The 72,089-nt window shown below is 37.4% G+C and overlaps 1 protein-coding gene across 2 annotated transcripts; it reads left to right on the top strand.

Annotated features, from left to right (window-relative positions):
* The first annotated feature begins 22,208 nt into the window (after nucleotides 1-22,208).
* On the top strand, nucleotides 22,209-64,914 carry per2 (period circadian clock 2). 2 transcript variants are annotated; one of them, XM_028794385.2, is made up of 23 exons: nucleotides 22,209-22,382; nucleotides 36,165-36,605; nucleotides 40,750-40,848; nucleotides 43,814-43,968; nucleotides 44,230-44,351; nucleotides 44,994-45,195; nucleotides 45,321-45,372; nucleotides 47,050-47,192; nucleotides 47,556-47,634; nucleotides 48,563-48,669; nucleotides 48,932-49,085; nucleotides 49,430-49,538; nucleotides 50,501-50,632; nucleotides 51,159-51,267; nucleotides 51,974-52,142; nucleotides 53,689-53,816; nucleotides 57,172-57,378; nucleotides 57,846-58,094; nucleotides 58,331-59,208; nucleotides 59,546-59,726; nucleotides 60,443-60,641; nucleotides 61,418-61,568; nucleotides 63,663-64,914. In XM_028794385.2, the coding sequence occupies exons 2-23, from the start codon at nucleotides 36,253-36,255 to the stop codon at nucleotides 63,816-63,818; spliced, it is 4,134 nt and encodes a 1,377-aa protein (XP_028650218.1). In that variant the 5' UTR covers nucleotides 22,209-22,382; nucleotides 36,165-36,252; the 3' UTR covers nucleotides 63,819-64,914. The 2 variants fall into 2 exon arrangements, with proteins under 2 accessions (XP_028650218.1, XP_051779499.1); XM_051923539.1 differs by having other exon boundaries at nucleotides 49,430-49,542; nucleotides 50,505-50,632.
* Nucleotides 64,915-72,089: the final 7,175 nt, after the last annotated feature.

Raw genomic sequence — 72,089 nt, 5'->3', positions numbered from 1 at the left:
GACTGGTGCTAACAACAGTTGATAGTTCATTTTAGAAATTATAGTTAATCATAGAGAATGCTGGTAAGCAGTTGTGTGGAATTTATAGCTTTCCTATGTCTTCCTGGGGTTTTTCTGCAGATACTCTGTTTTTCCCAAACATACTTTGTGTTAAGCTAGTACAAATCTCAAAAATGGCCTTATATGATTGAATGTAGGTGGCATGGTGGCACAGTGGTAACGCTGCTGCCTTGCAGTAAGGAGACCAGTGTTCGCGTCCAGGTCTTCCCTGCACGGAGTTTGTATGTTCTCGTCATCTCCATGTAGGTTTCCTCCAGGTGCTCTGGTTTCTTCCCACTGGCTGAAGACATGCAAGTTAGGTAAACTGGCAACACTAATTTGGCCCTAGTGTATATTTGGTGTGTGGATGCATATCTGCGCGTGTTTGCCCTGCAACAGACTGGTGCACTGTCCAGGGTTTGTTCCTGTCTTGCCCCCTTTGCTAGAAGGGATAGATTCCAGTCTCTGCGACCCTGGTCTGGATTAAACAAATTAAAAAATGACATATGATAACTGAATGTGGAGATGTATGAAAGAGTGCCCAAAAACAGACTGGTGCCTACTAGAGTGTTGGTTCTCACTTTCTGCCCAATGCTGGCTGAGCAGATACTATCCCACTGAGACTCTGAACCTGATATGTGAAATATAAAATGAACGGAGGGGTGGACAGTTAATGTAACCGTTAGAGGAATTGGATGAGTCCTCAATTTTTCCATTAGTTCTATTATAAAGTCAGATAGTCATTTACAGTTTCATTATGTTTAGAGTCATGAATCTGACTCTTTACTGCCCTTGATCAGGTCTGTGTCTTAGAAAATCATCTCACAATAATCCTCAGACACTTCTCATGTCTCATAAAGTAATGCATCATCTGTATAAAGACTGATTTTAAGTCATATTGTTCCTGTACAAATGTCAGTAATCCTTGTGTTTTGTCTAATGATATATCATGCAGTTCAATGGCAATTTCTAGAAAAAACGCTTGTACATGCTGATGTTGTTTGATGCAATATACAAGACTAAAATTCAGTCTCAGGAAATCAAGACCAATGATTGATCTTTCTAATATGCACAACATGGAGGACCAGCTAACACTATTAAAATCTTCCTCAGCATTCAAAGGAACCTGCAAACAATGTAATATAAACATTCACAAAGGTATTTCAGATTGATTAAGTTACTAGTATTACTTTACATTTGTAACCTGTAGTATCAAACACTGTTTATACATACGCACTTGTGTATTTTATGTTTTATTTTTTATCTTAAAGATTTAATTCTTGAGGTTTTATTTCTAATTTTGATTTTATTCCACAAACCTTACTTTTACTACCATCTTGATTTTCTTTGTTTACATAACACCATTCTGCGGTGGGTTGGCACCCTGCCCAGGATTGGTTCCTGCTTTGTGCCCTGTGTTGGCTGGGATTGGCTCCAGCAGACCCCTGTGACCCTGTGTTCGGATTCAGCGGGTTGGAAAATGGATGGATGGACAACACCATTGGAATGTGTAATATGACCCTGATTGTCAAACTGGTAATGTCTTGAAAATGAAATTATAAATATGAGATTACTTAACCATGCATTAGTGAATACTCAACATTGTGGATCTCATTAGTATATTTAGATTATTTTACAAGATAGGTAAGTAAGTAAGTAAAATGTATTTAAAAAAGCGTTTTTCTCAGACTGGCATCGCAAAGTGATGCACAATAAAATAAAAGAACAAAGAAGTTATAAATAAAATAAAAATATACTAACAAAAAAGTCTTAAGCTCGGCTTTAAACTGTTCAACTGAGTGCACTGATCTCAATGCAGAAGATAGGCTGTTCCACGTTGTAGGAGCAACAAACTGAAATGAGCAATCACCACACGTCTTCAGCCTGGAGTGAAGGACAGAGAGAAGGCCTTATTGGTTTGATCTCAGGGCTCAACTAGTGGCGTAATGGTGCAGAAAATCCAAAATGTATTGAGGAGCCTGACCATGCAGGGCTCTGTAAGTGACTATGATTATTTTATAATGTATCCTGAATTCTACTGGAAGCCAAAGAGAATAAAAAAAGAGAAATGTGAGTCCACATATGGGAGCATGTTAAAAGCCTGGCAGCTGTGTTTTGAATAGTCTGCAGGCTAGTTAAACCAGATTTGCTTACACATGTAAAAAAATATATGATGAGATTAAAGCATGAACAAGCATTTCCATCTCGGCCTTAGAAACAACAGTCCTTAACTTGGATAACATTCTCAAGTGAAAAACGCAGGAGCCAATAATGGACCTTATATAGGCATCAAAATTTAGAGATTGATCGAAAACAACACCTAAGTTGCATAGAGAGACCCGAGAGAAGCTAGAAAGTGACAAAAGTGTTTGGCTAATTGCCATGAATAGGTCAGGAGGGGCAAAAATTTGAAGCTTTAAGTTGTTGGTTAAAAGCCATGTATTAATCTCCGTCAGACAATCAACAAGTAAAGCAAACTTGTATATTTGTTGGCTCGAGAGAAGAATAGAGCTGGATGTCATTGACATAAAAATGATAAGAAATATCCTTAAAAGAATGAATAATATGAGCAAACAGTAACATATATAATGAAAAAAGGTGAGGCCCAAGGACAGAACCCCAAGGCACATCACAAAACAGCAAAGCACTGACTGTTCACTGACATGTGAGCTTGCCCACACAAACTGAAATTCTGATTGAATCCTGGTTTTGGAGTTTTGTTTTGTCGCCATTTGATTCTTTCTTGCCTGACTATTTTTTTGATCTCATGATTTTGACTCTTTTGTTGTCCTTGCCAATGTCTACACGTTTGAAAATCATCCCTTGGTCACTCACAGTAATCCTCAGACACTTCTCATGTTTCATAACTCTGTCTTTTCATTAAACCTGATTGTCCTGAGCAAGTTAACATCTGGGTGACAGCATCTCATCTACTTGTCATCATTGTCTACTTTAAAATCAGTATTTAGTGAAGTAACAGGACAATAATTTGAACGTGAGAGATTTCTTTTTTGAGACTGTGGCACTCCTATAATATACCAAATTATCAGTGGAAAGGGGAATTAAAATAGCTGAACACATTTAAAAACAGCTACAATATTAAGTGAACTATATTTGCATTGCTCTGACTTGAAAAGTAAATTTTCCAAAATCTCCTTGCAACTTTTTCTTCAGTCTTTACTCTTTCATACTTTCATTTATCTAATAGATCATTAGTTGAAGTTCTGTGTGAGTACTGAAATCTTAGTTTGCTACAATGGCAGCTCCTTTGGTATTCCACAGAAGGAAATTATAAAAGTCTCTCTCTCTTCTTTATAAAAAGAGCACTTGTGAATTCACTAAGAATCAAATCGCTGATTTATGATTGGCTGATGTCCTTCTAACCAATATGATTATATTTCAAAACCAGATTGCTCCATCAGTGCTGGCTCTATGTAACACTTCATGCCCATATTAGTGAGTCTGATGCTATGCTGCGTTTCATGCCCAGTACAGTTAATTTCTACAGATGTTATGTTTCACATCCAAATAGTTAGTACTGGTAGTAATTCCACATTGTACGTATGTCCAAAGTCTCTGCCAGAATACTGATAATTTTGTAATAAACATTATTTTAAAAAGTTAACATGGATTTTAGAAAATGGCTGAAATGTACTCCTGCATCTTTAGCTACAGATAAGATTGTAAAGGATTTTGCCTCTTGTTGTGATGATGCAACAAAAGAAATCCACAATGATGGGGACAGAATGGCGCTGCTAACAAATAACAGAATCAGTGCTTGTGCTAGTATTAGTCATAAAGAAGGTGCCAAACATTAAAGTCAGATTTGCTAAGTGTGTTCAATACGGATGACAAGATAATCCCTACAAAGTCATAGTAAACACCAAACTAAAATGTATGGCCATAAAAAGCGACCTTTTTCCATTGCATGAGACAAAAACAGCGACTGGCCAAGAATATTCAGTGACTTGTATACCTGTAGTGTATTAATCAGATCATTGTTAGATACAACATTCATCATGAAAAGATTTTGTAAACCGAAGAATGTGACAGAGATAAACATTGGGATTAAATGAACATGTATCTTTAGAGAAATAACAGGTGGAAAAAAGGTGAAATGCAGGGAGTCTGGAATGGAGATTTCTACTCTGGTTAGTTCAGTCCTAACTGGTACTACTTGTCAGCTATTACTGATGCATCAAACACTACCCCTGAAACACAAAATGAGTTAACTGTGATGATGAGAAAAATAGTCAATATTGGAAATCATGAAACTGTGGTAATCCACCTAAAAGGCAATACCACTTTAAAGGGAAAAAAAACCCCTAAGAACAGGGTAGAGTCAACGTTTGCTAAATAAAAAGTGAACGCACTTACCTGTTTAGATCATTGAAATGTGGGGTGCACTTTTGTGATCATTTTTACTTTAGTTTCTACAGGTTCACGCTGCGGGATGCCTGACAAGAGGTTGGGCGCGCCTCCAGGTCAGGCCTGCCAGAGGACGCTACGCGTCTTCTTCTTTTTCTTTCAGTTGCTCCCATTAGGGGTTGCCACAGTGGATCATCTTCTTCCATATCTTTCTGTCCTCTGTATCTTGTTCTGTTACACCCATCACTTGCATGTCCTTCCTCACCACATCCATAAACCTTCTCTTAGGCCTTCCTCTTTTTCTCTTGCCTGGCAGCTCTATCCTTAACATCCTTCTCCCAATATACTCAGCATCTCTCCTCTGCACATGCCCAAACCAGCGCAATCTCACCTCTCTGACTTTGTCTCCCAAACGTCCAACTTGAGCTGACCCTCTAATGTACTCAGTTCTAATCCTGTCCATCCTTGTCACATCCAATGCAAATCTTAGCATCTTTAAGTCTGCTACCTCCAGCTCTGTCTCCTGCTTTCTAGTCAGTGCCACCGTCTCCAACCTATATAACATAGCTGGTCTCACTACTGTCCTGTAGACCTTCCCTTTCACTCTTGCTGATATCCGTTTGTCACAAATCACTCCTGACACTCTTCTCCACCCATTCCACCCTGCCAGCACTCTCTTTTTCACCTCTCTTCCACAATCCCCATTACTCTGTACTGTTGAGCCCAAGTATTTAAACTCATCCACCTTCACCAACTCTACTCCTTTCATCCTCACCATTCCACTGACCTCTCTCTCATTTACATACATGTATTCTGTCTTGTTCCTACTGACCTTCATTCCTCTCCTCTCTACAGCATATCTCCACCTCTCCAGGGTCTCCTCAACCTGCTCCTTACTATTGCTACAAGAGCACAATATCATCAGCAAACATCATACTCCATGGAGACTCCTGTCTAATCTTGTCTGTCAACCTGTCCATCACCATTGCAAATAAGAAAGGGCTCAGAGCTGATCCCTGATGTAATCCCACCTCCACCTTGAATGCAATCATCACTCCTACCGCAGACCTCACCACGGTCACACTTCCCTCGTACATATCCTGTACAACTCTTACATACTTCTCTGCCACTTCCAACTTCCTCATACAATACCACAACTCCTCTCGAGGCACCCTGTCATATGCTTTCTCCAGGTCCACAAAGACGCAATGCAACTCCTTCTGGCCTTCTCTATACTTCTCCATCAACACCCTCAGAGCAAACATCACATGTGTGGTGCCTTTTTTTGGCATGAAACTATACTGCTGCTGACTAATCATCGCCTAACTTCTTAACCTAGCATCCACTACTCTTTCCCATAACTTCATGTTGTGGCTCATCAATTTTATCCCCCTTTAGTTACTACTGTCCTGCACATCACTTCTTCTCCACTCCTCAGGTATCCTCTCACTTTCCAAGATTCCATTAAACAATCTGGTTAAAAACTCCATTGCATCACACTCTCCTCACTTGTGAGTATGTTTCCACCTTTATCCTTTATTACCCTGACCTTCTGCACATCTTTCCCAGCTCGGTCGCTCTGTCTAGCCAATCGGTACAGGTCCTTTTCTACCTCCATAGTGTCCAGCCTCTCATACAACTCATCATACACCTTTCCTATAGCCTTCGACACCTCTCTCTTTACCTTGTGCCTTATCTCCTTGTACTCTTGTTTACTTTCTGCATCTCTCTTACTATCCCAGTTCTTCTTTGCCATCCTCTTCCTTTGTATACTCTCCTCTAATTCCCCATTCCTCCACCAGGTTTCCTTTTTCTCCTTCCTCTGTCCAGATGTCACACCAAGCACCCTTCTTGCTGTCACCCTTACTACATCTACTGTAGTTTCCCAACTATCTGGTAATTCCTAACTACCACCCATTGCCTGTCTCATCTTCTCCCTAAACTCAACCTTGCAGTCTTCCTTTTCCAACTTCCACCATTTGATTCTTGGCTCTGCTCTCACTCTCTTCCTCTTCTTGATCTCCAACGTCATCCTACAGACCACCATCCCATGCTGCTTAACTACACTTTTTCCTGCCACCACTTTGCAGTGTTCAGTCTCCTTCAGATTGACTCTTCTGCATAGGATGTAATCTACCTGTGTGCATCTTCCTCCACTCTTGCACGTAACCCTATGTTCCTCCCTCTTCTTAAAATATGTATTCACCACAGCCATGTCCATCCTATTGGCAAAATCCACTATCCTCTGACCTTCTTCATTCCTCTCCTTCACACCATACCTACCCATCACCTCCTCGTCTCCTCTGTTCCCTTCATCATGTCCATTGAAATCCGCTCCAATCACCACTTTCTGTCCCTTGTGTACACTGTTCATCACTTCATCCAACTCACTCCAAAAATCTTCTTTCTCATCCATTGCATATCCAACTTGTGGGGCATATGCACTAACAACATTCATCATCACACCTCCAATTTCCAGCTTCATAATCATTACTCTGTCTGACACTCTTTTCACCTCCAAAACACTCTTGACATACTTTTCCTTCAGAATAACTCATACCCCATTTCTTCTCCCATCCATACCATGATAGAACAATTTGAATCCACCTCCGATCCACCTGGCCTTACTCCCCTTCCATTTAGTCTCTTGCACGCACAATATATCAACCTTCCTTCTCTCCATCATATCTGCTAACTCTCTCCACTTACCAGTCATACTGCTAACATTCAATCTTCCTACCCTCAGTTCCACTCTCTTTACCTTCCTCCTCTCCTCATCCTCCGGACATGTCTTCCCCCTCTTCTTCTCCTTTTTCTTCTTCGGCCCGCAGTAGCCCAATTTCCAGCAGCACCCTATTGGCTAACAGTACTGGTGCCGGTCATTGTCAACCCGGGGCTTGATCGATCCGGTATGGAAATTTGTATTGTTGTCCGCATATTGATTTGGCAAAATTTTACACCGGATGCCCTTCCTGATGTAACCCTCCCCATTTATCCGGGCTTAGGACCAGCATGAAGAAACACACTGGTTTGTGCATCCCTTTTTGCTGTGTTCCAGAGGACGCTATGAGTACCCTGTAATAAAGGTGAGTATCCTTTTACCCACCTGTCGTTAGCAAAGAGAAAGGTGCAGAATGTTTAATTAAGGTACTGCATGCATTAGTTTGAGAAGGAGGTCCCAGAATAACGTCCCAAGAAAATGTAACTTATTTTTGGAATTTGGAATCAGCTCAATCGAGGGGAGCACGTCAAGATTGCACTCTTACTCACTCGCGCACACACGAGGCCATTAGCCCTATTTAATACATGCCTTGCAAGGATTGAGGGGAGCATCTGTGTAGAAGGCACCTGCGTCAGTTGCGATTGGTGTAAGGGAGCAGTGTATCGCAGGATTGGCTGAAGATTTGTTCACCGAATATAAGAAGCACTTTATGTTTGTGGTGTACTTTGTAGACAACAATTATAAGGTATCAGAGAATGCATTGCTATGATGACTTCGGATTAAGATGTTGCTGAAAAAATAACAAGTGTTATCATAGATGAACTAGAGAAAACTGGACTGAGTCTGTCACATATCAGATTGTATTTCTGCATATTTTATGCTTTATTGTTTTTTTTGCATTTGTAATGTTTTCTTTAAATGTTCTTATGATCCATGTTCTTTATGAGAGAGCCCCAAAAGGTAGGACCACATTGATATCACTGCTGATGGATTCTCTGTCTAGTTATCTGGTAGTAGTTCAAAGAAGTGCATTGAAGTTGTATGTAAGTACTGTTTTCTTTGTTGATTGCTGGTTTATGGAATTTTACTCTATTGTATTTGGTTTACTTTTTGGGTTCATGTTTTTAGGACTTGTTTATCTTGGATAACCTTTTAGGTACTGCTTTTGTTTGGCTGAGCATTTTTGTTACATTTTTAATTTTTGTTAAATCTATATTTATAAGTATCCCTTGTTACAAGCAAAAGTTTTTACAATGTCTTGTTCTTGTTGGAAATTCTTGATTATTCTTGGGACTCTAGTTGTTTTTGAACTTCTTAAGCCAGCTACCCATTTTTAGAGCCTGTTAGTCCAAAGCCTGGCAGTAGTAGTTGGGAAGAGGATGCTTCTGGGATAAACCTTTTTAGGCAGACCAGAGAAGTTCTTGGCCTGTTTTATGGTCTTTGAAGGTCCCGACTCCATTTTTCCATGTCTGTGATTCCAACACAGTCCTGACAAATTATTGTGTCATAATGATGGCACATCTTTTTATGTCTGGCACAAACAAAGGAGTTAAGACAGTGTTGAAAGAGACACTGGGATGAGATACTGTATATCATATGTTCATTTTTTAAATCATCAGCTATGTTTTAGTTGTGATACATACAATGTTATTGGAAGATGCTGATGAGAAATTTTTGAACATATAAAAGATGCTGTTCAGATTCTTCAGGAAACTACAATTGAGTACAATGGCTAATCACTGAAACACCTTTTAGACCAATGACAGGCTGTCTTTGTGTTTTGACCCTATTTTCACTTTTGGCAGAGGCTGACACCTTGCAAGCTTTTGGAGCTGATATCCATGTTAAAGCCACAGGATTCATTTATGCAATATCACAGCAAAGTCTTACCTTTATCGTGCACATTTTCCAGAAGCTGTTAATTAAACGTAAAGCTTCTATTTACTACTGTGAACCATGTGGATGTGGTATATGAAATTATTCAAAACCTCTACACAAATGGTGAATTAATAATAATGATACATTTGATTTATATTATCCCATGCTCTTATTCATGCCTCTGTGCAAACTCTGCAAGCCCACAGCATCCCCAGGCAGTTCATGGAACAGAAACCAATGCACTGTCAATAAACACCTTCACAACAATGATGTGGAAGAAATAATTAGATAAAGTAATACAGAAGTTATAAGTTAAGGGATGAATGGAAAGACTTTATTATGAAAAGTTCAATTCATTATACTGTATAGCTTTACTGAGTGGGCTCCATACAGTGAATTATTTTTGTTTCTCTCTGCTTTGCTTACAGCTGTAGGTGTTTATATTGCTTATATAGAAGCTTGTGTTTTCTGCCTTAGTGATGCTCTGTGTGCTGCTGTTGAAAGTGTGATTAATGTAATCTATAGCAGTTCATTAATATCATATTTGGTTACTATAGTCTTATCTGTGGTGTTTTGTTTTGGTGTAATGCTGTGTTTTGGTTAACTTTAATTTGGTGTCTGTGCTCAAAGACCCCTTCTGCTAATATTAATTCTTCTGCTGGAGCATAGATGTCTGCTCATAGTGGCATTGACCTCTTGCTACGACCCATCTTTTGAATCTAGAGCTTGATTGCTTAGTGCGTCAGCATTACGGTCGTTTGTTTAATTTAAATTCTTTTATTATAAAGCCTTTATTAAAATAGCTGTCTTAACCAAGAAAGGCCTGAAATTAATTTGAATTTATATTAGAAATTCATACTGAATAGTGTGCAGTCGCAGAAATAAAAATGCCCGTCTTAAGATGTGTTTTAGGTAGTAGGTGTGGCTGGCTCACTTTTACACATTATCAGCACAAGGAAATACTTCCTTCCAGTTCTCATAGTTTTCTCTCAAATGATACAGGCCTTCCTTCCTCATGCCAGGTGAGCCCTTGATTCTGTTTTGCATCCAACTCCAAATTTGTCTGGTCCATGACACAGAGGTCCTTTTGAGCTCCAGCCCTGAAGTACTTCAGAGCCATCCTGAGAAGAACAACCTCCTTGTTCAGGGTGCCTGGCTATTCTTCTCTTATTATTATAATCCTTTCTAGAGTCAAACGTTTTTAATACTCTTGGGAATCCTTACACTAAAGGCTGGATTCAACCCTTTGGGATACTGGCCAGAATATTATATTTTGTTTTTCAATAAGATATGATTATACCATTTCATTCAACTTAATGAAATATTCACCTGCAATATGTAACTACTAAAATCACATATGCATTTAGAGAAAATTATTTGTTAATTTTTTTTGTGAAGATGCAAACATGCTGCATTGCTGGAGACTGGAAAAACTATGGCAATGGAACAAAAAAGAGAAAGCAAGATGAGATTATTCTAAAAATGCATATTCCCAGTCCTAAGGTTCTATGTAAGGTTTTTGTCCATTTTCTTCCATCCACTTTTATTCCCTCCCTGCTTTAAAAGTTGTGAATGATCACATACAAAACAAAAGAATTTCACACTTGTATTACAGATGCCAGGAACTGTGGTGCATAAATCCAAATAAATGCACAATCAGTAGAAAGGTCCTGCACTTAAATATACAGGTCAGACCTGAGAATGCACAATATACACTGCATGTATAGAGAAGTCATATGCAGAAAATGCAAGAGTATTATAGTGAGTAAAGAAATGTCATGAACAAACACTTCTTAAAATCATTTACCATTTTGAATTGCTTTAGTTACTGTATGAATCATTATTGTGGCTCTCTGCAACTCCCTCATCAGCAGAAGACAGCATGAGCCTTGGGGGTAGTGATGCACGAACAGTGTAGGATATGCGAAGGCACGCTAATGTTTAAAGAAATTGGCCGTGAAAGTATTTTATGGGGGTCTCCAATATTGTCAGTCCAGTAGCCCAGTCATTTAGTGTACCTATTTTTTCCAGATCTGGGTCATTAAAAGTCAGAACTTAGTTACATTTGAACAGATACAGACAAACAGAAAGGCTGAAGGTGACATTAGTCCATTTATGGACCAACCAGTAGACACCTCCTTTGTAGTTCTTCAAATTTCAGTATGTTATAATATAAAATCTTAATATATTTACCTGAATATTTTGCCTTCAATCTGCACACCAGAATAATTATAGTTTCAATATGAAGATAAAATCCTGCATCTAGCTAATAAAAGATCTTTCTTTCCCCTGACTAAATATTTGTTACTGACATGTTGGGCAGATATTACAGGGTTAAATCAAAAAAAGCAAAATTTGCAAATTTTTCTTTACAAATTTGGTTAAGTGCCTAAAATAGGATGGAGACTATTGACTAACATCAATTTTTAACAATTGCCAGTTAATGGTGCAATTTTATATAAATGTTGTTGGGGCACAGGGCAACTAAAAGCATTGGGAGGTCTCAAGCATATAAACTATCGTTTTTCAACAGATAGACAATGTGAATCAGCATTCAGGATGTGCAGAGGCTCTGTATATTATCTGATTATATTCAATAAATACTTTGTAGTACATTGGTATCCTGAAAGTTATTTACTCCAAATTAGTTCCAGCTGGAACAGGGCTGTTTGTTATTGTGTTTTAAATCACTTTAGTGTAGCTTTAAAATGTTATTTTAGGTTATTGCCCTGCAACATAAAAAATATCATTCTAAGACCCATGTCCTTTACAGATTGATAAATGTTTTCCTTCAGGAATTCTCTGTACCCAGTTTCACTGGTTTTGACGACTGTCTTTGCAAATCTTCCAAGCCCTTATTGTCACGTTGTCCCTTACCAACACTGTCTGTTGCCTAACAATGATGTAGTCCCATGTTCTGTAATTCTAATTCTGCAATTTAATGAAGATGGTGCAAGACCATAGGACTTTTCCAACAATTTTCATTCTGAGTACTTCATTTTCTTAACCCTAGAAAAATCACACAAGGTTTTTTAGATAGTCACATTGCATGTCTATTATAGTCATTTCTTTAGTGTGAAACCCCCAACAACTCAGTCATAGAGCTCTGCAATTGACAACAACATAAAACCAATACATTTTTTTTCGTAGTAAGTCACTAATTCAGAAGTTTTAGAGTAGACACTTGTGTCTGCAAAAGTAAACAGCCAATGAGTGTGCTCTCTCTCTCTCAGCTATGACCTTTTCCTCCTACCAGGTGAGCCTTCATCCCAAACTCTACACCTGACTCCTGTCTATGTTGCTTCCACCATGGAGTGTCTCTAAATATGATAACTTCAAGCAAATCCCAGGAATTATTCCAGTGATGAAAGGTTGCTGTATAATATCTGTAAGAGGAACACCAGTAGAAAATGTCTGCTTTCAGCTCCTAATGTCTCTGTGGTCATGATTGGTTATTCTTCAATGTTATTGTATTATTTCACAGGAATGGTTTAGTTGTATATGTTTTTCAGGTTGCTGTAGCCATTCCCGACTTTAGTTTTTTGAATTGATGTTGTTTTACTGTTTTTACATATTTAACTATGTTATCCCAGATTTCCATATCATTTGCTCAGGAGGTGCCATCTTTATGTGGTTTTGTTTTCTGGTAGCTATATGGGTGTCAGGTGTTACACAAAAAGGATTGTAAGGCACAAAGTTTGCCAGTACCACTTACTTATCCAAGTTTGCAGATATCCCACAAAAAGAAAACAAAATCTAAGTTTTGTTTGTGTCATTCCGGTTCACTGATCTATTTCTCTACTTTAGATTTTTGACTGTAGGTTAGGATTACTTTTCAGGTTTTGTCATTTTGATCTCGTCTTCTGGTTATAACTTTTGTTTTGCTTTAGACTCCTGTTTATCTACTACTCCATTCTTTTGCCCTTGTGGCATAATATCAGCAAACTAAAGTCTTCATATACTCACAGAGACCCAAGTGTCATAGGTGGGATTACAACTGAATCACTTTACCAGAAATTAAAAGCTAGCGTATATCATATGAAAAGCACCCTAATTTTTTTTTCATAAAATGCTCTAGGTGTATCCATTTATCTTTTTCTTTTTTTATTAATTTTATTGATTTTATTGATGTCACACAACATTCCATACAAATAGATCAATTTTACAAGAATAGGATTGAAAACAAATTAACCCCCACTCCTGGGAAAGAGAGCATGCGCAGCAGAATAAAACTTTAACCTAGTAAATATAAGTAAATAGATACATTAATAAGTGAATATAGGTAAATAGAGAAGAAAAAGAAAAAAAGAGAATAGGGAGAGAATCTGCTTCCTCGGTGCTTTAAAAGCTTATTCTAAAATGTTATTGATTAGATCCTGCCAGGTTTTGAAAAATTTCTGCACAAATCCTCTAAGTGAGAATTTTATTTTTTCCAATTTCAAATAATATAAAATATCAGTTACCCACTGACTTAAAAGGGGAGAGTTAGGATTCTTCCAGTTGGGCAAGATAAGTCTATGTGCCAATAGTGAAGTAAAGGGAATCACAGTTTGTTTGTCCTTCTCCACTTTAAGACCATCTGGAAGGACACCAAACACAGCTGTTAGTGGATTAGGAGGGATTGTAACACCAAGGCTGTCTGAAAGACATTTAAAGGTTTTGGTCCAAAATTATGTTAATTTGGTGCAGGCCCAAAACATGTCACCCAGTGAGGCTGGAACTTGATTGCAGCATTCACAGGTTGGATCTTGCCCTGGAAACATTTTGGACAATTTTAAGCGAGACAGATGTGCTCGATATATAATTTTTAGTTGAATAATTGTATGCTTTGCGCATATGAAGCTCGAGTGAATTCTCTGCATTGCTACCTTCCACTTCTTTTCTGATATGTTGAGAGATCCTTTACCCATTGTCCTCTTGGATCTTTGAAAGGGAGGGACTGTAAGATGGTTCTATATATTGCAGAGATGCTGTCTAAGTCCTTGAAACTGATGAATATATTTTCCAGCATAGAGGGAGGTGGGAGGTGAGGAAAATTGGGTAGGTTCTGTTTAACTAAGATTCTAATTTGAAGATAGTGAAAGAAATGTGTTGCTGGAAAGTTAAATTTAGAATGTAATTGTTTGTAGGATGCAAAGACGTTGTCTATGTACAGATCTCTAAGTGATTTAATCCCAAATGTTTTCCAGACATTAAAAACTGCATACTGTTTGTTTGCGAAGGTTGAAAAAGGTGGTTCTCGTGCAGAGGTGTCTCCGATAAAAGATTCTCTATCTTAAAATGTTTCCTACATTGGTTCCATATTCTGAGTGAGTGAAGCACTATTGGGTTATTAGTATATTGGCGATAACTTGCATTTATTGGAGTGCAAAGCAAGGAATATAAAGAGGTACTGCAGGATTCTATTTCTATTGCAGACCAAGCCTGCATATGTTCATCTATTTGTGTCAATGTCCAGGTTTTAATATGTTGTATGTTTGTTGCCCAGTAGTAAAATTGAAAGTTAGGTAGAGCCATGCCACCTTCTGCCTTTGGCCTTTGTAGGGTCGCTCTTTGGATACATGGATGTTTTGAATTCCAAATAAATGTGGTTATGGTTGAACCTAATTTCTTAAAGAATGATTTATTGATGTATATTGGAATATTCTGAAATAAAAAGAGAAGCTTAGGGAGGATATTCATCTTAACAATGTTAATTCTTCAGCTAAAGTGAGATGAAGGGTTGACTATCTATGTAAGTCTTGCTTGATTTTTTTCCACACAGACAGCGAAATTTTATTGATAAAGAGCTTTATGTTTACTTGTGATGTTTACCCCTAGATATTTGAACTGATCTGCAATGATAAAAGGGAAGGTGTCCAATCTAATATTGTGTGCTTGAGAATTCACTGGAAAGAGCACACTTTTAGTCAAATTAATTCTGAGACCAGAAATCTTTTGAAATTCTGTTAGTGCTGTTAGGACTGCAGACAGAGTATTTTGCGGGTATGATATATACAGTACCATATCATCTGCATATAGAGAAATGTTCTGTTAAAGTCTTCTCTGATAATCCCCTTTATCTCATAAGCATTTCGACAGTGAACTGCCAGTGGCTCAATGGTGATTGCAAAACGTAGTGGTGACAAGGGGCATCCTTGTCTGCTACCACATTCTAGTTTAAAGTAGTCTGAATTAATGTTGTTAATACAAACTGAAGAGTCTGGATTGGTATACAGTAGTTTGATTCATTCACAAACGTTCGGGCCAAACCCAAATTTCTCCAATGTAGTGAAAAGATAGTTCCATTCAATCATATCAAATGCTTTTTCTGCATCCAAGGATAATAAAATCTCTGGGATGTTTGACTTTGCGGGTGAATATATTACATTAAACAGGCATCAAAGATTGGACGCTAAATGTCGACCTTTAATAAATCCAGTTTGATCTTGTGATGTTACTGAAGGCAGCACTTTCTCCATCCTTCTAGCTAGGACTTTGGAGAGTATCTTAACATCATAATTCAGAAGTGAAATTGGTCTGTATGATGCACATTATAATATGTTATTTTGTTTAGGAAAGACGGTGATTAATGCTTGATGAAAAGTTTGAGGTAGAATGTTATTGTCTCTAGCTTCTGTGAATGTTGCTAATAGGAGGGGAGCTAGCTGAGTGGAGAACGTCTTATAAAATTCGTCAGGGTAGCCATCGGGGCCTGCTGCTTTCCCGCTCTGAAGTGACTTTATAGCATCTAGTAATTCTGATAGTGCCAACTGGTTATCCAGTTCCTCTGCACTAAGAGTATCTATTTGTGGTATCTCTAATGCATCCAGAAATGCATTATATTGTGTCTTGTCTTCTTTAAACTCAGTAGAATATAAGGATTTATAGTAGTCTCTAAATGTGTGCATTATATTTTTATGGTCAATGATTATGTCTCCATTTGTGTTGGCAATTCCTAGTATTGCATTGCGAACTTCTTGCTTGTGGATTTATTAGCTTTCTCTCCATGTTCATAGTAATGATATCTTGATTTTAAAATGAGTTGTTCAGTTTCTTTAGTTGTTAAGAGGTTCAGCTCTGAATACAGAGCCTGCCTTTTCCTATGAAGAGCCTCACTTGGACACCTGGCATGTTCTTGATCTATTCTAGTAATTTCGTTGGTTAGCTTTGATGTCTGCTTGGTTTCCAATTTATTTCTGTGGGAAAGATATGAGATAATCTGTCCTCTTAAGAAGACCTTCAGGGTTTCCCAGAGTATTCCTGCAGAGACCTCTGAGGATATATTTGTCTCTAGAAAAAAACTGATTTATTTTGATATAAATTCTGTAAAGTTCTCGTCTGCTAATAAAAGTGGGTCAAGATGCCATCTGCGAGATGAGTATGTGGGGCATAATGGGTTTATCTCCAAGATCAGAGGGGCATGGTCTGAAATAACAATAAGCGTCGTACTTGCAGGATTTAATCGTAGGCAAGAAATGGTTATCTACAAAAAAATAATCAATTCTTGAGTAGCAATGATGCACTGGTGAGTAGAAGGAATATGTTCTTGAATTTGGGTTTAGAAATCTGTAGGGGTCTGATAAGTTGTGGTCAGTTACAAACTGTGTAATTGTCTTTGCATTTATCTTTTTCTACCCTTATTATGAGTCACAGTCAAAACTTGCTCAATAGTACACAGCAAAGGTTAAAACCATGGCAAGTTCAAAGGATATTGCTGAATATGACAAAACTTTTTTATCAAGTAAATGAGTACAAACACAAACTATTATTTTAAAAAGAAAAGCATAGTTATCATTGTGTGCAATGGGATGACTTAGAAAATGCATTACAAGAAACAGAAAAGACAATGTTATGGCTCATGGCACGAGATACCTGAACTTCAACAGGCTCTTTACTCTCATCAATCAAAACAGCTCTATAATGTATTCTTCATCAGCTCCTTAAGTACACTTGTACAGTACTCTCTTCACTTTGTCCACTGATTCATATCTGCAACCCTTTGCCACTGCATCTGTTATCTTAAAGAAAAGAAAGAGTGCAGGGGCAAAGGGCAGATTAGTAGAGGCAAACCTAAATGTAGTTCTTACATTTAAAATCAAGGAAATAAGAAATTTCAAATAGAGGGAAAATAATTCATTGAAGGTGACTCACTTGGCTTGCTAATAGCAAAATTACCCTGAATTCCTATTGTAAGCCTGTCTGTTTTGAGACTCTGTATTAAACAAGAGAGGTACTCACTTTCAAATAACATTTTATAGAAGTTGATTATATTCAATAACATTATAATATGAATTCACTATGCCGACTATGAATAATATTTACACTGTAAAATTGCTAGAGTCTCACAGAGATTCCCCATTTATAAGCAGCAGGTCCAAAATGAAAGTCCTTTTTTGGTTGTCACACTTGTTATATGGAACTAGGCACATGGGGATCCTGGGAGTGGCATCATAGCTCTTTGAAGTGCTCCTCATCCATTTTCAGGCTGGGAAAAGAAAAGAAGCTAGCACATGTGCATCACTATGACAATTCCGAATTGCGATTTTCAGTTTGAAGCCCTTAACACATTCCCTCCAGGAGCACGCATGACACAACCATCCTCCCTACGCTCAAATCCAGTAGGAGGAACAGATCTAGCCAAGAGATTGTGAATTTGGGAGAGGTCATCAGCCTTGACATGTAAAGACCCCTTGACGTGTGCTACCTTGAATTTATGGTTTTATGTCCTTATGAGCAGCCACCCACTAAAGGTATGCATGGTACATAATCAGGTTAAATTCATGACACAACAAAGTATTATTAAAGTGGGTAATTGGCCACTTGATGTTGAGGGTTTCACACTGAATGGCTGCATATCTACATTCCCAGTCTAATGGGTTTTGACTCAGGTACATTATTGGATGATCTGCTCCTTTATCATCTGATATAACATGGTGCCCATGCCTTGTCAAAAACATCAGTCTGGGTGATAAAAGGCTCAGAAATGTTAGGTATAATAACCATGGGACAGAGCTGATGACTTTCTTTATGTTCTGGAAGTAGTGCCAGCTGGGCAAGTCTATTCTATCTAGTTATAGGTGTGCTTTTGCATTACTTCAGTGAAAGGCACTACTCATTTGAAGAAGTGTGACACAAACAAATAGCAGTAACCTGTTAATATGAAAAAGGCTTGGACTTGCCCTTTGGTCTGTGGCCAGAAACAGTTTTGTATGGCCACTACTTTGGAACAATGCGGCTGCAGGTTGATTGCTCTACATCCAAACACATAGCCAAAATACTTGGCTTTGGCCAGTCAGAAAGAAGTTTTATTAGATTTGATATGCATTCCATTGGCTAGAATGGAGCAGTGGACATTCAAGGTGTGTTGTACATGCAATACCCAGGTATTGGAAAAGATGAACAAGCTGCAACAATCTGCTCACTAGAGGCTGAAAAGTTGATGAGCACCATGAAGCTAAAGTGAAAGCTACTGACAGCATCCATTAGGAGTGCTGAATGCATTTTTTTTTTGCTGACTTTATTAATGAGATCTTCCAATATCCCTCAGTCATGTCCAAGGTGAAGGGTAAAGGGATCTGCTAAGACTCTAGAGTAGGTCATCCTCCTATAGCATGGAGTGGGCTTTTAACTTTAAGACCAGATTAAGGCAACAAAAGTCGTTACAAAAATGCCAGGTACGGGGGAGTTTTAAGACAAATACAACAGGACTAGACTAGAAGCTGTGACATTCCTCTGTATCACATGGTCCAGCATTTATTGATCTCTGATTCTACCTTAACCTGTTTTGTCTCTGGGTGGCAGAAGAAGTGTTCCAGGGCAATGACACCAGGTTCTGTTATGATGTTGTATGAGATCAATAAAATCCTCCTTTTCACATGGCCACCTCCAACTCTTGTTTTTTGGGGAAGGGCTAAAGTGTCTAAAAATTTAACTACAGCTGCTGGGCCAGCAAAGATGGTGAGGACCCGCTGTCAGCAGAGGTCGGCTTTCTATCTCTCCAAAGCTTGAGCAGGTTAACATGAGAGAAACCCACTGGGAGGGCACCTATTTGGTTGCTTGATTAGACAGTCCACCGGCCCTTTCTTTTCCTTTTCCTTAAAGGGTTCCTGCGAGGAGTTTGAAGTGGGACATGGGGATAAGCACCATAACATGATTTTCAAGCTGGAATTCTTGCACTGTGGTAGATCTATCATAGGCGCAAGCCTGCGCCTGTTGCTCTCTAATTACGTACTCACCCATAAGTAGCCATACCTTTTGAAGCACCTCGTGTAGTTGAGCAACATACTCAGAGATGATGGAAAGTCAGGTCTGTTCAGATTCCCAGTCTTCCCACACTGTATCGAGTATGCCATGTGACTGTCTGCGGAGGAAAAGTTTGAAGACTGAAAAGCCATTTGATGCCCATGGCACCTCCCAGTATGCAAAAAGGACGAGAAGCAGCAGTTCATTTCAGTCCCAGCCATTCTCCTGGACCACCTTTTGGAGCATTTGTTTAGGGTCTGATTACGTTGTTCCAACATAACATCTGTTTGTGAGTGGTACATGGAGGTTTTTAAGTGTTTCATCTGTACGTGTTCAGCAGTTTCCCTAAACTTGTCAGACATAAGCAGGGTCCCTTCATCTGTGAGGATTTTTTACGGATCCTTAAGCAAGTGGACACCCCTACAAGATCAGACGTGATGGTTTTACTATTGCCCTCTGTCAATAGGATGACTTTGGGATACTGAGTGAGATAATCATCCAGTGGAAAGGTGGAAAGATATATTTGTATAATAAGTCACTTTTCGTTGTCAATTCCTGGTGACATAGAATCCTGCATACCTGTACAATGGGCATCAGTGGTGGCAACTACATTATAAGCATGGCTTAGGGATTCATCATTCAACTGCTCTTGCCTAAACATTGTGTGCAGTTTCCAAAATTGAAGGTGGAGGCTATATAGCAAATCAGGAGTATGAGGTAGAGGACCTTGTGCAGCTAGAGGGGCTATCCCCACTGTATTGGTTGATGTAGATCAAGAATGTTGTTAGGAGGGTTCTCCTTCGCCCTTTGGCATGTGTATCATTCAATACATGGCTGGGAAATGTGTTTAGTAGGGCCACCAACCCAAACCCCCAACCAACACATAAAAAACATGCCCAATTTGGTAGCAAACAACCGAAAGAGGATCCTCTCCCACAATGAAAAATGTTAATCCTCTGTACACCACCTTTCTGTAACTGATTGAGGGAGTTCCATATCCTGTAATTACTTATGCCAGGTTCCTTGCATAAAATCACAATCTTGTTCCTTTCAAATGATCGAAAGAGGATTGTTCACTGTGTAACATGTTATAATAATGTAATGTAAAGAGTGGAGGATCAAATCAAAATGCTCATGTGCTCTCTTTTTAATCAAATCCAAATTTTAGACTTTTGTTAAATCAACCAGATTATTATTTAACAAATATAGAGTCTGGCAACCTGTGACCCTGCATTGTACTAAATGGGCTCCATAATGGATGGATGTAGCTTAAACAGCCAAGAGTGTTACGCTTACCAACCAAATAATATTCATACACCCTAGAGAGTTATTGGCAAATGAAGAACAGATTTCAGGCCCTCCCATTCCTTTTTATTGTTTTTTTTATTTGCCCAAGTGATTTTGGTTTTTGCACTTAATTACATTAAGAAAGGCTTTAATAATTATCGATAATTTAGCTCAACCTACATCACACTCATGGTGTCAAAGGTAAGTCCAATTGAGATCTAAAGGTACATCTTTGTTTCATATCTTTGTAGAGATAATTTCAAATACAGTATTTCTATTAAAAATTTACTTTTAATGAGATTTCTTTTGTACTCTTGTGTTCCTGCTTTAAAAAATATGTTGTAAAATATGTGTCTAATCAAGTAATTTATGTAATTATCATATCTAACCTATTTACTTGATTAGGTAAATACATTTCAGAGAGCGAAGATCCCAGCGTAAACCCCTAAACATATCACCAATTTCAATATTAAATTTTACATACCTGTAGGACAACTTTGTACAATGTAATAACTTGTTTCTCGTGGACTACCCTATGCCAGAGTCAAGGAATGTGAAGTAATATGTTATCACTTACAAGAACTATATGTGCTTTCTCATAAAAAATAAACGGTATACTACTGGACTTTATTAATCTCGGCACTACAGGCTACAGTACAGCTTCTTCGGGCTTGTAGCAGTTTTGTAGCGGACCTGGGGACGGACCTTGCTGCAAAATCAAGGAAAGGCAGAGTGGTTAAATGATTGAATGTACGATTGATACCATCAGTAATAAGTCCGTATTTTTGTAACCCCTGTACAGGCAGTGGAATCTCCCAAATGTTGGCAATGAAAATAGCTAACGACCTGAGAAATATAAGCGATTTGTTTGGCACATGAAAATACGCAACCCCAGTTATATAATTAGCTATACGTGTCCACTCGTGCGGTTGCATATTCATTTAGATCAGACCAAAATCCTCAGGGTATGTATACGTAAGCATGCCTTAGCAGAGCGCAGTTGTATAACTCATTTAGCGTAGATCTCAGGCACTACTGTTACGTGTTCATTCGAATCAACCCTGGCAAATTATATAAAAAATAACAACACTGATGTAACATGATCCGCATGCAAGGAGTTTTCGGAATTAAAAAGCAGAGTGAACTTCTACATCAAAGTTGGAGAACGAGTGCTAGACTAGTAATAATACTAGTCTCAATGTGAAATTAAATCGTTGGTAATTCAGTCATAACTTTTTTAAATAAAATGCAATTTACTATGACAGCTGAACTGTGTATTTGCGTTGCGTTACTCAGTACCTGGGTTGTGATAAGTAATAAAAATTCTGCATGAAAAACTCGTGTTTCGAAATTAGGAGTTGTCGCTTTTTAAAACAGCAAAATTTCTTTAAAAATCATTTCAGATCATTTTACGTATTAGATAACAGACGTCAGCCTAAACCCCTCCGTTGCCTTTTCATTCACAAATTAAGTGTTACAACAGCGCCCACATTGTCAGCACGGCGCCTGCAAACATGGTTCTCCATGTGAGCCTTATGTAAAATGAGTGATAGGAGAACCGACCAATTGTTTCTGGGCTCTCTCATTAACGTCACCAAAGCAAAGCGACAGGGGAATTTTCTGACCAATAGAGAGCGATTATGAGGGTGGCGTCCAGAATGGGGTCACGCTTACGGCAAGAGGATTTTCAGCGAGTGTAGAGACATTGAGGGTGGACCGCATCAGGAATGGGCTAACTGTGAGGCTTGTGGCGAATTCAGTTTACTTGGATTTCTATAAAGCTGTTTAAGTAATTGTCAGTGGACAAAGTTGTTTGTATTTTGAACCTGGGAAGAAACTACAAGCATATTTCTCAACAAGAAAAGTAAGTACTGTCATTTTGAGCATATTTTGTCAGATGCTACCGGCTTCTGGATTGTATAACCGACCGACAAAAGGCATGCCGGTGAAGTGCGACGTTTTGTGTGCTTTCTTTGACGAAAACAATTGTTATTGTCCATTACGACAGACGAAGTATAAGTGTTTTAGATTGCTCTTTTAGAAATTGTAAATTTTATATTCGGTCATTGAGCTAGTAAGTTGTTTTCTGAGTTTTTGTAAAAAGCCGGTTACATAACTGCCCCAAAGATGGGTAGACGTGTTATATACAGCTGCGGCATATTCCACAACCGAATGTTTAAAGGAAGGTATATATACTTTGTGTTAAAAGTTAACAGAAATACAAATTTCCTTGCACATATTGAGATTCTGATTTTATGTACGTTTTGTTTTTGTCGCTTTTTCAGATTACTCATTGCTGGAATTTTAAAATAGTCGTCGAGTACCGTGTTGGGCTCATTTCAGGAATGACGAAATTGTTATAAACACACTAACTTTCGCCCACCGGTAATGAAAATCACATCAAATGTTTTAATCGTACATGCTTGCTTGTCGAGTTTCGTTATCTAGGGTGTGAGTGATGTGTCAAAATGAAACGATCCTTTGTCGTCTTTTTGTCTTTTGGATTAAACCGCATTAATTAATCTTGACAATTCACTGTGCTTTCGACTGTCTTTAATCAATTTTATATGAGAAAATTATATATTATCAATAGCAAGAAAGAAAGGAACTGATCGTAACAAACAAGTTGTAAGTAGACATCAATAATTCTAAACAGAAACGCACTATCGTTGAGAGGCTTCTAGTGACCTGTTACTATTACCGTAATGAAGGAAATACTGAACCTTCCGCTACCTTTGGTCAGTGGTACACACCGCTTCCAGTACGGACGCGCTTAAGGATCAATTCATTTTTTATTTGTTTTGTATGAAAGACTAATGTTCGATGACCCCAAGCATGTAAGATGCATTGGTTTACACTAGGACGGTTTCAATTGGCGCAAATGTTCGGTTACAATCAATGGGACTAACATTACGGATTTACGGATTGTTTTGCACTAATACCGATCCTTGATCGGTCAATATTTTTGTTAAAGTTCACGTATTGTGATGCTATTCTGAAAACTCTTACAATAAATAGTACATGATTAATGGGGTTCTGCGCACCAGATAAGCTTTCCTTGCCGGTACTGTACAATTTTAATTCTGTACAATTTTGTTGAAAAAGCCAATGTTGTCTTTTTGCAAAATAATTTAAAATGGTTTTTGTTATTAATTAAGCATCATTTGAAACTTGCAGGTGTTACATATTTATTTTAAAAAAAAAAACGGAGTCTAAGAATTTTTAATTGCTTCGTTCACATTTAATGTTGCCCATTTCTTCTTTTACCATCCTGACCAAAATAATGGGGATAGTATAGTCCTGCTTAGTTAATTAGGTCTATATGCCAAGCATTGCGTGCTGCCTCACTAACTGGCTTAGCTCCTGTGGACTAGATTGCAGCCTCCTGCTCCAGAAGCTCTGTGCTCACTGACACAGTAGACTATTTCTGATACGCCCGCCCCTAGTGTTAGCTGCTTATCATAGCACTAATAGACAAAATACTTTTATTGTTTTATCTTTGAGCAGGTGCACTCTTTAGAATCTCCACATTTTTCTTTTGTTAGAAAAGAGTGTGCAAGCGTATAATAATACTTTCTTATGACAGATAATAGTTAAAATGCAAATGGTTTTACTGGTAGTAAACTAGATTAGTTAATTTGTGCATTAGCAAGTGACACGTGAAAGTTACTACACTGCTCGTTATGACATATTATGTCATTTTTAAAGGTGCAAGAAGGAAAAATTATACCTACTTATTTTGAACTGAGTATATCATTTCTTGCAGTTTGTCATTTGGATAATTGCTGTGTTATGACTTTTCTTGCACTCCGTGCAATGCAAGCAGCTTTCCATCATCAAATGAAAAGTGTTAAAGACTTAGCATAATGAATCTCACTCCTCACCAGACATAAACGCAGCAGTGATGAGGAAACAGTGTCAGTTGGCAGATACTAAAAATGTTATGATTCATATAAATTAACCCAGTTGTTAGCTGTGAATTACCCGGAGTGCTTGTTTTGTGTATTGTGTTATACCTTATTAGAATATTTAATTTCAGGTAAGAGAGTGATTCCACCTGTATTAAAAATTTCCAGTCACTCTTTGGGGCAGCTTGTTCTGTTCATTTATCAGGTGCATTTGCATAAAGGGCAAAAGCACATATTATTGTTGTCATGTCTGTCTGTCTATCTATCCATCTGTTTACATGAAACAACTGTCCTCCCAGTGGACTAATTCTGTTGACATTTTTTACCCATATCCCTCAAGGAAATCTGCCAAAGCAGTTCAGTTTTCACTCAGATATTTCAAATAGATGGTGCTGTACAAGGCGCAGTGGTAGCGATGTTGCCTCGCGGTAAGGAGACCTGGGTTCGCTTCCCGGGTCCTCCGTGTGGAATTTGCATCTTCTCCTCGTGTCTGCATGGGTTTCCTCCAGGTGCTCTGAATTTCCTCCCACAATCCAGAGACATGCAGGTTAGGTGTATTGGCGATACTAAATTGTCCCTAGTGTGTGCTTGGGGTGTGTGTGTGTGTGTGTGCGCCCTGCGGTGGGCTGGTATCCTGCCGGGGTTTGTTCCTGCCTTGCGTTGGCTGGGATTGGCTCCAGCAGATCCCCGTGACCCTGTGTTAAGATATAGCGGGTTGGATGATGGATGGATGGGTGCTGTACAAAGATTTGAAATTTCAAACAGTTCGGTAAACAATGCTTTGCTAAGTTTTTTCAAATAGTCTGTCTTACACAGAGAAATATTTATTTCTTGACGTGAGCTTTGTTTTTCTTCAAATTAACTTGTTGCAATTAAAAGTCAAATGTTTCTAATTTTTTCAGTGCAAGATGACAATTCTTCAGCAAACTGATTTTTTTTTTTTTTTTAAACCCTTCTTTCTAATATTTACAAGGGATGCCAATAATAGTGGAGGGCACTGCGTGTGTATGTAAATATATATGTATGTATGTATGTATAGATGTGTGTGTGTGTATACATGTATGTGTGTATATGAATAATATTGGCCTTGTTAAAATGCTGGTATGACCAAGAGCAGGAGCTGAGGGTGAAAGAGTAGAAGTGGGTACAAGTTCTCTAGGCCACTCATTCAGCGGTTCCTTTTTTCTTTTATTGCATCATCAGTGAGGAATGCTGGACAAAAAGTGTCTTTGCTTTCCTCCTGCACTCAGCTGGAATGTTATGCAATTCAATCATAATATACAAAAGCTATGCATTTTCACTTTTGCAATCATCTTGTTAGTCTTCTAAAGAGATTTTAGTGAATGTAAGTTTATTAATTTAGGGTTATTGTACTGCAGAATCCTTAGTGTGAAAAGTTATTACAGATTCCAATAAGATTGGTCTGATGATGCTGAAAAAGCCCACCATTTGAGGCAATGTTAATAAAGTTCTACACAAGACACAAGTTAACCCTGGGTGAGGCATCCATTCCAACATTCACTCACACAAAGGGCAATATGTAATTGACATTCAAAATTCATTACAGCATTGTCTCACCTCAGGATTTTAATGTACGGTCATGGAGTAACTAAACAGGGTTCCACCATATCATCCAGAAAGGTAATTTATTTTTCTTATTGCTATGTGTCATGTTTTGCATAAGATATTTGTGGTATATAATTTTTTTTCCCCAACTTGCCTCCTTCCAAACTGGAGGACTGTTTCTTGTGATTTTCCTTGGAGAGTCTAACTGACCCTCTGGAAGATTTGGAGAAAGTTATTGAGGAAAGGGAAGCCTGATTAAGTTATCTCAGTGTGTATTGCAAGTATGAGTGTAACCAGGAAGGGCAGAAAGAAATAGATGATGAAGATAACACATGGATACATTCACTTTATCAGTACACATACAGTATCTTACATGTCTGTCTGGTTGTATTCTACTCTTCCAGTTACATTTCTCTCTGTTGCATTATGACATACACAACAAATGTGATTTTTTTGCTGACCTGTACAGAGCCGTGTAAAGCACAATTTTGGAACAGTAACAATGTTTGTTGTCACATGTGAGGCTTGACTCACAAGGACCAGACTATTTGATTGGAAGAGTGGCAGCTATTTCTGTTGTTGAAGTGGCCTACTCATAAAATAAGGAAATGTTTTTATATGACTGAGCCTTTCAGCCCAAAAACACTTCTACATTCAAGTTCATTTGCTATGTCTAAATTTTATATTAATCGGTATTTAGTTTAAGAGAGTTTGGTGTTGGTGGTATGTTAAATGGAGGTCATCCAGCTGACGTATGCTAAAGGTTGTTCTGTATTTTATTTGATTATCAGTCTGAAACAGCATAGATTGAGCTGCATGACAGTCTTTTGCCTGATTTGTGCAAAAGGCTAAACCATGAACTTTGCTCAGTCTCAGTTCTTATTTTTCTTGATAATGGTTGGTCAGTTGCTGATAATGCAGACAAATGCACCTGAGCAGTCTGGAGAGGTTTAGGGTTAAAAGTGTGATACCACGATTAGCTATACCTTACCCGATTGAGTATTCACATTATGAAGAAGGAAGAAAAAAAATCTGTGGACATATTTCTTTGTACATAATGCATGATGTATTTGAGTTGTTTTTTGTGTTGATGTAGCATGTAATTATGTTTTAAGTATATTGTGCCAGCCTAATGGTGGAAGTGCACTTTATAATAAAAAGTTGAATTGAAATGAAATTCATTATCATTCTTAACATATGTCATTCAGCTGCATTAAATATTCCTGTTACCACGTGACCTGTAATTATCTGTACCAAGGGAAAGTTATTTACTGTGAAACATTGTGTAATAACTAGTATAAATTGTTTCATCAGTGTCCTTGTTCATTCTTCTGTTTCACTATTCTGTAGCTATCATTCAATATAATATGCCAATTAGTAATGTAAACCTCTTCTATGATTTGAATCCGTAATGTCTTTGACACCTGCTACATTAATAGAATTTATTAAAGTGTCTACATGTGGCACTTATAAAGAATGCCTGTCTACTGTATGTCCTCCAACATATCTAAGATATGCACTTTGGAGTAGTGGACCAGTGGTCAGTTTACTTTAGTGCTCTCTACACATGTTTTGGAGTCCCATTATCATAGCCAAGTAGCAAGCTGAATTGTCCTAAAGGACAATTTGAAGAAGGAGCTTGGCCAGAAGATCTGTATAGAGTGTTCAAAAAGGGCCAAAATATATTGTCATTTAAGCAAGTGAAAGTCTAAGGCTGAAAGAGAACATAAACAATAATTGTAAGAATAGATTTGATGTCTTAACTGTTATTGAAGGAACCTTCAATATGTAATACTAATACTAACAAAGATGTGTTTGTTTTTAGAAGATTCTAAATGCTTTGGATACTGTTGGATATGTGCCACCATCTTAAATAGGAAGTGAACGATCATGTCATATGTCGACTTCTATTCCCGTGGCTGGAAGCAGACATGGTAACAATAAGCAATATGACCATGGTCATACAAATAGAGACAATATGGTGGAATATGTGATACAGAGTAGTGCAAGTGAGTGAAGTAATGGAAATAAAATTACAGTGAAATTTGTTTTAATTGCATAAAACAAACGAGAGAATGAAAACAGACATTTGCAAACTAAGTTTGCAACCCCCATCCAAGGCTGGTGTCTGCATTGTCGGTCCACACTGCACAGAGAATTGTATGTGTACATTAGGCCGACGATTATACTGGATGTAATACTTAGTGGTAAATCATGGTTATCTCTCCTCCTAGGCAGAATAAGGAAAATTCTTTAAAAGACAGTTCATCTGAGGTCTTAGAACATTTCAGGTTGTTTTTTTTTATAACCACACAATACTCATAGATTGAAAAAATTACAGCATTTGCAATGATTTTTTAATGTAGATTTTAAATTTAACAAATTAGATGTATGTGCATTTATTTTCAAAAGCAGAGTTTAGTGCTACTGTGTTTTTCTTGTGTACCATCTTGGCATGGTAAACTACACTTGCCTGTTGAGTATCGCTGTAAGTGCTGATGATGTTGCTAAATGTGTTTTTTTCCTACTAGTTCTTTATGTTCGTTCCATCCATCCATTTTCTAACCTAGAGATCCAGCTGGATCTTTTCCTATAAGAAACCAACTCTGGAGAGGACATCAGTTATTACATTACTGCACTCATCCACATTCATTCATGCTGGGCCAATTTTGAGTTGCCAATTAATTGTTTTGCTTTAAAGCTTTCCTTTCCATTAAAGCAATTTATATTTATGCCTGGCCTCTATGAAATATCAGTAAGTTTACTTATCAAATGACAATAATTAACTTGAGTGAGGAGGCAGTTGCTCCATTTCTATTTTAGACCCTAGCTCATTAATAAATGTTTTATTGTTATTCTAAAAGCTAAAAAGGAGAAACACAGAAGAACCTAAATTGCAGCAGTTTCAAGTCTTGAAATGGGTTGACTGCCCTTAACTTGAGAATACATTTATATCCCCACTGGCTGTCTTTTAAAGAAGCTCTAGAATACTGTGGTGACATTTTTTCTGGTACATTGAATCAAGTGCTCCACTCTTGTACAAAGGTGCCGCAGCGCTAGCTAGTTCACGGATTGTTCCTGCCCCGCACTGTATTCATGTTGGGCTGGCGCGACACTGGAAGGATAGATGGATAGAATAATTAAACACGTACTACGAAGATATTTCAGTGTTCCTTAAACGTTTTGAAGAATCGTCATTCTAAGCTTACAGATGGCTTAACATCTATTACAGAGCTGATTGTGTGGCGATTGGGTATTTGGAGAAAGAAAAGTAAGGACAGGAATTGGAGATTAGTATGTTTGAAAGAGACAGTACTGCTGCAATAAATAATTCCATCGAAGGTCGTGCATGGCGCAGCAAGCATCTTGCGTGAGACATGAACAATCACTGCGCCACTATGTTCCAATGTTTAATAACATGCTTTCATTCTTATCATCATGAAAAAGATATCACGTATACATCTCAGTATTTTAATTATTCAGAAAGCTGTAATATTACGATTGTAATGGATTCTGTGTCCCTTCGGAGGAAGAGAAAGCCCGGAAGCTTGTAGTGATTCACACACATAGAGCACATAGAAGATCAAATACAAAACAAAGCATTTAACGTGCTACTTTAGTTACGATGGGATTTGAGAAACTAGTAAATTAAACGATTTCAAGATGAAGTTTATGATGTTCTACTTTAATGACAAAATAAACGACATTATTAAAGTGGAAATTCCGAGATTAAAGTTGACATTTAGAGCTTTTTTCCCCACTGTATGCCTATTTTTTTTTCTGTACCCTAATAAGCTTTCATATGACACTTAGTGGGCTACGACTCACCTTTTCATGGCGACTTTGATATATGAGAACTTCTTTTTTTATTTTGGGCACTGTGAGCTTTTGAGTTTCTCCGACACTATATGTCACTCGATCAACTTCCTTTTGTTGATTATATCACTGTTTAAACCAAGGAATAGTAAGTTTTTCCTTGCCTCCACTTGGTATTCGCAGAAATTCTTCTATTTTCCCCTGTGCTTTTCCCATTGTCTTTTCACAGAAACCTGAGCTTAAGGGCTATTTATATTGATTTGCATATTTAAAGAGGCGCAATTCTGGGAGGAGTTGGGGTGGGACAGCCGGCACGTGCGTTACTTTTCACGCTGATCGGGATTTATGTAGCGGAAAAACTTGGAAATTGGCGAACGCACAGATTTATGCATCTGGATTTTTCTGTGCGTACACACATTCCCGCTTTTGTGCTTACGCCATGTTATAGTGTGAGTTCTACTGCGTTATACATGAGGCCCCTGATTATTGCAGTGACCCTGTTATAGATGTGGTGAGCATTATTAGTATTATTGTGACACTTGGGATCTACAGGTGTCCACAACTACTGTATGTTTAAAGCCTTGACACAGGTTTCACACTTAATTTTGTGTTTTTTCTTCTTAAAGGTGAGCTATTTTGAGGTATTTCTTGTTTTTCCCCCCAAGACATGTGCTTATTCTCAAGATTGTTTTAAAACTCTGAGACCAGACTATTTACAAATTATAAATATGAATTTGATTTTGATGTTGGTTTCCAGAAGCATGCAATGATCAAGGTTTCAGAATGAGAGTAGAAGTTTTGATCCTAATGAAGTGTATAATTGGCAATGCTAAGTTGTGCATGACTATGTGCACTACTTAAGTGTAAAGAGAATCTGCAACACAGGCACCATTTGGGCAGACAACTGTTCAGACTTCTGAACCTTGAATAGAAAGAGAATCATGAGAGTAACAAATGCCATACATGGTAGCTTAGCACAATATTTTTGTTCATCCAATAACTAAATTATTCTCATATTGGAGTTGGTTTATCTTTCCATATATAAAATAGATATTTGCTAATTTAGGTTTTTGAAGCTAGAGCCATTATAAACCATTTCAGATATATTTTTGCTGAAGTAGCAGGCAATAAAGAACACAATAATTCTGTTAATGTTTACAAAGAGATATGCTGTACCTTATTGCAGGAAGTGCGTGTGCTTTGATTGCATTAAAAAGGAACATTGGAGTTCTTTGCAATCATAACGAGGTTTGGCAGTTTTAGAAGGCCTTGGTTTGAAGTAGATCACCGATAATGTCGAATGCTAGACAGACCCGAGACACACATAGCTGATGAATCATTTTGCCCCTGGTAATTTGTGCAGCAGCTCAAAATAAGTAACATCTTTTTTTTCTTCTCCTATAAGGAGCAGGAATGATGTCCCTCATTGTATTGGAAACCATTTTTTAACAAGTTAAGAAAAGGAGGAGACAAAGAGAGTGGGGCACACATGTTTCAGATTTACTATAGAGTGCTTATTGAAGGTCAGAGATTAGTTGACTTTTTCTTATTCTGTAACTGTCCAGTAGCAGTCTGCCTGGAACTGTTTTTACTGGAGCAGGGAATGCAGTGTTGTCCCCTTTGTACTTGACATCATGTTTTTTTCCAGCTGCAGTGACATGAAGACTGGCACTCTGCATTTTATTCCATAGCAGCTTTATGTTTCTGACTCTGCATCTTATGCAGAAATTAGGAAAATCTTCCATAGAAAAATTTTAAATAAATATTAATAATGATTTGACATAACATTATTAAATCACGTATTAGGCGCAAAGCAGGAACCAGCCCTGGACAGGGCACCAGTCCATCATGGAGTATACACATGCAGAGCCAATTTAGAACACCAAGAATGTTTTGTTTTCTGTCCGTTAATGGGATGTTATGAAGTTTTTCTAACATTTGACTAAATTATTTTTTAGGCTAATCTGGTGCTTTATAATAAAAATAATTCAGGAAAATGTAGGATGTTAATTGTTTGCCTTTTATTCCTGTTTTATGCTTGCATTTTCTTAATGTACATGACATACCACTTTCAAATCCCTTTAATTTAATTCACTGTCACAGGTACACTTGAGCCTCTCCTTTGACATAAAGAAGGACCATCCCTGGATAGAATGTTGATCTATTGTAGCGCTTGTGCTGTTCATACATTTGTTAAATTTTGAAAGGCTACATGGTGAACATCCAATATGCATTAAAGTTAAGGAAACATTGCCAGATTCACTGCAGTTGGGGAAAAAAGTCTTTAATGTTTCAGAATGCCTTAAATCGCCCTCTCTGCCTCCTTCTTACTAGTTTTTGAGCTGCCTTTTTATGGCCTAGGCTATTAGTATCTGAATTGTAAATATACTGTATGTGTCTAGATTAGAAGAGGGTTAGCCCAGGCTACAGTTCAGTTCAGTTAAGCAGTATGGCATTGACCCAAATAGTTGTCAAAAAGGAATGTATTTACATAGAGGAGATTATGTGACACACACAGTGCAAATGCTTTGTCTCCGAATACAGTTGGAATGACTTTTATCGTTGATTACTCAGTTTCATTATACTTTATAAGGTAGTGGGACTGTAGTAGTGTCTATGCACATTACACTGCAGTGCCAGTTTGATATCATTTACAGTTCTGATTTGAGTGCACCATTCTGCATTTCTAGAGTCAGCTTTGGCATCCGATGTTAAAGGCTCTAAGACATATCCCTTCAATTGCTTCCTGAACCACAATGTACTAGACCTTTTATGGCTCTGTTTTGCAGGTGCTAGGTCCACTTGGAGGCATGTTGCTTTTTGAGGCCATTCTTGGCTTGGCCCAGTGTGTAAAGGCCATGACCACCAGATGCTTGACAATGAGCCTCCTACCACATCCAAATGCCTGGACATGCTGAAGAGAACACCTCATTATATCCTCAGCAGATTTGGAGGAGCATGTTTAATGGGCATGGGCATGTTTAATATTTGAGAAAAGTAACAAAAGTTTTCTGCACTACCCAGCAGATACCATAAGTAACTGAGGGCCTATTATCTCTGCATGACTTGACCTAGGATTTATTGTAGTTCTGTAGAGGTTTTATTTGTAGACTGTTGGCTTTATGTTGTTTTGATGATTTCTTCTTTCCATGTTTATAAATGACAAGTAAACTCTGCTAATTTAGCTTCTGATTTGGGATTTTGCCATATACTTTATAAAGTATGAACTCTGTTGCACAACATATTATAAACCCAAGATTCTTTCAAGTGTTGTGGTTCAATCCTATGTGGTGGGTAGTGTATCAGACAAACAGAGCAGTGTTGGTTATTTAACAGAGGCCTGATGACGCAGGAAACCGGCACACCCTGCTAATGAATTCACTTTCTGGCAAAGTCCCAAGAACATTTAGTATTACGTTATGTTGCTATGAAACTGTTGCCATAATAGCTGGAAGAAAATAAGTTGCTGTGTAAGAAGCTGCTGTGGCACACAGGCTTTAGAATTAACTGGTAAAAGTATGCATTCCTTCAGATTAGTGGCATGGCAAAAGCAACTAGTACAGCCATCTACTGTATGTAGACGTATCTTTTAATAGCTACATTATCCTTCTCTGAGATGACTGGGAGGTAGATAGAACCCTGGCAGCAGAGGAAGCAAGTTTATTCTCAGTGGTGCTCCAAACATGTTTTTTTAATACATATTATATGGTATATTCAAAATGCCAAGAATGTTCATATTCATGTAAAAATTACCAGATCCAGTCCAAAGGTTAATTGATTATGTAACCCGTACATTAACATTATTATTATTTAAAAATGTAAAAAGGGAAATAAGCAAGATGGGATTATATATGGGGCATACATAGAGTACAGAAAACCATTGCAACATTAAGCATTGTGCAAAAAATGTGAAATATATAGTCAAAATAAATCAATGTGCAGATGCTTTTTATTGATTATAGCTTTGCCTTTGATACATAGTTATTTCCATGAAGTTATTCTACAAAGGTGGATAAAATCGTGCAGATTCAGATGTCTACAGGTGCATTGTCACCTGTTCTGTTTCTGTTAGGAGAAAAAAATGAGAGGCAATGACCCATCTTCCATGCCAATTTTAAACACTTTAAACTCTCAAAACATGATCCCAGTGCATCAGGGTCCTGTTGACTTATAGACTGACGTGATCAGGTTCCTGTGGAAAAGATTCATTTAGTAGCACAGAAGACTAAAAGAATTATGGAAGCAACTAGACAGTTGTAATAGAAAATAAATGTAAATCATAGCAAGGGATTAAGATCTGTAGCATGGAAGAATGAAACATATATGATGCCACAGGGAGAGAGAATTGCAAGTGTATAGTCAATGATAATGTGCCATTTGCTTATGACCATTATGTGTTTATGACCGGAATTTCAAGAAGAGAAAAATTTAACAAAAAGGTCTCTGACCTGGTGGTGTGTGCTTTTAAGCCTTACCTTTTATAGAACAGACTTTTCATGGAGTGTAGTTGACTGACTAGTTTTCTTCTCTTTAAAGGCAAATGTCTAGTGAATTTAAGTCCAATGAATTTAGCACACTTAATGTCCAGAAAAAGACTCCAAGCTTAATCTGGTGTTTACTCATTTAGAACAAATCACTTGCATTAGTAATCTTGCTACTTTATTTAGCACTGTAGTGATCAGTGCTACTTAATCCACTTTTCTCTGTTATAGCATGTGTTACTAACCCCAATTGCATTAATAGGATTGCTCTCCAAAGGTTTTCTTTATTGGATTTGTTTATTTTTGGTGGTCTGTTGCTGCTGAGAATTTAATTTTAAAAGTGTATATTTATAGCTTAGCTTTAGAGTGCAGTTTGGGTTTTTCTGTTTTTCCACAGTGTTGTTTTTCAGCGCTGTGCAATAGAGTTAATATGGTATGACACCACAAATAAGAGCTATGGCTTTTCATCAAGACAATAATCATTAAAAGTCATCTCTTTAAGAGTTTACAGCACTGACTTTGAGATTAATGTTGAATCATTCTCCTTATTGCTCTTTTTTTAGAGACATCATAAGAATATCCTGTAATGTCATCCACCAGGTTACTTTAGTCAAATGTAGCATGAAGCCAGCTGCAGTTAGTGTTCTAACAATCCATTGTGTTCATTAAAGATTGCTTCTGTCAAGATATTGTTTGTTCGTAGAATTTAATTTCAGTTTATTATTGTACCCTTCACAATGAAACACATGCACTGATTATACAGAGCATGAGATTGATGATCTATTCATGCATCAACCAGATTGTCCTCCTTGCTTAGACAAATATCTGGACTGTACATCTCCTAGGGCCATGTTAACTTGGCTACCCCTCTTTGGGATTCCTTCTACTTCTAGAAGTACTGGTGGTGCAGTTGTCACAAGCTCAACACATTACATGTAAGCACAACTTAAAGCAACAGCATCTTGGAGGGTCTGATGGCCATTACATTTTTCCACAAATACTGTACTGTTCTACTCCACACACAGGTTCATTAGCTTGTAAGTTGATCTCTGTTTAATTAAACTTGCCTTTTTGGGCATCCACTATTTTTGGTGGCCTCTTTTAGTAAAGGAAGTTTTTAACAAATTACAAAATGCACTTGGTTTCTATGTTTGCTTCTCTCTGTGCCACATTGACTTGGTAGCACTGATGTTGGTGAAACAACTACTATTGCTTTATTGTTAGTACTTGGTGAACACCACCAACCCTCTGTATTCCTAAACCACATATTTTTTATCCATCATCGCACCATCATCACTAGAGTTCTCCGGTAGAATTCTTCAGGTTATGGCCCATGACCATGACAGCAAGCAACAGATTCCTTACACTAAGGTTTTGATGAGCAAGTCATCTGTGCACTGGCTGTGAATGCATATTATCTACCTCTTGCTTTTTGTTTCAGATGTTCATCAATTTCTGTGGCTGCTATATGATGCTTATTCAGTCTTTTGGGGCCCTGACATTGTTGTAGCTCACTGTAAACATATCCTACAGAAGTAGTTATCACTGCTGTATGTGAAGTGTGCTGTAGTGTAAGCACATAAGGCCCGTTAGCACAGCCACCGACAAGACAATTTCTTATATTTTCAATGAAGTGTACATTGACATTTTACCCAGTGGTATATTCACATAAAGAATGAGAATGAAGTTACACTGAACATGCTGAGAGACCTGGTCTGTAAAGCTGTTGTTTCCTTTGACTGTAGTGCTCGCATTGACTTTGCAGAATTGATTTCATTATGTATTCAATATGTATGTGCTACACTTTTATAATGTGAAAAACCTTAAGTATTATTTCCCTCCATTTAAAAAAAATATATTTTCTGTCTTTTACAGATGTCTACCACCAATATACCTTTTTAAAGAATGCTGAGATTGGTTTGTTTGACAACCTGTCACCATTTGTTTTGATCCCTGATCCCTGATGTCTGAAGCTTCTGACTGTAACAGATATGCTTTCTCCATAGTGGAGGAGCAGACACAAGAAGAGAGCCTAGTTTTAGGTGATGGTAACTCTAGAATGAACAGCTTTCCTGAATCTTTGAGGGGCCCCCCAGAGCGGGCCCTTAATCCTGATAACAGCTATAACCATCAGGAGCAGAGGACTTTGCCAACAGTTGAGCAACAGTCTCTTCATGAAGATGTGGAAATGAAAAGTAGTGGATCAAGTGCTAATGATTCCAATGGCCATGATTCCAATGGGAATGAATCTTCAGAAAGTTCTCAAGGAATTGGAAAAGACTCAGCACTGCTAGAATCTTCTGAAAGCAACAAAAGGTAAAGTAAATCATGTGCTCTATTCGTCCATCCACCTTGTAAGCCCTTCTTTTGCAATATAGGACTGTGGGGAAATAGAGCTCATACACACACACATGCCCACATCTTCTCACATTAAGCCAATTTAGAACCATCAGTTACACTAATCAGCCTCCCTTCGGTATGCTGGAGGAAAACAGATTCTAATAGTGTAGCGTAGAAATATTAACCTTCCCTGCTGCCTTATCCTGCTCACAAAATGTTTAAAGTCATCTTCTCATCATTGTTATGCACATTACCTAAATTACTTGTCATTACAAACGGTAGAAATTGGCAGTTTATCATTCAAGGCATAGAGGCCACAGCAAAAAGTTTACCAATAAAAGGTGGACATACAAGTGTTTACTTGAGAAAACTGGTATCTTTGTTTTTGCATCATAACAGAGGAAATCGTATTGAAAAATAACCTCTTATTTTTATATCATTCAGATTCTGAAAATTACAAGTAATTTTTTTTAGCAAAACACTTGAGGGTCACTTGCAGTGAATCAATACTAGTTGGAATTCAGTGATGTAGTGTCATTGCTGTAAAACTTAAGTGGTTCTGTGTTCTAGCTAAGGCTTTTTCCAGTCTGGAAATACCTTCATTTTTTTCTTATTCTTAAGCCATTGTGATCTCTGCCAAAATGTGTTTTGCATCTTGTATTTTGACAGTTTATATACAATATTGAGAACTAGTGTTGGATCAGTATGAAAATTTTTACTTCAGTTTTGATACCAGCTCTCAGATCTTAGTACCAGTACCAAAATGGTTCTGACGCAAATAAGAAAGAACTCGAAAACTACCCATCTTACTCCTGCCTCCCTGATGCACTGCACAATTACTCGGAGCACTACATTCCGATTCCCTCTTGAAGCTGTGAAGTCTCGATAGTGTGGAAGCAATAAGTGGGTGTTGTGGTCCCCCATGAAGTCCTGATCACATTGAAGCATTAAGTTTACCTGCCAAGTTTTGATTGCATTGAAATGTGTACTTTCATTTCCTGAAGTATATGAAAAGGAAGTTTTTCTATAACTGGAATAGCGAGTGTCAAGGGAAATGTGTGATTAAGAAGAAAACTCGCATGTTTACTTCTGATACTGAGAATCCCAGAATGATGGTCCCATACCTTTTTAAAAAAAAAAAAAAATTTTTTTCTCTTTCAATGCCATAATCCAGTGCAACCCAATACATGACAATATCACACAGTATTCATTAACTTAAGGTCCGATTTAAACAAATCACTTGCAGAGTAGAGATTTTTTTTTTTTTTTTTGCCATTATGGATGTTTTTAGATTTGGGTTTTAAAGCTGGGATGAAGCAGAAAAAGGGACTTTCCTCTTTGTAACAATCGAGTAACTTGAATAAGAAAAGGTTTCTTTAGTCCGTGTAACATGGAAACATGGAACCTAGAGGGTATAGAATTAAAGCTGAATTTGTTGTAAAATGCCGTAGCAATTTGTGTAGTAGGCACTTGCAAAATATTCCACTTGTTGCACAGAGACTGTCACAGAGCTGGGTTCTATTTGGTAGGGTGCACGCTCTGTTATTATTTTAACTGTTAGTTTTTTCATTCAAGGCTGTTTGCTGTCTTAGTTGTGATATGCTGAAAATCTCTAGGAAAATTGTTCATTGCCCACTTGGCAGTCACGTAAACATTTAACATGTTTTAAAATACTTCAGACAAATAATTGTGTAATATCTACCAGAATTGTAGTTTATTAACAAAATTGACAAAGGTGAACAGGTGAGATATGGGCATGAACTGATGTTGCCTTGGGGAGTTGCACATTGAACCCGCCCTAGGCAACTTGAACTAACATTGGTTAGGAACACCTAAAATAAAACTGAGTACTGGCAGGCAATACAAGAGCAGTCAATAATCCATACTGAACACAGTGGATGACTCTCAATTGCTGTGCATCTCACTGATGCAGAAAACCAACAGGGACAACTCCTTCTTGCTGCTATATAGTAGATGACCTAGCAATCGATTGGGACATTAGAACTTACATTGTTAAGAAAATGTAGGTAGGGAACTGACAATTTGTGATCTGCCTTTAACATGTATTTCTTTAAGAATCCTGGACTGCACATGGGAATACTGAAGGGAGCTCTGGTTTGGTGCCATTGTAACATTTATGGTGTTGCCTTTGCCCTGGAGGTCTTCTTGGATAGGGTTTTAGAGTTACCTCCTGAAGGAATGTTAAGAACACAGAGCTCAAAAAAGAAAGGATCAAGCACTTCTCTCACAGAAGGAAGAGAGGATAGAGGTAAAAAGTAAATAGGTGAAAATGAGAGTGCCCTTGGCAACAGTACTGTTTTAGGTATAAAAAAAAACTGCCACACCATTCTGGTTTGACTACCTACCTCACTTCCATGGCTCAGGCTTTGCACAATTGTCTAGTGAATACATTGGTTATAGAAAGAGGATGGTTGAAAATCCAGGCTATGACCTAGAAAACCATAGGCAGTTTACAGTTCAGTTCTGGGGTTTCCACAGGCTTAATCCACAGTTAATGACTCATTCAAAACTCTCATTATTTAGATAGCAGTAATCAGCACTGTAAACTAAATTCCTAGGGAAGAATAATAGAAACATGTTTAACGATAAATTCCCACGTAATCCACACATTGCTGCACTTGGTACAGTTTCAGTTTTACAAGAGCAACCATGAAGTCTCATAAATCTAACTATTTTTATTGGAAAATTATCCACAATCCTCATTGCACACCTAATCCAAGTCTGTAACAAATGTGAATGTGTTTTTTGTTTTTTTTTGGTGTGTGCCTTTTCTCACTAATTTGATGAAATCCATCAAATTTAAATACCAAAATTATTTCTAGTAGCCCATTGTGTTGCACACATGGCTGTTTAATAGTAAACCTTGAAAATCCCACATGAATACTGAGTACCACCCAAAGAGACAAAGTTATCCATTAATAAGACTGAAAGCTTTTAGGGTTGAATTAGTGTCTTGAAAATAGTCTTGTGAAGTTACTGAGCCCTTAAGTATGCCACTTGCACTTTGCGTTGGTATCTTGCCTTCTTTCTTACTTACTTTTATTCTGGGAAAATCATAATGAGTAGTTGTCAAAGCCCAAGCAGCATGTGGTTTTATGATCATGCTAGCTACGCATCTAAAACCGGTTGAAATCTAACTAATCAACGTAGACCTCACCGCTAACATTTGCAGTGCATCTTCTATTGGAATATATTTTGTAATGCATAAAGTAATAAAATGCATTGAATTTGTCTTTCCAACAGAGAGTGCATCACAAACCCATGTAGTAATAAAATGTATTGTCATAATTTGGAATGACCGAGACACAGCAACTAGATTAACACACAGAAACACTGTCACTTATCCTTTCATTAAAGTGGATAATACAAAACCATTTAAACGGCAGCATTCTATTTAAAGTGAAACAATGTAGCATTTAAAATCTGTGACTATATTCTAGTGCTATACAGGAAAAGCAAAACTGGGTACATAGTCAACAAGGAGCTATATGTCCTTGGAATTCGTTACCCTCCCATTCTATCTTTAAGTATGCACATTTAGCATGTCTTGAAAATCTCATGATTATTATCTCAGTGGAATTGGGTCAGCTTCATTTGAGACGTTAGGCTGGTGTCAAATGTTTAGAGTTGCAAGAATAGTCATCTTTATCTTTTGCCTTTTAGTCATTCACATTGCAGCATGACTCCTATATTCTTTTATTTGTTGAATCGTGAATTTTAAATAGCAATTTTTAAGTGTTGTTGGAAAAAGATTTCCACCAGCTTTTATCGAAAATGTGTAGAAAGTTGTTTTCTTTTCAGTTTCTTTTTTGTGAGGTGGTTATGTTAACAAAATGTATTTGAATATTGAGAGTCATGATTAAATTAAATTGGTTTAAAAGTGAAATGTGATGCATACAAGCAGAAGTATTATTTTAAAAACCTTTCATTCCATTATGTCATTCTTCATAAAATTCCTCAATAATTGAATTGTATATCTGTAATGTTTGTCCAGCTCCAACATTGAAGAGATATTTGATCTTGTTTTATTTTTTTTTCTTTCATGACTAACTAATAGACTAAATTTTGCTGTTCTGTTTTTCTCTTTTGTCTTGTGTAGCTCTAATTCCCAGAGCTCATCTCCGCCTAGCAGCTCCAATGCTTTCAGTTTGCTCAGTGCAAGCTCAGAACCAGATAATCCTTCCACAAGTGGGTGCAGGTCAGTCTTCCTTGTGTTTATTCACCTTTTAATTAAATGTTTGAGCAGCAAATGTTTTCCCACTATCCTGAATACTCCCATGTGCTTAAAAGTCAAAATATAATAGTTTTGTTGAAGTACTGAAGTTGAATATTTATGACAAGCTTTGGTGCACCTTTTTCATTTAAATTCTACATTTATTAATATATATGCACCTTTATCAGTCCAAGCATCTGCCTAGTGTGTCTGGCCAAAAGAAAAAAAACGAAGCTGAAGAAATAAGAATTAAGGTAGGGTAGGAAAAGCATCATTAGCTAATCTGATGCAGTAGCCACCAGAGGGCAGTCCTCATCTGTAAATGGTACAAGTCTTCTCTGTCTGACCTGAGAAAGACACCACAATATAAGGAAATTTTAGCATCATACAGAAGTGATGAGGGAATACTTTCTTTCTTTGTTGTACTGACTATTGGAGTAATGGTATTCATAATGTAAAGTGTATGATACATATATTGGTAGATGTTATTAATGACAGGTCTGAGAGACAACACCATTGAGTTTAAACTATCTGCTCATCATCATTGTATCCTATGGCCTTACCACCTACACTTCAAAGTAGGTTATCCACCTGAAGCTAAGCATATTTGGTCTCCCTTCCAAGTACTGGTTGGGCCCATCTAGGAAAAAATGTTTGGGTTCCTGCTGGAAGAGGTGTTGGTGAGGACACTGTGCTGTAAACATTGGCACCATGTTTCGGATGAGATGTAAAACTGAAGACCTAACTCTTTGTGGTCATTGAAGGTCCCTGGGCATCTTTCAGAAAGGGTATGGTGGTTCCCAGTGTCCTGGCTAAATTGCCACCACGGTCTAGTCATTTTGGTCCCCTTATTGGCTAATTATCGCTCTTACCCTCATACTAGCACAAGAATGGATGCCATTGAATCATCTATGTGGATGCTGCTCATTGTTTGTGGTTGAAGTGATTCCCCTCTATCTATGTAAAGCACTTTAAGTAGGCTAGAAAAGTTCTCTGTAAATGTAATGAAATCATTATTAATTGTCTGTATCTGCATTACACTCCATAAATTCTAGCATTGTCTCAATTATGGCAAATTATTAAAAATTTCAAAATATGTACAATGATCATAATATAACATTATCAGATGTTTAATATTCTTTACAGTCACTGGAGGCTAGAATATATCCTGACAGCATGTGACACAAGGAACTGCCGATTCTGGATCAAGATCCAGTCCCTTGCAGTGCCCGCTAAAACTGTGATTCACACAGGACCAATTCAGAGTTGCCAGTTAATCTATCTTGAATAATTTTGGGATATACAAGGAAAACTGCAGTATCCAGAATACTCTGAGGTCATCGTGTTGGATCACAAAATCTTTCGCCACATACCTGCAGTGACATGTACTTCTCCATGTGCTTCCGGGGAGTCATTATTTAAAAATGGCTTTTTATGTACCATAGACATAAACATTTTAATATTTCAATATGTTTTGTGATGCAGAGTGTAAAATCACATATTTGGTTCCCTTTCAGCTGCTGATGACTTTAAGTCACCAATCAGTTTAGAACACATTGTGCAGCTGTCTTAAGCCAGTGGTAATTTAAAAGAAAAACTTGAGCAAAGCTGCCATTAGGGTTGTGTAAGAGAAATTTAACCCAGTCTGTCAGCTTAACAAAAACTTTGTCTTTGTGGCCCAACAGTATTTATGGCCAGCCTGTCTATGACTGGGCAGATGTGACTGTTTTATTCAAGTGGTGCCATATGTAAAAACCACCGGAAATGGATATTCCCTTGTCTGTACAGGTGTGGTGTTGTTGGGTGTAAGAGCCACATCCTGTATTTTTGCCTTCCTTTGTTAACAGGCTGGCCTTACCGATGCAGGTCAGAGGTGGTATGCTGCGCTCCCACTTCCTACCAACCAGCTTCCAAAGAGCAGCTGTGACTCTTAAGTTATTTCTGATAACTTTTCAAAGCATTTTAACCTTGATTCTTCTCAGATTTTTCTAGAGTTAAGCAAAACACTACTGGTGAACAAAGACAGGGGAAAGAAAAGTGGACAACTTGTGTCCTGTAGACATTTTATGTAATTGTGAAAATTAGAACTTCACTAAAGCAAAATGGCTTCAGTCTTGTATGTTGTAGCAGTTGAGGTTCCGATCCACCTCTTGAACCCTCAGGTACCACTCCAAACACCAGGTAAAAGTCCAAGATTCTTTTATTTTGAAATAATTACGTGCACAAAGCACCCTCCACTCCACACTACTCATATACTAATCAATACTACAATAATCACAAATCCTCCTCTCCCAGACACTTCGCCACCCTACCTCCCAGCTCAGCTCAGTGTCTGGGCTTTCCCAGAGTCCTTTTATACTCCCTGACCCGGAGGTGTTCCTGCCCAATAGTCCACAAGTCCTTATTACTTCCGGGTCAGGGTAGAAGTCCTTTTCTTCAACCTGGAAGTGCGTCATCTCTCCTGTTCACGTGACCAGGACGTACTTCCAGGTTATAGGGCACATACGAGTCGATGAGCCTCCCTACAGTGACTCCCGGTGGTCCCCAAGGTATCCAGCAGGGCTGTGCATAAAAACTACATAGTCCATGAGACCCTGCTGGAATTCGGGGTCCGTCCATGCTGTCGGAAGAGCTCCTCCTGGCGGCCTGGGGGTGAGGGCCGGAATATGAAGCCGGCCATCCATCACAATGTAAAGACCAAGAATTCTGGCATTTCATTTATCAGAAAGTTTGATTGAATGCTGATTTTAGTATAACACTAGTCCAGTTGAGATTTCAGTTTTAAAAAAAAATCAGTAAATATCTGAATAAGTTCTAATCTTAAGTGGTTATATTTAAAGAAAAATGTAATCAAATTATAAGAGACATTGGGCAGATGTCTGGGTAACTTGTATAAATGATTTACAGAAAGCGTAACTGAACAATGAATGTTTTCCATTTTGCTTTGCAGTAGTGAACAATCCGCAAAAGCGAAAACTCAGAAGGAACTGATGAAAACTCTCAAAGAACTAAAAATGCATCTCCCTCCTGAAAAGCGAACCAAAGGCAAATCCAGTACTCTGAGCAGCCTGAAGTATGCACTGCGTTGTGTAAAGCAAGTCAAAGGTGTGATTTTGTTTTTTGTATTAGGTCAGACTTCTCTATGTTGTGTTTAGTGTAGCAGATTGAGTTATTATAAATGCATACATACTTAATACGAAAATGGAAATGTTGGTCAACTTGATGTCTTCTAACTTTATCCAGTTTTCATGGACTCTTATGTGTCATTATTAAATGAAGACACTCTAACTTATATGTAACTTAGAATACAACAGACAAGGCTCCATTAAAGTTTTAATGAAGTCTTCATTTTATTTTTCTCTGTAGCCAATGAAGATTATTATCAGCTGCTCATGACAAATGACAGCCAACCCAGCAAACTTGATGTTTCCTCTTATACTATTGAAGAGATTGATAACATTACTTCTGAGTACACATTTAAAAACACGGTAAGAATATGTATGTGTTTATGAAGCATTGTGAGCATGGGAAAGGCACTATATCAATAAAATATTAAACCTGGTCTTTCAAAGTTATACTAGCAAGTTCAAGCTGTGTGAGAAGTGTATAACCCCTTATCGCGGAGGTTTTGTGGATTACTTTGTAGATCTTGTGTTAGCATATATCTAAATTTTAGTGAACATTTTCTGTTTAGCACAAAGATATTCACCTCGGGTCAAAATGTTACATATACGGTTAGAAACTCCACTAGGCCCCCATTGTAGGATGTTAAATCTATTATGCATACATCTACCTATTTTAGAGAATTTCTTTGTTTCAGATTTTCTGTATTGGTCAGATAGGATGAACATCAGATAAAAGTAGAGATAGTTAAGAGTTATTCCACCTAAGAACACATAAAGAGTTATAGTGAGGAGACTAACAGAAGGATATGTGGATACTTGCAATACTAAGGTCAGTGGAACACTGTATGGAAAGCTTTGTTAGACACAAGGTGATGAAAGTTACCACTGGTCTGGGAAACAGGAGTGTGCACACAAGTTTTTTGTTTTGTGAAACTGAATAATTTGGTAACTAATGTTCTGGCTTAAATCTTACTTTTTTTTTTTTTTTTTTTTTTTTGTTTATAGGACATTTTCGCAGTTGCGGTTTCTCTTATTACTGGAAAGATAGTGTACATCTCTGATCAAGCTGCTTCCATTTTAAACTGTAAACGGGAAGTCTTCAAAAATACCAAATTCACTGAGTTCTTAATACCTCAGGATATTAGTGTATTCTATAGTTTCACAACACCCTACAGACTGCCTTCATGGAGCATGTGCACTGGAGCAGGTAGGCACCATAACAAAATAGAAAAAGCCTCCGCCAGCTGTTTTCATAGAGAAATAACGTGATATTCTGTATAACTTTTTTTCCTTTTGTTTTTCTTTTCTTTTTTTTTTTTTTCCTTGAAAAAGAATCCACTCCTCCAGATTGTATGCAAGAAAAGTCTTTTTTCTGTCGCATAAGGTAAGATCATTACACAGATATTGACTGGTGTGATGTTTGCTAACTCAAAGGTTCAGATCTGTTGTGTGTGTTTGCAAATTGCACAATAAAGATCATCATTTACTTCACTCACTGTTTAAACTGAATCATATTTACATTACCAAGCTCTACTAATCACTAGGTGTCTTTGGTTCAGAATAGCATTTACATAATGAACATACGATGCTGTGTTTCAAGTGGCCTTCAAAAGTTATTTGTTTGGAATACTGGACAGGCCCTTCATAGAACATTTCATCAACAACTTATAATTAAAACATGTAGAAGTGCTAACACGTGCTTATGTGTTAATAGCTAATATGGTGAAAAACAAAAGTTCATATGGGCAAGGTTCTTGATGAGCCCAGTTGTCCAAGATGCATTTTGCCTGCATGTGGTATTCTTTCATGGTGCTCATATGTAGATGGTATTCATATTTATTATTTAATTTACTATTAGAAAATTAACATTCTCAGATGTACTTATTTCATAATTCATATTTGCATAGGGTCAGACCCTATCCTTTCAGGATTGGGTACAGACAGTAGGCAACCCAAGACCATGTGCCAGTCTGTCAAAGATCTATGTTTGAAGTGTATGTTTGAACCTTATTGAACGCCAGATTAATTTTTCTTTGTAGAATTACATTTTCCTTTGTTATTCCAATATTCAGAGTTACTTGTGAAACTGCTCTCTGTATTAGAAACTGTCTTAATGAAGTAATGGATGTATCTCTTAGCTTTTCATTCTCATTTCTTTGTCAGTATGGTCCATTTCCTACAGCAGAACCTAGATAAATTTGAATGAGTAGAGCAAAACACATCATACATTTCAAGAATTAATGCAACAAAATGAAATACAAGCTGAATTTCCAATTCAAGTAATTAAAGATTCATATGTTTGAAATATGGAAGAATAATGCACAGACATTAGGAAAACAAAATTATTGAAATGCTTAAAAAAAAGATGTTTATGAATAACTACAGTGTGAAGGATGTATTACGTATGAGCAGTCACCCCTGTGTAATGTTACACTTACAGTCTTAGAATATGGTCATGTAGGATTATGCTAGATCTGACCACCTGTACTAGATTTGTACTTTAAGCACATTATATGCAAATCTGTTTTTTTATTTTTGTTAACTTCTAAACCCCTGACCCTTGTTTTTAATGTTTTAAACTTATATGTTACTTTACAAAAACGAGAGGCTTCACTCCCAGGAAAATATTCAATAAATCATTTGTCTTTGTTCATTTCCTATTTTAAAATGTGCCTATTATTTCCAGAACTGCAAACTGCAATACTAACTAAAAATTCTATGCAGTTGTAAATTTTCTTTGTCATAAACTGTAAATTAGATAACCTACTTCAATTTGTCTTATTTTCTTAGTTGTAAATATCAGGAGATGAATAGAGGAGGAAAAACCCACATTTTTAAGTTTTTATTAAAGGTTACTAGCAGTCTGCTTTAAATCAGAGTTTTGTTCTTATTAAGAAAAATGTAGAACAGCAAGTTTGTAATTTCAGTCAAAGTATGAAACCTTCATTATTGCCGAGTACATCTGTTAAGCTCTGATTGTATGTTTGGCAAGTCCATTACTTCTCTTTTTTAGAGGTTTTCTGTTTTTCTTCTTCTGCTGAGTATTGTGTGTTTCTTCTAGTGGTGGCCGGGAACGTGATGGAGACATCCAGTACTATCCATTCCGCATGACTCCATACTTAATGAAAGTACAGGATGCTGAGCATGCGGAAGACCAGTTCTGCTGTCTGCTGTTAGCTGAGAGAGTGCACTCAGGATATGAAGGTGAGCTCATACAAAGTAGTACAGGTTTATACAGGTGGTTTGATACAGTGGAAAGTACTGTGTGCAAAGAAGTTTCATTTCAAAATGTGCAGTTCTGGCATTTAATGTTGCTTGTTTCTTAATGAGCCATATTTTGTTTTTATTTACATTACATAATCTGACCATTTGGGTTCCTATATTGTTATTACTGGCACTCAACACCTTAGTGAAGTATATCATGATGAAATCAATATGTTTTGTTAGCAAATCCAATCAACTAATGCAAAAGAAAAACACAATTTTAAAATGTCTGGGTTTGTAAGTAAGCTTCTTCCAGCAAAACTTAGAAATATAACAGTTTCACACTTTTGGTTTTGATTTCAGCTCCTAGAATTCCACCAGATAAGCGAATATTTACAACTACCCATACCCCAGGATGTGTCTTCCAGGATGTGGATGAACGGTAAGGTCACTGGCCGCACTTTTCTTTTAAAGGAAAAAAAAAACAACTCTTCAGTGAAATTCTGATCTCTTTAGTTGCATATTTTTTCCTTGCAGTAGTTTGGAATTTTTTTTCCTTAACTTTTCTACAGTTACATTTTAGGAGTTCTCCTCTTCCAACTTCATCCTGTCATTATGGATATGATTTAAATTTTGCAACTAAGTCACCCTTGCATTCTAGCATCAGAACAGAAAGTACTAGATGTGACCCTGTAATAAACCATATTTGTAGTTAGTTACAATCATGACTGTATTCTAGATGTAAAGTGTTAAATAACTTCCAACATCAGCTAATTTCAGTGTTTAAGTAACATTGAAACATTTCATAATGGGGAATCGCTTCTTAATTTCAAATGCAGCCCTCTGGAAGCAAACACTATTAACATGGGTGGGTGTTAGATAGACTGACCTGGCAGGTATGGGTTTTACATTATACTTGTTTGTTTTTGTTTCTATCCCAATGATAAAATATAGATATACTGCAATTGTATTTATAGGCCAAATACACATTGTGTGTCTGAAGGCTTCTCGGTCTGAATTTCACTTTTTAAATTCCATTGAAGATCTCATGATTACGATCCAAATAAGAGGCGAGGAGAACATTATTTTACAATAGATATGTTCTTAAAATCTTGGTGGCTCATCTTTCCTTTTGACAGTCTGGTGCACAGCAGGAGCCATTTGATTAATATGATGACCTCAGTGCTGTCAGACCTTTTTGTTTTTGAAAATTGTCTGAGATGTGAAATGTGAGAACAGAAACTACAGTAGTGTCCTTGTAATTGTGAATTCTGTTTTTCTTAACACCATAATTTTTCTAGACATTTCTTAAAGTTTGCATGTCACTCCCAGTATTGGTCTTATTTTCATTGTAGTATTTGTTTTATCAGAGCTGTACCCCTACTAGGCTATTTGCCTCAGGATCTGATTGGAACACCCATCTTACTGCATCTGCATCCAAGTGACCGTCCTGTGATGCTATCTATTCATAAAAAAAGTATGTGTTCTTACTTTATGGGTTCATTGAAATAAATTTTATACTGGGTGATAGTTTTAAATAATTGTAATCTTGTATTTGTTTTCCCCAAATATAAATAATATGCAAGTTCAGGCGAACTGTTCTTAAGCTTTAATATATAATGAGTCTCTCCTTGCTTTGAGGATTTTTATTTTTTTAAAAATATTTGCCATTTTATTCCAGTTTATTATTTTTTATTAAATGTGTTAACTTGTTGCTGCTTTTGTTTTATGTGTTTAAGTTTTACAGTATGCCGGACAGCCTTTTGACCATTCTGCTATCCGCTTTTGTGCTCGTAATGGGGAATATGTTACCATTGATACCAGCTGGTCTAGTTTTGTCAACCCTTGGAGTCGGAAGGTGTCCTTCATAATTGGGAGACACAAAGTTCGAACGTTAGTATCTCTTTAGGTCTACAGTACTTTCCTAAGTGTTGGATTATTTGATTGAAATTTAAATGTCTCTACATGGCTCACAGTCCTCTATTCATCAATTTTAATATAGTATGAAATTAGACAGGTTTTGTTTCATATTTTTCTAGCATAATGCATTAAGAATTATCACTCTCTTTGTAATCAAGGATAAATTCAGGGAAATCATAGTGTACTTTGCGTTAATGCTGCTGTTTGGCTTTTAAAGTTAGCCAGTCTATTCATCTTTGGTATAAAAGATGGTCAGTTTTTTAACATGTTGTTTTTTGAGGTAAATTACAATAATGGTTGTTATTTTTTTTTTGCAGTGCTCCAGTGAATGAGGATGTATTTGCAGCCCCTGCTTTGACCGAGGGAAAAATAATTGATTCAGACATTCAGGAGCTTACTGAACAAATTCACAGACTTTTGCTCCAGGCAAGTATTAAAATGTCATTCATCATCACCTGTTAGAAATATGGATACTGTGATTGCTTTCAATAATCACACTGAAAAACAAGGTTCTCATTAACTGCTGCTTACTAAACATCAGTCTTCCTAATGACCTTAATGTGGATCCCAAATATCCGGACACATTATTTAAAAAGCAGATAGGTGGCACTTCCCCAAGCTCAGATCCCTCTGTGTAGGTAATGGTGCACTGCATGTTGTCTAATTATCAAATACTGCTGCACTTAACAGATGTGCATTTATTCTTGCTACTTCTGCCTATTTTCAGTCTTTTAAAATTGCTTTTATTTTGCAAAGAGTGTACTGGTGGTGATGGCTGCAGTGAACATTGCAATGTAAAATAACATATTGGGTTTTTATAAAAATGATTGCGGCTTGCTGCAGTTTAAAATGGTCCTTCTGTTATACAAGTCAATGTGATTGATTAATCTCTCTGCAGGGTTTTCAGTTTCACTGCTGTGTAATTCATTAATTTACTTCTCTAATGATGGCTTTTGTTTGATTGCATTCATCTCTGTTACTAATTAATTAGAAGTGGTCTACCAATTTTTCAAAAGAAGCATTTCACCACTGGTAGAGAAAGGTGATCATCCAGTCAGTTTTTCCAACTCCTTTAATAAGAGTCTGTGTTCTTCACGTTTCCACCCTTGGATTTTCCTGTTCTTGCAGAGGCTTGAATTAAAGCAGCCAATCGGAATTTATTTAACATATTGCATTTCAAGATGATTTACATAAAAAGCTTACTAATGCAGCTAGTGTAAATAGCAAATTATTTTATTTTATAAATAAATTTAAGACTGGTTTCTACCTTGTGTTGTATAGAGTTGAGATGGGCACTGGGTTCCTTTGATCTTTAAATGAATAAGAGGGTTAAAAAAGGAATGGATGAGCAGGTAGTATATTTTTAAATAAATGTACTTTCTTTGCAGCCAGTGCATAACAATGGTTCCAGTGGCTACGGAAGCTTAGGTAGCAATGGTTCACATGAGCACTTGATGAGTGTGGCTTCATCAAGTGAAAGCAACGGGAACTTAAATGATGATTCCCAGAAAACAAAGCCTGTAAGTATTGAAACAGAAAAAAATTAGTGTCACAGAATTAAGTATTATCCAGCATGCTGAATTTAGAGACAATTTAGCATTTAGTTTTATTAAATTAAAATGTTAACCTGACTTTTGTGCAGCCACAGTTCAGTACTTTCTGCATTTGCTTGTTACTTGCTAACAATAAAAGAAAGTAGTGTGCAGTAGTAAATACCAAAGATGAGGTATATTGGCAAAAATTGTATTTATGTCTTTGTCACTGTATTCTAAACACATTTAATGCAATTTTTAGACAGTTTTCTGTTACAAAAGTTTTTTTCATTCAAACTTGGTTAGACCTTTTAAAGTCTAAATGATTACTCTCTTGACAGATTTGTTACCACAAATATCATTTACTGAATAATTTATCTATTCCTGGACCTACAGTATATATCTAATATCTATCTGTCTTTAATCATTTTCATTCCTATATATTTTTATTTGGTGTTTTATTTTCAAAATAAGTTTGAGTAAAACCTTTTTTTTTTTTCTCTTTTCACTTCAGAGGACATTTCAGGAAATTTGCAAAGGTGTCCATATGTTGAAAAACCAGGGTCAGCAAGTTTTTGTTGAGTCAAGATCCAAATCAGACTTAAAAAAAGATGGCTTTTCAGGTAATTACAAATGTTGCTTGGTTTTATTTATTGTATGTTAGAGAGAATATATTTCTTTAAGGTAACACATCATTCATTTTTTTAATCAGCTGATATATAGGTGTTGAACATCACAGAATTTTGTTCTAAAGAAGAAAGGAAATTATTGGTGACGTCAAGTCATGAGAGCTACAACAGCTCATCAAAATTCAGTGTTCATCCATGAACCATACTTTTCTTTATGACTTGTTCTATGTGTTGCATGTTTTTTTTATAATTGGTATAATACTGTATATGGTTTTGTTAAAGTCCACTTTTAGCTACTTCGTAACAGCCGTCAACAGTCATAATCATTTTTTGTAGAAATGTGATGTACTTGTAGTTAAAATTAAGTCTTTTTTATTGAATGCCCTGGCATCTGCACACATTTTTAAAATTTATTTGGAGTCATTTGTTTTAATGTTTCCTCAAGTGTACAGTATCAGGATTCTAATATAATAGTAGAAATTAGAGTGGTCCAATGTTAAATAAACTCAAATGGCTATTTGGCAGGATAATGCAGGGGCTATTTATCAATTACTGTAGCATCCCCTTGTGGGTTAACTTCTTCTCTGTGGTACTAATGCTTCATATTACCCTGTGCCATTGTCGTCCGCTTATATTTGACCCAGCTCCAACCAAACCCCCACCTTTACTTGCAATTTATTGCATTGTTTTATTTTTTTAGGTGAGGCTCATAAAGATTTAAATTTAAAAGCAAAGGATTCTCTTGTGTCCACCGGAAAAGAGGGCACATGCAGCAGTGCAGAAAAAAACTTGGCAAATGAAGAGCTAAGTTGCAAGGAACAGCCCGTTTACTCCTACCAGCAGATCAGCTGCCTTGACAGTGTTATCAGGTTCGTAGTTTCATTTCACTTTCCATCTTCTTGTCCTAATGAAAGTCACAGGTGTAACTTTTAACTTCTCCAACATTCTCCAGCTTATTCTAGGAAATTCCTGTCAGATGCCAGGTAATTGAAAATTATAATACTGCCTTAGATATGTCCCTGGCTCTCTTCCCATTTAAATTTGTCGATTAGGTATCCTAGCTAAATACTTAAATCATACACCCTGGTTTCTCTTGGGGTGAAGGAGCAGCAGTTGACTCCAAGGACTCCGTGACTGTTTGAATTGTGCCTTTAACTGCAGTTTCATTCTTTGGTCAATTAACAAATTCTTGACCATAGGTAGATATGGCATGTGAATATGGACTGAGCTGTAAATCAATAATCTCATCTAAGAACCTTGCGGGTGTTTCACCACCAAAAGTATTGTACACATCCTACGGCATCGCTGCTCCTGCACTAATCCTTTGATTGGTATCACAGTTGTCACTACCCTACCTTTTAATCAAGACCCAAAAGTACTTTAATTTTACTTAAAGCAACTGTCCCCAACTGTGTAGAAAGGGCTTGGCTTTGGAAATTCTGATTCACATCCTTATACTTTGCTGCTTCATATTCTGTTGCATATTTGTAATCATTCCAATAAGACCAAGAAGGGAACATTTGCAAACAAAGGAAATGTCAGTGGTAATTTGTTTATAGAGCACATTTGAAACAACATCAGTAATGCTGTAGCCAAAGTGCTATACATTAAAACGTTCAATAAAATGAAATACAGCTAGCAGTGAGTTAAAGAAAAGAAAGAAGATGACTAAGAGTAGGGCAACAATCTGTACTAGTGAAGGAATGCAATCCTTATTACCAGAGATGGCTGTTTAGGGTGGGGTTTAGTTAGTTTTATCTGCAGTTATGATTGGAGTCAAATTTTAGACAGATCTCCGTTTCACACATCCTCATAGTGTAGGTTTGTGAAGTGTAAGTTGACTTGGAGCACTATGTGTTTACTTGAGGCACACAAGTCTATCCTGCTGAGGTGATTGTATTGCCTTCTGGATTGTTTGAATCCCATTTGACTAATTGTTTTACATTACTATTTATTAGCATGCTGTAAAATTACACATTTCTTTAGAAATGTATTCATTCTGCACTTACAATAATTATCAGTGTTAATTGTTTGGACAAAGAATTTAGTCCATGCAGTGCCACTGCACATTAGATGAAAATCTGCTGTTATTGTAATTGATTAGTTTTAGTCAGACAGTGTAACAACTTGGGTAGGTTTCCTGCAAACATCACTTTATTACAAAAATGCTGAAAATGAATCACTATGTCATGTCAAAAATGTTTCCAGTTCAGGGGTCTGTGTCTTTAGTATTTTATCAGAGTAAGACAAATATCATAAGTCTTTATGGTTGTCAGTTTTTTATACAGAATTTTTTTTAGAAGTGAAAATTGGTTGAATTCAGTTGATGACAAACCTGAAAAATACATTTTCTTGAGTGAATACATACTAGTATGTGTCACAAAGCTTATTAAAAAATTAATGTTTTAACCACAGGTATTTGGAGAGCTGTAACATTCCTGCCACTGTCAAAAGAAAATGTCAGTCATCTTCAAACACTGCTTCATCAATCTCTGATGATGATAAGCTGAAAAATGCCAGTGACCCAATGCAAATTACTCAAGGTATTGTAATTCTTAAAGATTTACTGGAGTTTCTTTATTCCTATGTTGACACCATTTCAGAGTAACAACTTCCTGAGTGCTTTCAAACATTGTATTTACCTATCCAATCATTTTAACCCACTTATTCCAGTTCAGTCTTGAGCATCAGGTGACAATTTAGGGACACGAACGGGTAAAGCAAGAAACATTGTTTCACTGATATGAGAAAATTGTTTGCCCAATTTTCTTGGGTTCCTATGGGTGCATTATCCTCTCCTTTCTACCTTTTCTTCATTACCCACTTTTTATAATTTTCCACAGGTCAATCTGATTTACTTCAGATAACAAGGGCTGTTTTTCCACAAATCTTTCTCTGTTTGCTGTTTATACGCAGCACTTCCGGAGTGCCTTTTTGTAGCATTGATTATTTTTCTCAGCACATTTACATTTATTTGCTTAGCAGGTGCTTTTATCCAAAGCGACTTCCGACAAAGGTCTCCACTAGTGCTTAGTGAAGTCTGTATTTTTCAAGTTCAGTATTGTTTTCAAATCATTCAACTGAACCTTCATGTGTTTATTAATTGCATTAATTTTTTGAATTTAGTGTGCTTGCTGTTCTTTTCCACAAGAAACTTTCTGTATTTAAGTATTCTATTCTCTATTTTGCCTTGTGAACTGATTTTGCTGAAATTTGACACGCTTATTCTTTGAGGTAATTTGTTGAGTAAGTTCAGTGTTACTTTTGAAAAATCTCAAATAAAACACACAGTACACATTTGAAATTTCAGAAACTGTCACTTACAGGCACTGGTGAATTTTCAAATTTGTTTATCTTAAAACACAAAAACATTGTGAACCTTTAGTTATGAATTATTTTACTGTTAGGATTAACTTATATACTTTATACATGTTCCTGTTGTACTTGTCCAATAAGTGTTGTAACTGCTGTCTTCAGATAAACAGATCCCATTTACAATTTGGTGACATGCCAGTACAGTTGTTCACACAGTCACTTAATTTATCTAGAAATGAATGAAACAGGAAAAGAGATCTCTAAGCATGGCCATCATGCAAACAGTGAATAAAATTGTACACAGTATTTATTTTACACTAAAACAGCCTCATTGTCACATTATTTGCAGACTATACTGGTTCAGTATTTTAAGACACAATAATTTATTGGCAGAGTATCACAATGTCCTTTAATCCATCATGATCCATTGTAGGCAACAATTTGATCTCAAGACTGCAACACATATATTAACTCTCCCAAGTGGGGAAAATTTCACAAACATTATGTTTAGGAAATTTTAACTACAATTAGTTATCAAACATCTAAAACTAAATGTTAGCAGTAATATTGACTTTGAAAGCTATTTCAGCACTCACATGCCTAATGGTAGTTTAAGTGCATGATATTATTAAATGTTGTCAGCAAACTTATTTCATTTACTCAAAAAATGCATATAATTATATTCTATTGTGACTGTTATTGCTGAATATGACCCATTGTCACATAATTAATTTGCAAATGAAAATGATATCTTCTTCTTAGAAGTAAATTGACCAAGTCCCTGAATTCGCCTTAATGGTACATCCTTCATATATTTTCTAACTCGCTGCTTCTTCACTTAACGGGTTATGAACTTCATGTTCTTCTTTCAATTCATTATGTAGAACTGCTATTATTCCATCCTGCCTTTCATTTGTATTTATGGATCTGTGTCTCAAATATCCACATATATTGAATATTCTCTTTTTGGTCACATCAGCAGGGTAGTTTGAGGAGTCATTGTTGTTTGCAAAAGCCTAACTTTACTAGCATAGTCTTCTCTCATTATGTCATCTTTAAATGTATATAATTAATTTTCTGTTCCTGTTCTCATCCAGTACTTGCTTCACAACAACTTGAGTAATTAATCTTCTTTCAATATCTTTAATTTCAGTCTTTTCTGTATACATAATGGCATTAATTTTTAAATCTTTTTTTATTGTGTTTCTCTCAAAGTTGTTTTTTTTTTTTTTTCGGATATATAAATCAATCTTTAATAGGTCAAATAATGCAGAAACACTACTTGCAAAAAATATTCCTTTCTGGCAAGAAAAAGACCTCTGTTTCTGGTAGAAGCTGTTATACCACACTTCCTTTCTGAAAAGAGTAAACTATTTTGTCAGTCCATATGATTTGTCTCTGTGTTCATCAGGGGCATATTTGTACTCTGATTTAGTCCCGAGTGCAAGTTTGAGTATCAGTATGTGCGTATGTTGGCGATCTATCTAGGGTTTCTTCTTGCTTTGTGCCAACTTCTACTGAGGTAGGCTCTGACTTCTCATGAGCCTAAACTGGATTATGAGGGTGTCAGAATGTTATGCTATCCATCCCTTCTTATCTATGCGAAATTTCCTATTTTTGCATCATTTATTGACATCTAATTGAATTCAAGTTCAAGTAAATTCACTTAATATAAAACAACCAACCATTTATATATGTGGGCACAGCCTTCCTGATATGGAAAGTTAGAGCCAGCCCTAACAGTTTTTGAAAATAAGATTAGAATTATGTCTGTTACATTCATATCTGAATTTCAAACATTTCAATATGTTTTATAGTTGAATATTCAAACGTTTAGTTGATAGTTCTAACAATGCAAAACTGGAAGAAAATCCAGATATGCTCAGAAAACACACATGAGCACAGGGAAAAAGTGCAAAGGCCACAGAGATAACTAGATGTGGAATTTGACCCCACGATGCAGAATTTATGAGGCCAGTGCACTAACCATTGTGTAACCATGATGCTCAACAATAAATAAATAAATAAACATAAGATACATTTGAGTGATTTAGTAGGAAAGTAAAAGATCAATAAACTGTAGAGAAAAATGTTTGAAGAACACAATAATAAAGTTGGTCCCAAACCAGCATTCTTACATGCCTGAGTTTTGATAGCCAGTATAGCTGAAGATTCAGCAGGAGAGCAGATGGTTTGTCAAGATGTGCATGTCTCTTTTGGCTAACAGTTGGGGGTTTTCATATACATTCTTCTTGTTAAGTTGTGCATACCATAAGCAATTAATGTTTGGATGTTTCAGAAAGTGTAAACTGGACTTAGCTATACATGTAAACTTCAGGAAGAAAACTGAAACAAAGGAATTATGAAACATTGGAATCGTAAATACTGGCATATGTGACAAACCTAATGTGAAGACTAAGCACATAAGAACTCAAGTTGGGAGGTGCAGCAATGATTACTGTAGCCCTCCCTCAGAATGCAGGAGTTTACACAGCTGGATATGTGTAACATTGTCTTAATTGATGGCTAAGTTTGCTCTGTGAAATCAAATTCCATTTCTCTGTTGTTACTTCTTTACCACAGAAGAAACCCTGATTTTAGCTGACAAGTCAGATCCGGAGTTTGTGAAGGCACCCCATAAAGACCCTGGAGGAGGAGGAGTAGTTGGACCTTCCTTGGCACCATTGGCTCTCCCCAGCAAAGCAGAAAGTGTGGTTTCTTTTACCAGCCTTTGCAGTTACAGCAGTACTATTGTGCATGTTGGTGATAAAAAGCCACAGCCTGAGTCAGGTAAAAATGTTTTCACTGATTTTGCTTTCATATTAAGGAGTAACTTGCTGTTTCGTTACTGTTATTAACTTAGAAATGAATGGCAGTTCATATCATTACGTAAAGAGGCAGCTGAATTGGAAATTGTTAGCCTTTCTTAGGTGTAGAAATTGTAATTGCATGTATTCGCTGAAAGTGCTTTTACAATGAAGTTGTTTTGGTGGATTTAGTGCAGGCACAAAGCTATGGTCACAACACATGCAATAAATACATAAAAACAGGAAGCCACATGTGTTCTGGGTTTTCAGTTTAAGCGTCTAATAAGATGAAAGGAATTGGGTGCTTTTAAGTATTAAGGCAGTAATATGCTCATCAGCCACAAGAGGGGGTAAAATTACTTCAGTGACCAAAACTACCAATACAAATAGCTATTCTGTTAACATGAAGAGACCCTTTTCTTGAGTATTTTGTTTCTTTTCACTTTGTAGAAATTATTGAAGAATGTCCAAGTGCTACTGAACAAACGGAAAGTCAGCAGTTATCAGCAGCTGCACCTGTGAGTCAAGAGAAGGAAGCGTTCAAGGTGCTTGGGCTCACCAAGGAAGTGCTGGCAGCCCACACACAGAGAGAGGAGCAGACCTTCCTAAACAAGTTTAAGGAGCTACGTGGCATCCGAATGTTTAAATCGCCATGTAGTTTTTATTTGCAGGAGAGACATAAGGGACAGTATAGAGAAGGTAAGAAAGGTTAGTGTAAAGTGAATTTTGCAGGCCAGCTTTAATAAACATAAAATGCAGCATATGTTCCCTACTTTCCTTTTCAGCTTTTTTGGATTATTATGCTTAATTTTTGGCCATGAAATATGCTTTTGCATTTCTGCAAGTTGAACACTTACCTATGTTTTCTATTAATTTAATGCTTTGTCTGTTAACTTTAATCACTGAGCATTACTGTTTCTTTCTGGATCACTTAGGTCTCCGTACACCAAAGCAAGGAGTGCATGGTACAGTACCAGTCTTTAAAAAGAGTGGAAGAAACAAGAAAACAAAAAGCAAGAGAGTTAAACAACATGAGTCTTCAGACAGCACTACCTCACAAAAGCTTCAGCCCCCTCAAAGAACCCCCCTTATGAGTCTCAATCACACATCGTGGTCACCTTCAGACACTTCACAGTCCAGCTTTCCAGCAGTGCCATTTCTGCCAGTTATGCCGGCATACTCAGTGCCAGTCTTCCCAGCCCCAGGCACTGGGCCTCCTGGAGCAGCAGCACCCCCTGTTAAAGATCCCTTAGCACCTGGCTTCAGAGATGGACAAAATGGACAAGACATTCATATGCCAATGCAACAGCCAGCATACTCTGCTCCTATAGTTACACCCATGGTTGCTTTTGTTCTCCCAAATTATGTGTTTCCTCAGGTGAATAATGCTGGACAGCCAATCCAGCCATTTTTCACAGGACAGCCAACATTCCAGACACAGACTTCTTTCCCTCCTCAACCAGCCTTTCCAGTGCAACCTCAGTTTCCTGTTCAAAATGCTTTCTTGAATCAAAGCCAGTTTCCAGGACCATCTTTTAATTTTGGTACAATGGCAGAAAATGTGAAAAGCCCTGCTCCTGATCAGCGAGATGGACTGTCTCGTTCTTCAACCCCACTTTCACCTGCAGCCCGAGATCACGCCTCCCCACCTTTGTTCCAGTCACGGTGTAGCTCTCCTTTGCAGCTGAATCTTCTACAATTAGAAGAGACTCCAAAATCCGTAGAACGGCAAGAAATTGGCACATCTGGACCTTTGGGAGACAGGAGGGCGTCTATTTCAACAAGAGCAGATGCAAGCAAGGACACTGATCTGGTATGCAGCCCTCTTTTGTAATAAATTTGCTAGAATTCTTTATCTTTTTAGATGTTTTCACATACCCAGAAACAAAGTCCAGCCTTCTTTCCATTAAAGCATTCTCGTAATAATTTAATCTGCATCACTTATTTAAATGGACAATGTGTTCTGACATGCTGTGTGATTAAAAAGCCATTCCTTACAAAAATGAAAAATGAGTGGTGCTTCCAAAAAATGAAAGATAGAAATTAGATGACATAGCAGACTGAACATTTTTATAGAGGGATCAGTGACAAATAGAACCATTCCAAATACTTCTTGTGGTCCTAAATATCTGTATTGCTTCTTTGTTTAGGTTGTCTCACTTGGTGAATGTCAAAACAGTGACGCTCACTCTTCCTCCAGTGACTTTCTTGACATCTTGATGCAAGAGGATTCTCAATCAGGCACTGGTTCAGCTGCCTCTGGAAGTGGAGGTTCTGCGGCTTCAGGGTCTTTGGGCTCGGGTTCCAATGGCTTATCAGGCAGTGCTACAGGTATCCATCATTTATATGTCAGCCTGTGCATCCACTCTCTGTAGGTCTGTCACTTCTATGGAAAATTAAAAATGTGGGAATGTAGGGAACAAGAGTTTACCAAAGAAACATCACAGTAGCTGAACCACGGGGCCCTGCTCATGTAGCACTATCAATTTTTCCAAAGTCATGCCAGGATTTGAAACAAAATAGACTTCTGAAGTTCCAAAACTGTTTGAAAATAACAGGTGTCTAAAGAGTGACTGCATTGTTAATTTGCATGCAATGTCACAGAAACACACCCATTTTAAATAGTATATTTTTCTCATTTCCATTTTTTTTGGTGGCATGATCAGAAGGTTAATGTACATTACAAATTATTGGTTATAAACTGTGCTTGTTACCTCTGAACCGCAGGAAATCTGGCAGTTAAAAGTTCTGAATCTTTTTTTGGTTTACACATCCAAATCCTTGCAGGAGGTTAAGGAGTATTTTGAAATCAAAATAAGCAGACTGAACTCTCATAAAAGTAAAAGTAGAATTCTCTCCTAAAAAAAAGTTCTGAAATTAGTCATTGTTAAGGAATCGAGAATGATGTAAGGGGCCTTACATGACCAGAACAACATGCCCAAATATGCTTACTTTTATTTTAATGACTTCTGAAGCTCTCTTGTAAATAATGGCTGCACAGCACAACTTAATACAAATATATTAATTTGTACTTTTGTCCTGTTCAGGGAGCAGTCAGACAAGCAATACCAGCAAGTACTTTGGCAGCATAGATTCTTCTGAGAATGAGCACAAGCCTAAACTGCGGTCGGACCTGGAAGAAGAACAAAGCAAGCATTTCATTAAGTATGTGCTCCAGGATCCAATATGGCTTCTAATGGCCAACACAGATGAATCTGTAATGATGACTTACCAGTTACCATCTCGGTAAGATTCTTTTCCAGATGAATAATCTTTATTTTAATTTAGGTTAAACTACACTCAAAGCTGTACTAAATGAAATCTTAGTCCAATATGCACAACATTAGGCTCTTGCTATGTATGCTGCTTATGATACTTTGGACTCTTTTTTTTTTTTTTTTTTTTTTTTTTGGCCTGTGGACAAGTATTTTCCATTGTGTGCTGTACTGATTTTTTTTTTCTGTCCTAAGTGAGAAGTAGCTAATTGACCTTTATTTGCTTAGAATGTTTTTTCTCAGTCTACTGGGTGAGTAACTAAGTATATATAGCATTTGTTTTTAACAGTCAGGAAATAATTTACAAGGGTTTTTTATGGAACTGTGCAGTGTCCTCAATCTTCTATACACGAGTTGCTGCATTTTTGCACTAATGAATAGTTTGGGGTCACTAAATTGACAACTGTATTTTTGCTCACTGCATGACATCTGCTGCAGACATCCCAAGTGCTAATATATTTGCTCACCATCTAGGTGTTTAAATATCTGCAAGTCTGTTATGCTACACCTCAACACGTGGTTCAGTTTTTAAACTTCTTTATATGTTTAACCAAATTTTTGGTTTAATGTTAATTGTTAACTGAACTGGGTTTAAAATTTATAATCTTTATTTTATTTATTAAAGAAACAAAGTATGAATATTTAAAATATCTAGATGTGCTGTTGGATGCTTTTTGATTGTGCTGATTCTCTCAAAACTTTTATTATATTCCCAATTTTTTTATTCTCATTTTTTGTGAAATATAGAGAGATAGATACTGTTCTTAAACAAGACAAGGAAAAACTGAAACAGATGCAAAAATCCCAGCCGAAGTTTACAGAAGAACAGAAGAAGGAGCTGGTGGAGGTTCACCCCTGGATAAAGAAAGGTGGTTTACCAAAAGCTATCGATATTAAGGTATGTTGCAAGAAGTATTTACTCTTTCTGTTCTGCAGTGAGTGCTAAGTTTATGCCCATGATACTTTTTTTTTCCTCTATTTTTTCTTTCTGATGAGATGTAAAGTTGGCGGCACGGTGGCGCAGTGGGTAGCGCTGCTGCCTCGCAGTTGGGAGATCTGGGGACCTGGGTTCGCTTCCCGGGTCCTCCCTGCGTGGAGTTTGCATGTTCTCCCCGTGTCTGCGTGGGTTTCCTCCGGGCGCTCCGGTTTCCTCCCACAGTCCAAAGACATGCAGGTTAGGTGGATTGGCAATTCTACATTGGCCCTAGTGTGTGCTTGGTGTGTGGGTGTGTTTGTGTGTGTCCTGCGGTGGGATGGCACCCTGCCCAGGATTGGTTCCCTGCCTTATGCCCTGTGTTGGCTGGGATTGGCTCCAGCAGACCCCCGTGACCCTGTGTTCGGATTCAGCGGGTTGGAAAATGGATGGATGGATGGATGTAAACTTAGCCTATTCTTGCTTTTGCAGATTGGCTATGTAGAGTGCTGGAATTAAATTGAAATTTTAGAATTAAATGTTGCCTACATTATATGTACACACAGATCTCATTGAGTCTTATTTAGACCTGAAAATCAAGGAAAGGAAAAATAGAAGGTAACAACTTGGAACTTCAGAATAAAATCCCTTCCTCAGGTCTCAGAAAATCACGTTCCTGAATCTGGAATGTGGACACACAAGTTTTCTGCATGACTGGCACATGGTTCTGTATGGCTTTAATAATATCACCTTTTGAGGTGGTTCTCTTCATGTAAATAATGTGATTTTGTGCCACATACTGTAAGTGACAGATCCATAATAGAATCTCTGTAGGTTTAATTACCTCCTCTTTGGCCAAAGCAGTAGTTGCTGTCTTGACTCTCAGAAATCTGTTCAGGCTGCCAAACTTAGCCTAACATTTCCAATAAGATTCCTGTCCATGCCATGACACACATTCATTTGCTTGTGCATTTAAGATGAAAGCTGGACAACTACAACAAGAACATGCCCATTGCGTGTAGTCAGTAAAATGATACCGTGATTTAACTGTTAGACAAATAGTTGTATTTCAAGCCAAGCCTTGGGATTTTGGGACTTGGTCTCTTAAAGAAAAATCTATGTCTTGAAATGACTTATATGGTTAATAGCATTTGTTGTATGGATTTCTGTACAGAAAGTGGCTCAACATTGAATTTATATGACTGTGTCCGTAAGACTGTTGAACTTACTTAACTTATTAGGACAGTCTCTGCCCATTTTTTGTCTTTTCCATTCTGCTGTGGTACATAAAACACAACACATCAGACAGTGAGCTTCTCTTCTGTTTGTGAGGTCAAAAACCCCTACATTCCTTACTTCTCGTCACTCCATTATATTAATTGGACTTTAAGATGAGCATTCATTCAGCTCACAGAGCCCGCCCCTATAACGAGAGACAAAATCAAACCTGCTTGACTTTCTTGGAGCGAGTCTCAGACTAGTTTTATTTAGTCACTGCGTATGTCACAATAAGTGACCAGCTTCATTGGAGCATGCCACCATCTATCTAAGGTTATGTAAATGAAACCTTCAACTTGAAATCGCTGGAAAAGACGTGCAATGGACATAGGCTTAATGTGTATTGGCTTGTTATTGTTTTGCATGCTACAGCATGTGCCCAGATCAAATCAGTAATCAACTGAGCTGTTTCTGTCTTTTGGAGTGTATTAGAAGGAACTGAACAGTATTAAGATACAAATAATCTGAAATTTGCCATGTAAAAATAGAGGTGTTGAATCTGGTACTCTGTGAAGATGATCTTTTGAGAAAAAGACAAATGGCAAATTAAGTCAGTTAACTTCTGTGTCTGGTGTGTCCTCCTGCACCACTTAATTTATCTTGCTATTGAGATTGAGTGTGTGTGTGTAGTTTTTGTTTTTGTTTTTTTTCCCTTCACCACACCATGTCTTGACAAGACAGGATTTGAATATACCCTCACTGATATTTGTTTGGTGCTTCCACAGGCATATGCAAGGATATGTGTGAAATCCTTGTGAAGCAAGGCTTCTAATCATGCTTCTGACTTTTGTCTTGTTTTAGGAATGTGTCTGCTCTGGTAGCTCTCGACCTAATGTCCCCTCACCCTTTGATGTGGACATCCATGATCTGGAACTTGGAGTAGTGGAGCCCACTGAGGAAGGCAGCTTAAGGACTTTCGCTTGTACAACCAACGAACTGGCAAACCATGACAGTTAGTTGCACATGACTGATAAAACTGGCAAGCTGGACCAAAACTGTCCTGGTAAAACACAAACTGTTAATGTCCTAGGCCTTTTGGTACTTGACACTACTAAGAACTACAATTGCTGACCTTATTTCAGTGATTTCCCATTTGACTGTTCTCTTTATTGCCCTCTGCATTTACATTCAGTATTCAGGATCCAGCTGATATCAACACTGTGAAGGACAAGGCTGTTACAGCTTTATTGCAAGGCAGATAACATCACACTCCTCTTTGGCAAAGCGTGAAAGGAGTACTCTTCGCACAAACATGAAAACCACTTCTTGCCAACCCAGTTTGTGCCCAGCTCTTGTTTACCTGACATTTTGTAGCATGTAAAATATTTTTTTTAATTATCGCAAAAGGGTCATTTTTTGAAACGCTGCTAAAAGCATATACAGTATGTGTGGGGTGTCCATTATCTCCTTGTCCCAAATAACCCTGTAACCTGATTTCTTTCATCTTCTGTCTTGGTTTCCAATCAAAGTAATGCATGTGTTACATTTCACAGTGTTCTGACCCCATGGGATCTTCTGGAGCCTGTGACTCCTGAGGAGATTGCTTGTCTGCCACTGGCACTGGAAACTCCAGTGTTCATCCACCTAGTGAACAGAATGCTAAACTTTTAAAGGACTATATTTGTTAAAAAATAATAATGTATAGAAAAAAAAAAACTATTTTGTATGAAATAAAAGCCTAATTTATTATTTTTCTGTTTCTAGAGGTGTGAATCTGATGATTTTATAATTTAAAGAGATAACTGGTTATGAGTAATGATAATGTCTGTTAAGTGTCATGCAGCTAGGCCTTAGAATTGTGAACTGTATCTAAATGCACAATTGTACCGTCCAGCTGCCACGAAAGAAAATGAAGAAAATGTGAACTTTGTGACTCCATTACTCCAGGCATTAAGAAGGCTGTAAATATTAATATCTATTGAAAGATCCTTTTTTATTCTATTGGGGGGAAAAAAACGAGTGATCCTGAAAAGCAGTCCTATCCAGAGGGAGGGTGAGCACCTTCATGTCATCAGACAAAATTTTGTCTAAATCTATAAGAGAGAGAAAGAAAGAAAGAAAGAATCGATTTGTTCTGTTTTTGTAACTAGCTCAGGTTTAACATTTGTGTCACACAGAAACTTGTGTGCTTTATAAATGGCTCTGTAATTGTTAAAGGTGCTCGATACCCCAGAGGAAACACTTTAAACACTTCTACAGAGAGCACATTTCTCTGCAGTTTGTTACTCCATTTGTCTCACAGCTAATGTCATGAACAATTATGTCTGAGTGTGTGTGTGTCTACTTTTTTTTTTTTCTTTCTGTCAAAGATACTTTTTAGTCTGGATTTTTTTTTATAACTTAACTAACTTTATACAGTATGTGCACAACCAAAAATAATTTTTTTTTAATTATCAAGGTTTGTATTTCATTCACTAATATTAATGAAAATGTAAAAGCTGAGAAAAATATTTTTGGCTATATGTGGTGTCTATAAAAAGTATTCCATACATTTTCACGTTTTATTATTATATAATTCTAAATCGCAGTGAATTAAATTTTTTGTCGTTGATAAAATAATTCTATTTAATGTGAAAGTGAAAACCGACCTTTGCAAAGTGATCAAACTATAAATATAAAACACAAAATGATTGCAGAAGTATTCAAATCCACATTTAGTAGATACGCCTTTGGAAGCCATGATAGCTTGTGTCTGTGTCCACAGGTCTCTATCAGCTTTGCACTACTGGACATTGCTATTTTTCCCCATTCTTCTTTTTAAAACTGCTCCATCTTTGTCAGTTTGCACTGGGATCATGTGTGAACAACCTTTTTCAACTCCAGCCACAAATTCCCCTTTGGACTGAGATTTTGTGCCATTCCAAGACATTACTGATGTTGTTTTTACGCCATTCCTGTGTAATTTTGGTTTTATGCTGAAGGGTGTTATCTTCCTGGAAAATAAATCCAAGGCACGGATTTCTGGCAGACTGCATCGGGTTTTACTCCAGCATTTCTTTGTACTTTGTTGGATTTATTTTACCCTTTTCCCCATCACATGCCTTCCAGGACTTGCTGAAGAGAAGTACTCCGACAGCCCAATGCTGCGGATGGTGCGTTTTTGATAATGTTCAGTGTTTGGCTTATATCAAATGTGGTGTTCAGTCTCATGCCAAAATAGGTCAACTCTGGTCTCACCAGAACATAAAATCTTCTTCCAGCTGACTTCTGATTTTTCCCAACTGCCTTCTGGCAAACTGTGTTGCCCTTTTAAGCAGTGACTTTCTCTTTGTCGTTTTCCCATAAAGATGGTGAAGCACCTGGACATTAGTAGTTGATTGCACAGTCTCTCCAGTCTGAGCCACTGTAGCTCGATAGTCCCTCAGTGTTCTCATAGATTTCTCAGTGGCCTCCCTCACTAGTTTTCTTTTTGCCAGATTGCTCAGTTTTTGTTCATGGCCTGCTCCAGGTAGATTTACGGCTGTGTTAAAAGTCATTCCATTTTTTTTTTTTTTTAATTTGAGTGATTTCACTAGACTTCAAGAGATGTTCAGTGACTTGGATATTTTCTTGTTTCCATCCCCTGACTTGGTGTTTTTCAATCACTTTTCATGGAGTGTTCTTTTGTCTTCATTGTGTAAGTTAGACCATGAGACTGACTCACCACAGCAGGACCTTCCACATACACGAACAAGTTACACAGAAACTCCTTGACTTTAGACAGGTAAACTCCATTGAACCAAGTTTGTGAATTCTAAAACCAATTGGCTGCACCAGTGATGATTTAGTTGTGCCATACAAATACCTATACAATTATTTTTTGTTTTATATTAGTAATTAACTTGACCAATTTGCAGAGGTTTGTTTTCGCTTTGACATTAATGAGTCCTTTTTTTTTTCTGCTGATCAATTCCAAAAAAATCCACCATAATTCAATGTTGTATGTAAAATGTGAAAACTTCCGATGGGGTGAACACTTTTTAAAAGTAATAGGTGGCCAAATTCTCAGTTTTGTGGGTGATTGGACTATATAGGTATGGGAATTAACCTGCTCAGACGGCAAGGATAGCCATAAACGTCGGCATCACACAAGTTTGGCTGTTCTAAAACAACTGGCAAGGACCTCAATGTAAAACAACAACCTCATAACATTTGTTATAAAAGCATTTCAGGCTGCGGGGGTCTTGATCATTTTGGTAGGGTTAATCCTGCCAGAATACATCTAATATTTGTTTACCCCGGATAGTATGACAATTAGTGCGGTATTTTTAACGTTTTAAATACTGACTTAGTTATTTGTAGTGGAAATGAAAACTGATATTCTGCATTGCTTCAAGTTGTTTTTTTTCAGGTCATCCGGTGTTACAAGAGCTGCTACCACCTTGTGTCTTTGGAACAAAGATCTTGCAGCCCTGGGCTTATTGATCGTTTTTAAGCTACTGTTTTATATACCAAAAAGGCAATTGCCTGAACAGTAGGTTTGGACTTCTGCCGTGATCAGCCAGCTAATGTGAACCCTGGAACAGGCAAAATGTTTATTTGTGACACGGTGGCTGTCACTGCTGCCTCACAGATTTCAGTTACATTTAGGGGGGCTATGGGTGGCAGGTTTCCAGTGAAAGGACAGACAATCTGACCAGCTTTCTCTCTCATCCCTAGCCTCGCTCAGCCATGATTTAGCTATAGCCATTCCACGGTCCATTATGGTGCAGAGGAGAGGTGTTGATATCATTAGAATATGATCAGCATCTGTTGTGTTGCTAAGGCGGAGGCGCTCTTTCTCCCAAACGGAGCTGATGAAGTTCTAGGCAGAGGTTTTCTCCGACTGTTAGGACGAACACAATGCAGCTTGTCAGGCTTGTTACTTCCTTTTACCGGGCATTCAAAAACTCAATGGTAAGGCAATTGCCATTGGGCATTTAACACTTCAAAGGGATCTTTTTAGATTGTCAATACGTGCCATATGCATATGATGCTGAATATTTGCAATGTATTGATGATTCATTTAAAACAAGGCAATGCTTATAATGTTATCAAACAACTTGCATAATTTTACTAACCCCACACCAGTCCAGACCTTCACTGGATGCTGCCGCTGTCTTCTCGGCATGTTGTCCTTTCTTTTCGAAAGTGGTTTCTCATTGCTTCTTTAGGGTCCTGCTCTCTGCATAATCATCTGGGTAAGGGGGAAGCACAGAGTTGCTTTGACTCTGTCAACCTACCTTTTCGCAAAGGACAAAGCCCTGTTCTAAAATCAGAAAAAATATATTTTGTTAATTTGACGGAACATCTGATCCAAGTGCTACTGCAGACATTGAGATTCAAAAACTAACAGCAATAATGCCCAGGAACCAAATGTGAGATCTTGAAGCGATCGGCTCCTGTTGCAGTGTTTATTTTTGCAGAGAATTTAAAGACTGCAACTAATTAGAAGCCAATTGTAGCTGTTAAATCAACAACCTTTTGACTTAATTTTGTTAACTCGCTTTTTAGGATTGTGAAACCTTTGTTGAGCATTTAACGATAAACAGCTACGTTCACAATTTTAATTTCTTCTTTTAATAATCAACTACCAGTTAATAATGTAATGCAAATAACCAGCGAATCAATTGTTCACCAGATGCCTTATTCTCATTTATATTTCCATCCATCCATTATCCAGCCCGCTATATCCTAACTACAGGGTCACGGGGGTCTGCTGGAGCCAATCCCAGCCAACACAGGGCGCAAGGCAGGAAACAAACCCCGGGCAGGGCGCCAGCCCACCGCAGCCCATTTATATCTGTTTGCATTAAAAATCAAGTAAATATGTGGAAAGAGAGTATAAAGTGAAAAAAAGAGAATTACTAATCTGCTCCTAAAATATTATAAATAATTTACTCGCAAAATTAAAAGTCTCTGCTATCTGACAGAGTAGAAAGAACACATTATTAACAGCCACGAAATTAAATAGAGTACTGGGATTCATTGACCGCAAAAAAAAATGGATTGCTTCTATTTTAACGCAAGGGTTTAGCCGCGCAGTTTTCAAGTTCACCTCTAGAGGGCAGTAATGGCGAGACTGCAGTACGGCGTCACCACCGATCGCTAGAAAACCTTTGTGAATATTAAAGAGTAGAAATGAGCGCACACACAACATGAAGTGCAGTGGCCGACGGGACGTGCATTCCTGTTAGTCGTCTTTCTTTAGAATTCCATGCTTAGAATGTGAATGGCAAAAGCCAAACGAGGCTCGTCAATGGAGAAGGCGGGTTGCGAAAAGAGACGAAGTGGTTATGTCACTGCATTAGTACGACATGTGCTCGAGCTAAAGCTGTTTAGAAGCCGATTCTCAAAGTCCTTCGGAGTTCGGCTAATTTCTTTTACATTAACTTACTAGTGAGCACATTATTAAGAATTTGCGGGCAGTCTCTGTTATATGTAATGCTAGTTGATAGTGTCAGCTTTTCGCCAAAGGTCTAAAGAGATAGCTGAGTGTGTGTGGTTGAGTATTCATGCACACTGTGTGTTCTGTTGAATGATTATTCACCTACTGCATATGATCTGTCAGGCACGGTGCCATTGTGATCACTCGTTTGTGCTTTTTAGTGGCTCACTGTGCTTACGGAAGACGAACGGAAGTACCTGGAAATGCATTTCAAAGGACCTGTGGGAGTGTCGTCAACAAAGATTGTGCGGCTTACTGTATGCGACATTGGCGTGAGAATAAGAAAGTAATGCCGAAGAAATATCTACGGGGGCCAGATCCGCAGTGGCAGACAGTTGCGCTTTCTAACTTGTACGTTTCAAGGCGCACGTATCTCTTATAAATGTTCACAGATGCTGGTGATATGATCCACGTAACGATTCTGATTCAAACGTATTCGGAATGAACTTACCCACCTCAAAAGACCTCTTAGGGGTCGCCCCTCAATAAAGAAATAAATGAGAAATAAAGAAATAAATAGCCCGACTGTCTGCTTCAATTTATGTTCAGATAATAGCGAAGATTTCCGACAGAGATCGTGTTGGCGTTACATTAACGGGACATTGCTGTAGTTCCTTACTGCGATAAATGAATCTAAACTGGCCCAGTGTACAGCCTCACACCAGGGCCGTTCTTAGGTTTTTGGGGGCCCTAGGCAAAGGTACCTTTTGGGGCCTTGCTGTTTCTATCCGTATGAATGTATGATAATTATTTTATCCGTATAAATGTGTAACAATTAGTGAGGTAAAGCTTATCATTTTATGATTATAGGCCTACTGTATATTATATATATCAGATTTGAGATGAACATGTCAAAGGAACCTACTGACTAAAGCTAACGTAGCATGTAAATCAAACCTTTAATGTAAAAATACCTTGCGTACTTTCATTTTTGCAAAGTCTTTGATTAATAATAAATAATAATGAGTTACATTAAGTGTGAATAATCGAGGGAGTCAATGATTTCATGCTCAACTGATATTAATGCTAAGCCATTATAATCGTTTTGATGTGCAGTCGCCCTGGCAGGTGAGGAGCATGATCTGCCCTCCCATTGGGGCCCCACCCACTACCCCAGGACCCACCGCCACCGTAGATGCTGCCTGTCGTCACTGTTTCCTCTCTACTCAAATGTAACCATACTGATAATTCTCCCACTGAAAATTTGAACTTCTGAAATGTGGACCTGTAAGTTGTATTTAGTTACGGCTAAAAAAAAAGGCTGGGCGGGGCCCTTTGGCAGTGGGGGCCCTAGGCGACTTTGCCTATGCCTAAGAACGGCCCTGCTCACACTCAGTGCTGCCGGGATAGGCGTCTTCACCGCATGAAGAAAACAGATGTTCTGGCATATTTGTGCTCATCTACACACAGGCCAGCCACCGGCACTAAGTATTCAACACTCATTAAAGTAACGGCGCTAAAGCAGTTCTTAAGCGCAATGCCACAGGGAATCACTTTTTTGCTCCGAAACAAACCCTCCAAATGAAGGTTTCAGAAAGATCCATTTATTTAGAAACTTAACACATTCCATAAATTCCATAAAAAAATGAATGTAGAGAAAAGCCAAGCAAAATAACACCTTTTATTGGCTAACTAAAAAGATTACAATATGCAAGCTTTCGAGGCAACTCAGCTTGCCTGAAGAAGGGGCCTGAGTTGCCTCGAAAGCTTGCATATTGTAATCTTTTTAGTTAGCCAATAAAAGGTGTCATTTTGCTTGGCTTCTCTCTACATTCATAATGGCTAACACGGTACAACACCCTAGTAGTATAGAAAAATGAACAAATGGTAACAGATTTCTGAAGTATCAATGAGTTCATGCTTTTAAAAGGACAATAACTGCACACAATAACTCCGGCTAAATTCACGTGTTCCTTATCTGTCAGAATTCTGCTAGGTAGCCCACTGAATATTTAAGATGTCTGTTTTGTTCCCATATTAGGACCGTTTGCAAAGTCCAAAGAATAAAAATCATGTGTTCAGAGCTCCCAGAATGAAATGGGTCTTTGTCAGCAATGGTTCTACGGGGAACCACACGAACTGTTATTTTTAAGAGCGTAGCTTGCCAGCGCACATATAACACCACATTTCTTTGTAATGGAGATTGATAATAGATTTCTTTTAGGATCGACTATGTACAATTTGAAATCCATATATGCCCATTCATGAGCTTGTAAAGAAGAACTGAAGGACTGAACCCTGTACAGAAAATAAGATATGCACAAACATATTTTGATAATCTTATAAAATACAGTACATAAAAATTAAATATGTATGTATGAATATATGTATTTATGTGTCTGTGTGTATGTATGTAAGTATATATGTATGTGTGAATGTATATATATATATATATATATATATATATATATATATATATATATATATATTTATCACTGTCCATTGATCTACACGCATACTAAATCAACAGGACATATATTTAACTGGGACAAGGTACAAGTAAAATTTAAGGCCAGTACTAAAAGTGCCAGAGAGCTGGCCGAATCTTGGCTATCAAATGAGAATGCCATCAACAGACACTTGGACATAAATCCAGCATATGCAAACTTAAGAAGAACATGTTCATAATAAATAAACTGTACACCCAAACCCCCCCCCCCCCCCATCACACTGACTTAGCCACACAGTATATGTATATATGCATATACAGGAACACTGGTGAGGTGCTATGCTCCTTCTCGCCCACTCAGATCTGCCAGTGAACAGCGTCTGGTGATGCTGCCTCTGTGTGGTATCAAGTCTCAATCCAGAGTCTCTTCCTG

The sequence above is a fragment of the Erpetoichthys calabaricus genome, chromosome 2 (assembly GCF_900747795.2).
Source record: "Erpetoichthys calabaricus chromosome 2, fErpCal1.3, whole genome shotgun sequence".
NCBI lineage: Eukaryota > Metazoa > Chordata > Cladistia > Polypteriformes > Polypteridae > Erpetoichthys > Erpetoichthys calabaricus.
The sequence above is the reverse complement of the archived record's forward strand: the minus strand, read 5'-3'. Positions and strand labels throughout refer to the sequence as shown.

What these genes read in the sequence shown, in the direction of transcription:
- per2 (XM_028794385.2), top strand. Translation starts at nt 36,253, where the DNA reads ATGTCTGAAGCTTCTGACTGTAACAGATATGCTTTCTCCATAGTGGAG. An exon ending in TTCACAGACTTTTGCTCCAG is followed by an intron (nt 49,539 to 50,500) that starts GCAAGTATTAAA and finishes CTTTCTTTGCAG; the next exon opens with CCAGTGCATAACAATGGTTC. An exon ending in ACTTACCAGTTACCATCTCG is followed by an intron (nt 60,642 to 61,417) that starts GTAAGATTCTTT and finishes TGTGAAATATAG; the next exon opens with AGAGATAGATACTGTTCTTA.